The following is a 69041-nucleotide window of genomic DNA, read 5'->3' on the forward strand; positions in this document are numbered from 1 at the left end:
CTTGGTAGTACAGATAGTTGGCTTGCTGAGGTAGTAAACCTCGAGTGCAGTGTACTGCAGGCAAGTATGTTCCATCCCTTTCTTTCCATTTTAACCGCCAAAAAAAGACCCCTCCTGGAAATGGTTGGTGGTGAAATGAAACCAAGGGCATGTGTGTGTTCATCCATGATCCCTTCACTGGGTTTCCATGGTGGGTTGATCGAGGGTGACACAGCACCACATCAGTCTAGGGCTCGAACCCGGGTGTCCACCGTCCAATGGAAAAGGAACTATGAGATGGGAAATCCGTGTCGATCCACCATATTCCGTGGGGAAGGGAAGTCCGTATCGATCCGTAATTTGATTGCGCGTGGGCTCTATACTCTTCATGAATGGTTTTGCAATTGTGTTAACAGTAGAAAAGAAATGTTTGAATGGTTTGAAACCTCTTCAAGTATAGGACAAGATTCACATCAGCACTGGTTTGCAGGTAGAGGCACTTGAATTTCAACGGACCAAGTCAAGTCTACCAAACCAACCCCAAAACCTGCAACCTCATCATCAACTCATTATCTCCTCTCTCTCTCTCTATCTCTATCTCTCTCTCTCTCTAGCAGTTTTTTTAAAATTTTTTTTTATCAGATAGAAAAATCCACGGAACCGCGTTCCTTTCCCTCCATCCACCTACTAGAAACAAAAAGCGAAATCCAAGCAAAGCAAAGCGCCACCTCCGCACCCACTCTCTCCTTCCTTCTCCCACCTCCCTCCCTCTCGCGTCGCCGCCACGGCAACCGCCGCCGCCGGCGTCCACCGCGGGAGCCAAGCGACGGCTGCCTCAACCGCTCATGTCGTCTTCTCCCTCCGGATGCCAATGTCTCGCTATGCCCGTGCCGGCCACCGCTCTGCCTTCCCCTTCCTCCTTGTGACACGAAGGCCGACGACGAGCCTTGTTCCTCTCCCCCTCATCTTCTTCCTCCTCGCCGGCGCCCTCGGCGTGTGCTCGGCGTCGCGGCAGTTCTCGACGGTGGCCATCTCCCACGCGCCCAACGCCACCCTCGTCTGCGCGCTCGTCACCGCCAACACTAACGGCGGCGATGCGGCGGCCACGGGAGGGTCCAGCTCCAAGCTGCACTGCACCTCGCTCCCGGACGGCCAGCAGTTCGAGTACCCCTCCGCCGACATCCCCTACAACGCCATCGCCGCCGGCACCGACTTCCTCTGCGGCCTCATGGCCCCCGCCGGCGGCCACGCCGCCATGCGCTGGTGGTCCTTCTCCGAGGAGGCCACCTTCAACCGCTCCCGCCCCATCGGCCGCCGCCTCTACTGGGGCCCCTCGCTCCGCTCCCTCAACGCCGGCGGCGCCCACGTCTGCGGCCTCTCCGACGACCACGACCCCACCTGCTGGGAGTGGAAGGACTTAACGCTCCCCAAGGGCCTCGACTTCTCACGCATCGCGCTCGGCAAGGACTTCCTCTGCGGCATCCCCAAACGCGACAACACCAGCATGACCTGCTACGGCGGCATGAAGGCGCCGTCGTTGGCGATGCCGACGCCGGCGGCCTTCAGGACCGTCGCCGCCGGCCCCCGCCACGCGTGCGCCGTCGACGCGGAGGGCGGGTTTGCCTGCTGGGGCGATGGCGTTCCCGTGGTGCCGCCCGCCGAGCTGCCGGCGAGCATGTCAGCTATAGCGCTCGGCAACGACACCACCTGCATCCTCGACGGCCGCGGGATCGCGCGGTGCTGGGGCGGCGCGCCGGTGCCGGCGCAGTACCGGAGCACGGAGTTCGTGGCGATCGAGGCCGACGGCGACGCCGTCTGCGGCATCACCAAGTACAACTACTCCGTCCTGTGTTGGGGGAAGAGCGACCGCTTCGGCGGCGGCCGGCTCGTCTACAACGCCACCATGCCCGGCGCCTGCGCGCCCCAGCGGACCTGCACCTGCGGCATCATCCCGGGGACGGGGGCGCTCTGCGGCAACGGTGGCGGCGAGGGCGCCGCCGAGCTCGCCGTCTGCCAGCCGTGCCCGCTAAAGCTCAACGCGTCGAGGATCGTGATCGCCAACGGGATGAGCAAGCCGGCGGCGGCGCCGGGGGACGACGATGAAGCAAGGAAGAAGAAGACACTGGCGGTCGCGCTCGGCGTGGCCGGCGCCGGCGCCGCGGTGCTCGCAGTGGCCGGAGCGGCGTTCTACCTCGTGGCGCTCAGGAAGAGGGAGAGGAAGAAGACGCTGCGGCTCGGGGAGTCGTCGTCGCGGCGGCTGTGCCGTGACGTGGAGGCGATGGTGATGCCGGCGCCGCAGGTGTCGCCGCTGCGGCCGGCGCGGCCGCTGGGGTGCGAGGAGTTCACGCTCCGGGACCTGTCGCGCCTCACCGGCGGCTTCGCGGAGGAGAAGAAGATAGGGAGCGGCAGCTTCGGGTCGGTGTACCGCGCCAAGCTCCCCGACGGGCGCGAGGTCGCCATCAAGCGCGCCGAGCGTGGCGCCGGCGGCACCGGGCGGCGGCGGCGGCGGTTCGACGCGGAGCGCGCGTTCCGAGCGGAGCTCCGGCTGCTGTCGCGCGTAAACCACCGGAACCTGGTGCAGCTGCTGGGCTTCTGCGAGGAGCGCGGCGAGCGCATCCTGGTATTCGAGTTCATGCCCCACGGCGCGCTCCACGACCACCTCCACGGCGGCGCCACCGACGGATCGCCGCTGTTCGCATCGTGGGAGGCGCGGCTCCGGGTGGCGCTGGACGCGGCGCGCGGCGTGGAGTACCTGCATTGCTACGCCGTGCCGCCCATCATCCACCGCGATGTGAAGCCGTCCAACATCCTCCTCGACGGCGACTGGACGGCCAAGGTCTCCGACTTCGGCCTCTCCCTCGCCAGCGGCGGCGCGGCGGCGGCCGCCGTCGCCTCGTCCTCCACCACCGCCGGCACCGTCGGGTACATCGACCCGGAGTACTACCGGCTGCAGGAGCTCACCGAGCGGAGCGACGTGTACAGCTTCGGCGTCGTGCTGCTTGAGCTCGTCACCGGCCGGAAGGCCATCCACCGGACCAGCCAGGACGGCAGCGGGTCCCCCCGGAACGTGATCGAGTTCGCCGTGCCGGCGGTGGAGACGGGGAGCATCGCCAGGATCCTCGACGACCGCGTGCCCCCGCCGCGCGGCCACGAGGTGGAGGCGGTGGCGCGGGTGGCCAAGATCGCCTCGGAGTGCGTGCGGCCGCGCGGGCGGGCACGGCCGGTCATGTCGGAGGTCGTCGCGGAGCTCGAGTGGGCCGTCACGCTCTGCGAGGAGTCCGTCGTCGCCGCCGCCGGCGGCGCCGCTGGTTCCCGGCACGGCGGCTCCGACCTGTCGCGGTCGCGGTCGCGCTCCGAGTCCGATGATCCGAGCCCGTTCCACACGCGCGAACTCGGCTCCGGGTTCGGCTTCAGCCACGGCCCGAGCCGACCGGGCAGCCATGGCAGGTCTCACTCGACAATGTAAAATCTTTTTTTTGTTTTTTTATAAATATTGATATAGGAGGTTGAATTAGTTGCTGTCCATAAACATTTTTAAAAGGGAAAACAGAGAGAAAAATTCATCGACGGACCGACCGATCATCGATTTGATGTGTCTCATATATGTTAATTGTTTATAATTTAAAGTTTTGATTTGTAAAACAAAAGGAGGGAGAAAAATCTGAGTGAGCGTTTGACAAAATCTGACATGTAGAGTAGAGAAGAAGATAGGAGTAGTGGGTGAGTTGTAAGTAGATGATGGAGCTAATCTTTTTTGTTTTCTTGGGGTTGGTAGAGAGGTTAGAGAAGAAAATGTGTATAGCTGTTGCAGCAACTGTACTTAATCCAACCAACTGATGATGTTATACAAACATGCTATATACATGGAGATTGATTGGTTGCAATCATCAGTCTCACAATCATTTGTTTGAATTTCTCACAACTGTTGCTTAATTTGCTGTTCAAATAATTTCGCATTGCCAGCAACGAGCTGTGTTTATATATGGATTTGATCATTTCATAAATTCCTTATCTCCTGCAACTATTTGTTTGCAAGAATTTGATAGCTAATTGAATTCAATGGATTTGAATGAATAGGCCATGCCGCAATCATTTCCCCCTCTCTTTTTATTTTTTTGCTTGTTCCATAAGGATTAGAATATGTTCACAAGAATTCTAGCTGGATCAAGTCCACTTTATTGGAGATTATCAGTCTAATAGTCTACTAATTGCCTAGAAAAAGTCGTGACAGGTAGCTAATGAGGGAGAAAGAGATATGCTAGAAGGAAGGAAGGAAGGAGGTTAGCTAGGAAAATTTCCTTGCCGCTTACGCATGGAATTGAATACCGATGGCATGTTTCTCCAAAACCTCGCTGGAAACATCCGTGTCAAATTGTCAATGAAATTGCAGGCATTTGGTGGAGGCCCTAACCGCTCACCAAACCATCTATACACCTCAAGTACAGAGAACATTTCAAACCAAACTCATGTAAATACGCTTGTTCGTACACACCATTTGTTAAAAAAAAGAAAAAGAAGAAGAGAAATTTTTAGTGCAAGTGCTGGTGTGGCACCATGCTAGCACAACACCATGGAAATTGGCAATATGAAAGGAGAAGAGGGTGGCAAGTGAAAACAAGTCTAATACGGTAGTTTGCTAGGATTCCATCCACACTTAGACCGGCTCAAAACAAAGCAAAGAGAAGGTGACAGATAGCTGAACAAAAAAAAGATGCGTAAATACAGCCAAGGTGACAAGTAGTTTCCAATTTGTGGGCACACAGGGTCAACTCCTGGGCCAGGTCAGAGCCCTGCCTGCAAAGCCGGGATTCAGTTTCATCCAGGCAAAGAGCAAGTCAACGCCACCACGCACCAGACGAAAGCTAGCTGTAATCGGAGACCCTCTCTGATCCCTTGTGCTCCTCCTCGATTCGCAACGCGGTTGCATTCGGTTGCCTGTCCCTGTCTCTCACTGACGGAGTAGCAATCCCCAATCCAAGGAAACAGAAGAGAGGGATGGACAGAAAAAGAATGTCTTTTTGCGGCGTTCCATGGAATCGATTGCCGCGTATTGGGATTTCAGACTTTGTCGTCTCGTATCGACGAGAGGGGATCGGAATTCAATCAATTCTCTCCGCGCGCTTTCGGTAATTGGAAGCTAGCTTCTGGCCTTGTGTTCTTTGCTTCACATTAGCTTTTAGTTACCGGCTGCAACTGTTTCAGTCGTTTCACATCTACTAGTCAGAAGATACCCAAATACGCACGGCTTTTGTTATACAAGTAAGTACCCCTCAATCAACAGTCCTTTTCATACGTACAATGGTCATCACCCACGGTTCTATGCTCATGCTCATGATGAATTCTAGGAAAGTAGGTAGGAAAATTAACGATGAAAAAGAACTCATATTTTCAGAGCTGAAAACAAAAACGTCAGCACCATGGCGGAATTTTTTCCTGAATGGATGTCGGTTTCAGGAAAAGCTATATAGCTCTCTGTCACTCATCAGGAGCTGAGCTTTAATTTGCTGTTGCAAATTTCCAATATTCCTGATACACGAAAGCTGATCTATAATCTGATCTTGGCGACAGCGTCGTTTTCCAACCCCGGTCCGTCCGTCTCTTGCTTTGTTCCATCAAGTTAACATCAGTGCCGCTGCAATGCAAGCTAATTTCACTACTGTAGCTAGCATTCGTCTGCTGTCAGCTTCAGGTTATGGATACAAGGCCGGCCGGCCTGTGATGATCCAGAACCTTTTGCCTGCCCGGTTTCAGAACCCATAGCTGATACCTGATGGAGTGAGTGATCAGCCGAAGCATCGTCTCACTGACACTATGCGTTCTTCCCAACTGTTGGCCTGTTGCTCGTGACTGCATTAGATGACAGGGGTCCTGCAGAGCCTGCGTTCTCATATGCTGTTGTTACTACTATTAAGTTTGGTGGTTATTCAGAGCTGACAAGGTCAGTCACAGACGTACAGACAAGCCACGATCGCCGAATTCTCCATCCAAATGCAAAAACAAGCGCGCGTGTTCTTGTTTGACGACAAGGACGGAACGAAGGCGACTGACTGACTCTGCCGACTTGATCGAGTTCGTTCGGACCAACAACTGGATGCAATGCAACAAGAAAAATACAAGCCCTCCAGATGGAAGCAAGACAAATGGCAACATTATTGCAACGAAATCTGAATGAAAATTCAACTATCCACATCAATCTCGAAATGAATGCAAAAAAAATTCAGTTACCGATTATTAGCCTCGCCTAGTAAGAAAAAGGTGGGGCAGGTTAGGTAATCGCCGGCTAGTGTAAGCATCGAGCTTACTCATTCTAGATTTCTTGTTGCATTTGGCAAGGATTAGTCCTTTGCTCAGTGCCTCTTAATTGACATCTTCCAGTTCCAACTTCTACTAGATGTGAGAGGTATCAAGTCAGAGTAGTGAAATTAAGCAAAGGTTTCTTTCAGAGTAGTGAAATTAAGCAAAGGTTTCTTTCAGAGATGTGTGTTTGTGCAGTTCTGATGTGCAGGTCATGGTGGTGCGAATCTTTCCTCCTCTTTTCTTGCAACACAACTAGCTTCTTGACACTCGCCACACGGGCTCTGGAATTGACCATCCAACTCCTCAACCTTTCACGGGGATCATGTGACAAAATTCAGACAACAACACTATAGCTTTCTCTTCGATTAGCAACGTCATGTGATCTCTATTTTTCCCAATTTCATGGAAGAGCATGCATTCTTTATGTAGCCGGCACTTGGCACATGGAAATCTAAATGATAATTTCTCAAGTCTCCCCTGAGAATGGCAAGATTTGCAATTGTTTAATATTAATGAGAAAGAATAGTAGGCAGGTTGAAAGTTACTATCTTCTAGATCGAAGAATTCAGAGGGACACACTAAAGAAGGCCTAAGAGGAAATTATGGCAAGACGAGAATGATAGCAGCTCCTGTGGCACAAGAAACAAACTTCACCCCGCCCCAAAAAGAGTGTTATTCTAATTTATTATAAGTCAAATTATCTAAAGTTTGATCAAATTTATAGAGAATAGTATCAATGTTAAAAAATATGACATCAAATAGGTATGCCATGCAAATATATTTCATGATGAATCTAATAACATGTATATTGATACCTTTCATAATAAACTTGATCAAATTTAAGATGATTTGACTAAAGGCATATCTGAAATGACGTTCTTTCTTGGGAGAAGGTAGTAGCTAGGGATGTACACTATTTTTTCTAGATTAAATAACAAGAGGGTGGAAAACGAGAATGGCGGCCCCTTTTTGTTTCATAACAATTTTCAAGTCCACTTGATTGGAAATTATCAATATGCTAGCATAGCTAATAGTGTGCTAATTGTCTAGAAAAAGTCGTGACAGCTAGCAAATTCATTTCCTTGCAGCTTACGCATGGAATTGAATACCGATGGTAGATCTGCATGTGGTTCTCCAAAACTCGCTCCATGAGAGACCAAAATCACATTATTCCGAGAAACATGAATTAATCATTCGGTGAAGGAAGGCTCTAATTAACTACCGCTTACAAAATTAATTATTAAACGATGTAGCTCCAAAGAGAGAAAATATCAAACATAAAACACACTAGTATTTTACTCTCTCTGTTCCATACTGCAGATTATTTTGACATTTTTTTAATTGTGCATATATGTTTCTTTGTAGGTCGTTCCCGAGTAGTGTGCTAATTGTAGGTCGTTTTAAAGAAAAACGAGAAGCTGTGTTGTTGATAGTTTCTTTGTGTTTGTGCGTGGGCACTTACGATACACAGTACATGGTCAACTCCTGGGGCCATCCGGCCAAGGTCAGGTCAGAGCAAAGCAAAGCAAAGCCGGGATTATCATAGCTCTGGTGCAACAAGACGGATCAAGTCAACGCGAAGCTAGCTGTAATTGGAGACCTGACCTGATCCGATCCGATCCGTTCTTCTCCCTAGCTTGTCGTTCGACGCGGTTGCCAGTCATGCCGACTACTACCAGTACATGCTATAGCCACGCGTACTGACCAGCAAGAACTCGAAAAGGAATTAGTGTCAATCACAGCTACACATACAACAATTAATTCTTTTTCCTGGCGTTTTATTTACTACATGGCAATCTGATGGGGGCGAAAAGTTCTTTAGACTGCCGCAAATGTGTATTGGTTGGGATGTGTGACAGTTTGTCCGTTTCAAGCAACTTACAAGGTTCTTTAGTTTCTTTTCTTCACATTATTATTAGCTTTACCGACTGCAACTGCTGCAGTCCTTTCACATTAGCTTTATCCTCGGCTAGCTGCTACCTGCATCCACGTGGCAACTGCTGGTCGTCAGCTGCTAGCTAGCTAGCCAGGTCATCACAACGTTCAGCAGTTTTATATATTTAGGGGGTGTTTGGATTTTTTTAGTTCGGACTAAAATTCATGTCACATCGAATATTCGGAGGTTAATTAGAAGGATTAAATATGAGCTAATTATAAAATTAATTACACAAATGGAGGCTAATTCTCAAGATGAATCTATTAAGCCTAATTAATCCATCATTAACACATGTTTACTGTAGCACCACATTGTCAAATCATGGACTAATCAGGTTTAATAGATTCGTCTCGCAAATTAGCCTCCATCTGTGCAATTGATTTTGTAATTAGTCTACATTTAATACTCCTAATTAGTATCTAAACATTTGATGTGATAGGAATTTTAGGAACTCCTGAAGAACCAAACGGTGCCTTAGTGATTTCCTAATATAATCTCCATCAGCGATGTACAGTACACTTAAAGGCTTGCATTTGCATGGCATTGATGCATGCAGTGCGTCTTGTCCTGCTCCTCCTGCTCTTGTTGCGTCGTCGCTTGCATCGTCAGCAGGGAGCCGTGAGACTCAACTAACACACGCGACTATTAAGCCCCAGCAGCCTCCGGTACTCATGCATGTTGCCTCTTGGCCGCCTCAAAACAAATTCCATCCGTGTGCATGCATGAGCCGTTGGGTCACCAACTGCATGAGACGACGGATCGGTGGTAATATATTATATTTTTTGGCATCTTTACACATTCATGTCAATATATATATTTTCTATGAACTTAACCAAAATTTAATAAATGTAACAACTCAAGACAAAGTTGAAACATCTTATATTTAATTTGGAACAAATTGAGATAGCATGAATAAGACTACTAATAATGCACTGAGATTATATTCCAGCCAGCCTTCTTAATTAACTCCAACCTATCCAGGCTGATGTGCCAACTACTTCTCTGGGGTTCGAGCACTAGTAGAGAATTGGGCTTTAGTTCCGGTTGGTAGGGTGCAAATATCCCGAAAATCCATCCGGGATAAACTAACCGGGATAAAAGGTGGGGTCTTTTATCCCGGGTCACTCAACCGGGACAAAAGACCCCCTTTTATCCCGGTTGGTAATACCAACCGGGATAAAACGGGTTCACCACGGCCGGCGCTGCAAAAAAAAAATCCGAGCTCCCAGGAGGCCCCCCCACACGCGAAATATGCGCGTGCGCGCTGCGTGGAATTGCGTGGAATTCGAACCCACAACCTCCAGCCTCGCGCGTAGCTTCCTTGCCATCCCACCTACACACCACATCTGATTGTATAGGGGATGCTATTTTTTTGTATTAACTCGTGGGGACCCTTTTATCCCGGTTTGTAACACCAACCGGGATAAAAGACCCCCTTTTATCCCGGTTGGTATTACAAACCGAGATAAAAGGGTTCGAGGGATTTAGTCCTGTTCCAGTGACCTCGTTGGGGACCCTTTTATCCCGGTTTGAAACACCAATCGGGATAAATGACCCCTTTTATCCCGGTTGGTATTACAAACCGGGATAAAAGGCTCTCGACCCTTTTATCCCGGTTGGTGTTTCAAACCGGGATAAAATGCCTCTCAGGATCTTTTTTTCACACTAGCCTTTGCAACCGGGATAAAAGGTTCCGGTTGGTGAGCCCCCCACTAATGACAGAGCTTTAGTCTCGGTTGGTAAACCTTTTATCCCGGACCAACTTTAAACCGAGACAAAAGGGGGCGCATCGAAAGCTAATTCTCTGCTAGTGGAGGTAGCAACGAACTTGCAAGTGATATAGCCAGCTCCATGGCTTTATGATTAGGTGAGATGTTTCTTTGAAAAAGAAACCGTCGCATACTATAGTTTTTATTTTTTTGTAACGATGTGTGCTAGCTAATAGTGTAGCACAAGGGAAGTGATTGGAATGTATCAGAGAAAAAGGAGCAACTAACCAGTGCACGAACCCTAAACGTACATGCAAGTCCAATCGTGTTGAACTCTCCAATATATAGGTCATGTGATCCTCCTAAGTTGTACACGAGTCATACTAGCTAGTTGCGTAGGAGAAACAAGAAACGCCCTGCTACGACAAGAACAAGAATTGAAAAGGACGTACAAAATCTGATGAGAGGTTCATCATGCATGGGAACTGAAAGTTGTGACGAGCCGTTAGGCTGGTGGTAGATGAGCCGAACGGTTGCCATCCAAGTACCCGTATGCCACAGGCAACTAGCAGCTACATGTACCTCAAGCGATCTGTGTGATGCCTGCACATACATGGTGCATGCGTACACGTATGCACTGTGCGTGCTGTCCACAAGTTAACCTACATCGATCGCACCTGCTAGCTGCTCGCGTCGTGCATCGGTGCATGCATATCCACATAGTGAAAACGTATGACAGATTCAAATGTTCTTTTGTCAATTGTTTGGCAGTACTGTAGTCGTGACTTTGTCAACGTATGATAGATTCAAATGTTCTTTTGTCAACGTATGATACGTGCATCGAGATACTACTACTACTACTATCAGCTAGCTTTTGCATTGATCTCAGCGTCCCTGGCTGGCTGCTTTTAATTTCTCTCTGTTCTGAAGGTTCACAAACACAGAAGGAATTGATCCAAGGAAATATTTTTTATGTATGACTACTAGCTCCTTATGACATATGGAGGGTATCTCTAAAAAAAATCGTTAATATAAGTCAAATATATATTTTAGGTTTGACAAAATTTATAGCTAGAGGAAATTACCATTATTTATGAAACTAAATAAGTGTGCCGGGTTAATTAGGAGAGCTCAGATGTAGCATCGTGTTGATGATGTCACCACTTACGCTGTAATAGCAATGTGAGCAGTTGGCAATTGCATATGCATGCGGATGTTGTGCTGGTCTACACGGTACTTAGGGGTGTTTGGTTCCAGGGACTAAAGACCCCCTTGTTCCGGGCTGAAATAGTCTGGTCAGCTGAAAATTGAAACGCGCCATTGGGTGAGTACGTCGTAAGTGTGTACATGCATCAATTGCATGCATGGTAATGGACGCATGGAGTCCAAACTGAAGGAAAAAGAAGATGAACACGCATGCATGTGCTTACGTCAACTCTTGCGTCGGCTTGTCGTCCTTCCGCGTATGCATGCAGGAGCAACTGGGCAAGCTTCCTATAACCAACCCCCCATGTATTCAAAGATGAGTTGCATACGCAGATGGATCGAGTACCCTCTATTTCAACGATACGCGTACGTGCTTGTTCTGTTCAGCTCAGAAAATAAAACAGCCATTTGGTGTGTGAAAACGTACGTATGTACACATCATGCATGGACATGGTAATGGATCTGGCTCAAGTCCAAATTCAAAGCATGATGAAGATGAAGGAACATGATATATGCCAACGTCCATGAATGTAATGCATCATCCGATCGATCCAAGTCCCTACTCTCTGACGGACTGACAATTGCATCCTGTGGATTGATTTTTCAGTGATATGCTGTCAGACCTAGAATTTCCTCCACTCATGTCGTCAGAGCCGGGCGGCCTGAGAGCATTCATCCATGTGCTAGATTACATATGAATATATGATAATCTTGAGCGCTCGTAACCAGGTGCCAAATTAGCCGTTCGTGCCTCGTGCGTGATGTGAAACACTTCCATTTCAGTATTTCACGACCAAGTCGGTCCATTCATTCATCTAGCACTGACTGTTCTTGTTTCTCTGCTCGTGTTCTTGTTTCTGGCAATGACGGAATGACTGCGACTGACTGAGCCAACTATAGACGATGAAGATGGCGTAGAACCCAGACAGCCTATGCAATATGGATGCTTATTTTGCATGTGACAAGAAGCTGCTGCAATGCAATCCAGCTGTTCAATCCTGTTGAAAAAACAAACTGTATGACAGGTCCCAGTTCAGTTAAACTGTATTATTTATAGGACAATACCGTTGTTTGTCAGGAATTGAAAGCTTTACTTTCACTTTATTTAGCACCGATCTAAGTCCAAATCATGCATCTCCTTCTCCATGTTTCGGAATGGTGGTTGGATTCCTTCTCAATGAAATGACACGCAGTCCTCTTGCGAGTTTAAGGGAAAAAACTTAATAGCAACGCAACTTAGCCTCCTCATGGAAAACAACAGCTTGTTGCTTCAGATACATTATGAACTGAGTTGACATCTAAATAAGCCTTGTCCCTGGTTTCTGCACCAGCAGCTTGTTACGTACATAAGCCTTGGCAACAATATAATGAATCATCGATAGCTGCACCTGTAATCATATATTCATATGAAAGAAAAGCAAAAAAAAAAAATGGCTCCACGTCATCAAACTGAAAAGTTACAGATCAATCACCCCCCAGCTTTTCCTCATCTTCATAGTTTATGGCGACTAGCCAACCACCTGAAAAATCTGCCAGTGCCAACACCAAAGTAAGCTTGTAAGGTAAATTCTTAAAAGTAAATTAAAGCAGCTCCTTTCACAGAGATAATGCCTTTCTGCACAAGTGAAATTGCTGAAAGCCGTCTCTCCATCATTTGCATTTCTCGTAAAGCTAGAAATTCACTTTCACTCTCACCTTTATATATTGTTACCCGATGTCGGGTCAATCGATGCCTCCCTTTTTGATGTGAACGAAGATCATGATGAGATTTGACGGGGATTGAAACCACATGATGGAAAGGAGAAAGGAACATAAGCATTGTGTTCAACAAGTTTCTCTTCGTGTCAACTCTGCAAACGCACACACATGATATCCATCCACCAAACCAGTAGCAGGATCATGACTCTTTCAGAGAACATGCAAGGCTTTGTTTGGCTTATCATCCAAGGCAAAATAGGAGGTTAGTAGTACAAGCTCTAGAAGCAAGATGACATGTGCAGTACAATGTACAACACTGAAAGAGGAACAGATATATTGGAACATTGCAATCTGAATGACATTCAACTGTCGCCACCAATCCCGAAACGAAAGCGAACATTCGGTTACCTGCAAAAAGGGGGCACTGGTGGCGTAAGACGATAGAGAAATTAAAGGGAAGGTTTCGATATGATTTTCCAGGTTATTAAGAGGGTCACATCTCAAGGGTAGGTAAAAGCCTTGCCTCATAAGAAAAAGGGCCAGGTTAGGTAACAGCCGGCTTGTGGAAGCATTGTGCTAATTCTAGATTGCTTGCAGCATGTGCATGTAGAGACGGTCACTAGTTAGCTTTGATAACTAATGGCTTCAAAATACAAGCAAGAACAATGAAATAATGCTGACAAGGATTGGTTCTTAGCTCACTTCACCTTGACCTCTTCAAGTTCCAACCCTTGTATGCATCTATCCATGTCAAGGAATTTAAAGTCTATTATCAACCTACCGCGCTATATATCGGTAGTCAACTGCCATTTGATCTCAGAGGCATCAAGTCACAGAACTGTAAACAAAAGTTTCTTTCAGAAACGTGTGCGTGAGTGTGCAGTTTTAATGTGCAGGTCATGCTAGTGCAAATCTTTTCCCCCTTTTTCCTGGAACACAACTTGATCCACACGGCCTATGGAATTGACCGTCCAACTCCTAAGGCTTTTCACGGGGATCATGTGACAAATTCAGACAGGTACACCACACTTTGTTTTCCGTTCGCAGCGCCATCTGCTGATTTCAGTTTCACTTTCACGGAGTTCATGGAGGAGCTTCTGACTTCGCCGTGCCGACATGTGGCACGTGTGCAAAATTTACTGACAGATGTTACTGTGATAGTGATCAAGCCCAGTAATTTCAAGGACCTGGTCACTACTAGAAACTGCAAGCTGTTTGCTTGTTTGACCTTGACCAGGAAAGAAAAACACAGGAGCAGATTGGTTGCAAGTTACTGTCTTCTAGAGGTCAGAGAAACACACTGGAGACTTGAGACAGCAAGCTTGGCCATGTCAAGAATACAAAATGGTGAGATGCAGCTCCCACACCAGAAGAAAACAAAAACGGAAGCATACCAGTATAAGTAAACAGGATGACAAGCACGGGTTGAATGGTATAAAGCTACATTCAAATCTCCACTTTCAAATTTATGTAGTGGACAAACTGGCGTTTGGCGACAGTGGCATCACCAACTCAGTGCATGAGCGATTCAGGCGAGATGCAGCTGTTTCAGACGCTGGTTTCTTGTCGGTGATGGTTGCAACAGCATAACCGTGTTGGCAGCTGGTCCTTCTTTAGTTCCAAGGGATGAAATGTTTGATGTCTTCATGTTTTTCAGCATAACCGTGTTGTCACCTCACAAGTCCAGCATGATACATGTGAGTTTCAGACCAATGCTTTTCGTCTGGTTCAATAGGCCAGCTTCATTTTGTAGTACTCATCAACTCCAACTAACGTGCATCTGCTATTGCTTTATAATCCATGAGAGTCCTTATAAATGCTTCACTAAAAAGAAGTGAACTTTCAACTACTAAGCCAAAACTATTTCACTGCAGTGTTGCATGTGATGTGCAAATAGTCTCTTTCTTTTTTTTCCTTCAACAAATCTTGGTCCTTCAACAAATCTTGGTCCCGCGAACTGAGCGTAGCTCACCCACCATGTTTGAGTCATCGACTCGGCAACACTGGTACTCGTATTTTTCTGGATTTATTCCAAGATTTAACCGGTACTATTCTTTCAGTGGTAGGCAACGTGCCCATCAACAGTGAGGCACCAGTGGTGACTTCGCCAACTGGCACTATTCTTTCAGTGGTAGGCAACGTGCCCATCGACAGCAAGGCACCACCACTGAGTTCTCCAATCTCGAGGAAGTTCTTTTAGTGGTAGGCAACATACCCATCGACAGCGAGGCATCAGTGGTGACTTCATCAATCTCGAGGAAGGTTTGCTAACTTTCGAAGGTACTCATCAGGATAGGATTGCGTGCGTGTGTTCGTAGAGGCGAGTGTGCATACGTGTTTCTGAGCGTCTGACGTCTGATTCGAAAAAAAAATCATAGTCCCCGAAGCCTCCTCTGGAACTGACCATCCAGCCCCTTCGTCTTTCACGTGGATCATGTGACAAAGTCACACAGGAACAAAATTATTTTCGATTAGAAAGGTTTCAGTTTTCGTGGATTTTCTAGAAGAGCTTCTGACTTATCTTGGATTTATAATTCTGCGATGATCCAGCAGCCCGGGAATAACAAGATTTGTTTGCTGGTTGAAAATTGCTGCCCTTTTGTTTGACATCCCTGGGAAAAGAATAGTAGCCATGAAGAAGACTAGAATTCAGATAAACAGACCAAGTGTTTCAGCTTCCAACTGGTTTTAGGGTTGCATTCATAATTAGGAATAACTAAGTGCCGAGATCAAACTTGAGCATGCAAATTGCACGATTGGCCGCGGCACGTACACCAGCGTATAGAATGGCACGCAAACACAAGCAACTTTTTTTTTAAAAAAAAAAGAGTTGAGTTTTTCTTGTGAATGGAAAGGACGGCAGAAACACGAGCAAAGACAGTAGCTCTTCCGATTTTACATTCGAAGGGAAAGGAGCAAAATACAAAGCAAAAGGTTCCCTTCTGGCACAAGCAGCCGGGTGAAAGTCACAACTAAAGCTTTTGTACCACTGATTGGATAAATATCGGAGACGAAGCCCAACTGAAAGCTGCGCCGAAGCCCAGTTCGAGATCAAGGCTCTTTTTGGAACAGGATAAATCCAACTTATGATCAAAATAAGCTAAAACTAGAAGTCAAACGGTATGTTTTTTTGCAGTTTTTTTTGCCATGCTTCTTCCCACCACTTCCATTTGTACTAAAATACAGGAGGGGTGTGCTTGGCGAGCTCCGCCATGAAACACTCCCTCGACAGGTTATCGCAGTGGACGAGATCCACCTCCAACGAGGAGCTGCTCGCGGAGTGGATCTCCATGAGATCGTGGAAGGACGCCAGCTCGTACTCCGTCGCACCGATGAACTTGGGGTTCACAAGGGCGGAGCCTGCACTTGAGGTCCATCTGGAAAAACTAGGCTGCGTTCCAGAGACTATACGACAGTTGAACCGTAGGGTCCCAGAACTCACTCTCCGGGGGGAGTGGAGCCTCCCTCGAGAGCTGGGTGAAGACGTTGCCCAGCGCATAGAAGGTGCACTGGCAGGCCTCAGGCTCGAGGTCCGCCCCGAGGTGTACGTCAATCTAACATGCTAGGGCGTCGCCATCGATGGGCAACGCGATGGGGTCGCCACTTGGCGGTGCCCCCTCCAGCTCAGGCTGGACAGGGAGCCCCTCTTCGAGGAGGTGCGGGCAGGGGCGGAACCAGGATGAACACCTCGAGGAGGGACTAAATAGTAAAGATTAAGAGCTAGAGCTAGAAATTAATGGTGATTTGAGGCTTTGTCTACAGTATTTTACATGTAAAATTAGGCTCTCGGGGGGAGGTTGCAGCCCTCCCTGGATCCGCCCCTGGGTGCGGGTGACCTAGCTGGTCAACAACAAAGTCCAAGCTTTCGAAACAGAATGCTTGGGCTGGAAGAAAGCTAGGGACAAGCTGCAACTCGCCCCCAATGTTGACAGTGAACTCGAGGCTCTCGAAGCGAATGGTGTCGTCCGGGGCGGCACCGCCGCCGGCGCTAAGACCGAAGGAGGCCATTGAAAGCTAGTGAGGAATGTGCGACTGCCCCTATCTGGTGCGCCAACTGTCGATGTTTCAGAGCGCCGACTAGTGATTGTACGCCGCGCTCTTCTCACTTCCGATGGCTTGCACACAAGAGACGAGGAGTTATACTGGTTCAGAAAAATCTCTACATCCAGTTTCGGCAGGAGTCGTGTTCCTTAGATTAAGTGCTCTGAGCTTACAATGGGGTGCTTGATCTTGATGGGTCTCCTTGACGGCGAAGGTGATGATGACGTCGGGGTGCGTGGGCGCGTACGACCGCGTGTGGCCTCATCCTGCAGGCCATCCTGAGCGGTTCAAAGGGGTGATTCACCCTCGGACCCCTAGTTAAAGGTTGGCTCCCCTATGGGACGGACTTGACCCACACCGTGCATTTAGTGCCTCTCGTTTGGCGCAGGTCTTCCTAAGTCAAGAAGTGGGTGAGATGTTGTGGGCTCCTTGCGGGCCCCGCCCTTGAGCTGGCTGAGCCGGCGAGTCGTGGCTCCTGTCTTCTGACCAAGGGAGGTCGAGCGGTGGCCGCAATGTCGTCCGGCCGCTTCTAGGATGCTTCTAGTTGTTGGACCTTTGGTTTTTTACGCCTGGTTGCCTGTCAATTTTCTATCAAACACTTACAAAATTGTGATTTTTTATATAAGATGCTTTAATGTCGATAGGCAACACCTTCACTATCACTAACTATCTAAATTGTGCTTGGTTTTATTACGATGCGGTTTATAGATGATACTAAAACAAATTCCTTTCTCTTTTTATTTTTGAGTAAACAAATGCCTTTCGTTGCCCAGTGGTTATGGGCTCGAAACCCAAGCCGCACTAACTATTTTTTTCACAATTACTAAGAGTCACGGCCCAAGGAGGGAGGAGGAGCACGAGCTCGGCCCAGAATAGAAGGGTGAGCAGGCCCAAAATTAAATTGTAATTCTATTAAGAGCCATGGTCCAAATCCAAACCAGAGAGAGGAGGAACACGGGCTCGGCCCAGACAGAATAAAAGGGTGCCCAGGTCCACTTAATAAGCACCAATGAGAGCCGTCCTAACAGGTGGGCCATGTTTTATAAAAAAAAAAGACAGGCGGGCCATGTTTTCCATCAGAGTATTTTTTTAAAAAAAAAATGTGAGTGGAGAGCTTCCTCCCGGCAACGCTCCGCTCGTTTTTTTTTCCCTGTTCGGAGCCGACGGGAAGTCGGCGGTGGAGTTGGCGATGTCGTCGGCGGTGTTGGTGAAGCGTGGGTTGAGGCCGCGGAGTACGTTTAGGACAAGCTGGGAGTCCTGAACGGGATGGCCGACGTCGTGAAGGGCGTCGGCGAGAGTCTTCATGCGGCTGCAGTACTCGACGATGGAGGAGTCGCCCTGCGTCATGGAGTGGAAGTCGTGGTTGAGGAAGATCGTCCAGGACTTCTTGTTGGCGTGGAAGAGTCCCTTGATGGCGAGCCAGAGTTCCCGGGTGGTTTGGTCGTCGTCGGTCATGGCGAGGTCGAGGACGGAGTAGTCGACGGAGCTGAAGAACCAGGAGCGGACGCAGCAATCCGCTTGATCCCAATCGGGGTCCTAGGGACGAGGAGCCACCGTGCCGTCGATGTGCAACCGGAGGCCGAACTTGCCGCACATGGACTTGAAGAAAGACGCCCATCTGAAGTAGGCGTTAGACATCATCGTCAGTGTCATGGGGACGTGAGACTTGACGGAGACGGTGGCGTAGGGATGGATGGCGGCAGCGGCGCTGGGTATAGGATGAAGCCGCCGCCGCCGTTGTTGGGCGCGTCGCTGGTAGGAGGAGCCTAGGGCACACCGCCAGAGGAGCCCCCGGTGCCAGGTGGAGGCACAGATGCGCCGCCGTCAGCAGGGGGCGGGCCAAGAGGCGGCACATGGCCAGCAGTAGGAGCGGTGGTGTCACAGAGGAGTCGGCGGAGGAGAGGGTGGCCATGGCGAACGACAGGGAGGGGGCGCGCCGAACAGGGAGGTGCAGTGGAGGGGGAAAGTGGCAGCGGCGCAACAAGGGGCCGCCGCCTAGGGTTTTGCGTGGGCAGGAGGGAGGCGCAGGGAGAGGAGAGGAGGCCCACGATCTAATCTCGTGATACCATGTAGAGAAATAGATGGAAAACACCCCACACCCTAACGAGTGGGGGGTGACCTCTGTATATATATCGCCAATATGGCATGAAGTACAAGAAATACATCAAGTGTACAAGGAAAGGATAAATACATCCTAATATACACATATACTTCCTAATAGTTAGAGTATATTAGGCAACTTCAGATATGGTTAGTTTAGAACTGATTGTAATCCCGAGATAACCTTTCTTATCTCTAGGAGAGGCTACTTACCCTTTAAGCCATGTACTCCTGTATAATCAGCTCAAGCAATATATCCCACGCATTATACACAATCTTACATGGTATCCAAGTCTAGGTCCTAACCCTAGACCTCCGGCTTCCGCTGCCCTCGCGCCGCCCCCGGGGAGATCAATCTCCACCGGGGACAGCGCCCTCGTAGGATGCACGGCTGATCCATCTGATCCGCCGCGTCGTCGTGGTCAACCAAAGCAGAGGAGCCTACCTCTACCATGGTCGATCGGATCCATGGCCGCACCGCTTGTCGTCCGCGTTGCGCCCTCGTTGGATGCGCGCCGCACCGTCGTGGTCAACCAACAGCAGAGGGGTCTACCTCTGCCCAAGGCCGATCAAATCCATAGCCAAGCCGCTCGTCGTCCACACGGCCATAGGGCCGCCGTCGGGCCTGCCATGCCTCCGCGTTTTCGTTTCCTTCGACTTCGTATATGGATCCGCCACTCCCTCGGCGCACCAGCCCAGGCGCCCCCTCCTACCTGCGCCGCCGCACCGCCGCCTTGAGCGCGAGTGCGCGGCTGCGGAGGACGCCCGTGGGGACGCTAGGCTACCGTGCCATTGGGCCGTCGGGCCACTACACCGCCGGTCGATGTCGCCGTCGGGCCACTTACTCGAGGCTGTTGTTTGCCGAGGCCGCTCCTGCTCGCTCTGCAGCGCCGGCGTCTCCATGGTACCAGTAGACGATGATACCTTCCTTCCTCCCGAGATCATCTTCCTCCAACAGATCTCGCGTCGGCTCCGTGCCTCAAATCTCTGCTCCTCTATTTATCTTTGTATCTGTATATATGCCGTATCTCCCCCGCTCTGTTCTTGGCAGGTTTTGAATTCAGTTTGGATTGGGGTTGGAATCGGAGAAGACGCGAAAGAAATCGCGCCGGCGGCGGCACCGCCTGCCTACGGATCGGAGAGGTTGGGAGGAGAGGAGGAGAAAGAATCGGAGCACTCCTTCCGCTGGAACTCCTCTGCCGTAAAGGATTCTACGTCGCGTGCGAATCGCCGTTGTCATCCAGCGAGAGCCCAGTCAGTCGTCGGCCCATGTGGCCCAATCCTAAAAAAACTATGCGGCGCCCAACGCCCAGTCACCGGCCCTACACGCTACGGCCACTTCGCCGATGATGATTCTGTGCAAACTGTTTGCTCATGATTCTGGCACTGCTGTGTCCTTGTACAATCAAACGACTCCACAGGACTTGGCTACTGGAAATCGCTCAGGAAAACAGTAAGACATGTTCTGGCGTCATATTTGATTCACAAGGTAAAAGGCAACTATCTGACAATCTCACATTCTCTATACTTGATCACAGAAAAAACGGACACTTTCACCTCCCTACATTATTATCTGACAGCTGATTTCAATTAACCCCCGCACCTCCCTTTCGCAACCTATGTGCTAATCATTTTTCATGTACACTACATACATGCAGTCATGACTTCACCGCGGTTTCCTCCGCGCTTGCTTTGCCCGGGAGCAGCGCCGCCGGAGCTTGGATCTGTGCGATCTCCAGCAAGATCTTGTTGAGGGACTGCGGCTTCGAGAAGAAGGGGCAGTGGTCGCTGCCCTTGATCTTGAAGATGCCGTCTGGCGGGTTCTCCCGGACCAACTTCTCCTGGGCGTCAGGCGAGAGCATGTGGTCGTCAAGCGTCTGGATGAAGTAGCGGCGGGCAGTGCCATAGTTTTCAGGGGTGAGGGAGAGCTTTTCCATGATTGGGGCTAGAGGGATGGGCCTCATGGACACCGCAGCTAGCGCCATATCCTGCATTTTAAGTGTGTGCAAACTCGTTAGCAAGTCCACTGAAAATAAGTACCGGCATGACTGGGGTGAATACAGTACACCTTTCAACTGAATACACAGTGTACCTTGGAAGGAGTTTGGTTGAAATAGAGCCCCTTGATCTGCTGTTTATCAAACATCAGCCCCGTAGGAGGCTTGTCCTTTCCATTTCCATAAACTAAAAACTGTGATTCTTGCAGGAAAACATCTGCTGACCGGAGCTGTAAAACGCAGATTAAGGTAAGTTCCCATTCAATGCGCACATGGAAGTGTAAACATATGAAGGGAGATTCCATACTTCCTCCGAGAACACATCGAAAGGCCGCTGCCCATCCTTTACCATCGTAGCAGTAAGAAACACCGCCTTTGAGATCTTTTGGGGGCAGTGTTCTAACGCATATGAAACACTTGCACCTCCGCAACTGTGGCCGACCAAAATAACCTGCATTATCGCCGTTACCAGCAAAGTGCTCAGAAAGCTGAATTTTTTCCCCCAACATAAATATACACAGAACAGCAGATGTAATAGTCACCTTCTCATCCTCAGGAAGTTTATCGAGGTAATCAATTAATGGCTTGGAGTAATCTGCTAGTGTAGCTATGCTGTTTGTATCAGTATGATCTATGCCAGAACCTGTGAGGTCTAAGGCAACAGGCTCAAGACCAGCTTCCTCCAAGTGTGAGATGGTCTTGTACCAACACCAAGCACCAAATCCTTCTCCATGAACAAGGACAATTTTCTTTGTTTCTAAATTCTCCAGAACAATTTGGGCCTGAAAGCATGTACCAGCAGTACCATTATAACCTTTTTTCTACGAACCTCGAACCACAAGACAATGTTTGTATCACAATGTTAGACATTTCCTTACTTGAGATGTTGACAAGGATAAAGATATGATTAGCTATTTACAGGTTGGGGCAACAAAAACTATAACTAGCAAACAAGATATGAATGGGACAGAACTTTGGGCATGGAACCACGCTCGGACTAGTTAGGTCGCAGCTGAGGTGCTAGCATTGTCTTGTAGCCCTAATGACATATAAGTTTCTCCAAGAATACACATCCACGTCGTGTACTTACGTATAAAACAACAGTTGGACACAAAGATGCCTTTTCGACATTTAGTGGCATAGACAATGATCCATAGGCTACTAAATAATTCACAATGTTAAGACAATCAGGAAGTGGATGAACATTTGAATTGTTTTTTCTGTTATGCTTTAGGTGGAAAGCATGCAGAGCATAAGAAAAGGCATGTGCTGCGTATCAAGAAAACTGAATTGAAAGGAAAAGCAGCACTATTTTGGTTGGCGAAAACCACTGGGGAAAAACAAGTAAAGCCCTTTATGAAAACAAGACCGAAGTTCCAAATCACAGCAGAATAAGCTCTATATGCTTACAATGCATCAGAAGACGCAAGCTCTGTTTTATGTTTAGTTTTGAAGTATATACTTGAAAAAAGCATTTAGCACAGCACCAAGCAAGCATGGAAGCATAACTTCTTATTCAGTATGGCACGTGTCCATACAATGGAGCTACTTCTAAGTTTTAACATCTTTCTGAACCTGGAATGCCAAGTTGTTATAATTCAACAACCGACAGGAGCTCAATGTTCAAATACAAATCAAATTTACCAAACGAAGGAAGCTACAAAGAAACAGATCAAAATCTTAGGACAGTTTCCATGTACAAATGAAGACAAATTATTCAACAACCAAAAGAGTACACCACAAGCAACTAGTTGAACTCACCCAATCACAAGCAGTCCAACACTAACAACCACATTATAAGTCAATAACTCAACCTAGAGCAGTTACGTATAAATCAATGCGTCCAGGCCGATGTTGGAGTAATGGAGTCAATTTACAGTCCAAACAGCAATGACCAAGCAACAAACCTTAACTGTCCAGGGTAACAGTAATGTACTGATTTAAGAACAGAATTGCACTGACCAAACACCTCAATCAAGAAATCCTAATGACAAGATACTACCATAACAATCTCTAGGAATATTACCGGTCAAAAAATTAATGCATCACACCTGAGCACATACTTCAACTGACCAAATACTACGAAGTATGAATTACAGAATTTTCGCAGACTGACCAGATACTGAAGTTCATAGGAACACCAAATTGTACAATACTAAGATGGAACTAACAACGAAACACCAAGATTGGATTGTGGGAGAACACAATCCCCAAGGTTGCAACAAGCAAGCAAGCATGTGAAAATTATGACTGAAAGAAAGGGGTAGGTAGGGGCCTTACGGGCTTAGCATTCGTGACGGAGTCGAGCAGGTCGCCGCGGCGGCGAGAGCTGGTGGAGCCGGGCCCCATGCGTCGGGACAGGGAGGCCCCGGCGTCGATGCGGCGCGACATGGAGCCGCCGGCGTCGAGGTGCTGGTGGATGGCCATGGCCAGTGCCTGGCGGTGCAGGAGCTCCTCCTCCGCCGGCGTCAGCTTGGGCCCACCGCGCGCCGACCGCGCGCTCCCCATCCGCTTGCTGCGCGACACCGCGGCCGCGGCCCGCTGCTCCTTGCGCGGCATGCACGCGAACGCGTTGCCCATTGGGAGAAGAAACCACGCGAGCTCGTGGAGTGGAAGAAGGAAGGGTGGGGTGGGGATTCTTATAGGCTGGCTCTCGGGAGCAAACAAATCGGCGAAGGCGAGCAACAGCCGACCTGAAATCACGACGAAATCGAGATGGGAAGGAAGCTGCGAGCTGTCGCGAGATTCAAGCAAAGACTGATTGCGCTGCTAAGAAACCAAGAGAAAAGGGAGGATTTTTATGCAGGAACTGATTCTGCTTCCAACGCTGCTACTACAGCTACGGGATTCAAGAACAAGCTCTCCCTCCACTGGAAATGGACTAAACACAAAATCCTGAGGGGGTTAAGATTCAACTTTTGGAAGGAACAAATTTTCTCCCGGGGAAAATGGAAATTCCGAACAGACCAAATCAAGAAACTCTGAGCGGCGAGATTGGACTCCGGCGACGACGCATGGGTGACTTGACTAGACGAGACCGAGAGATTCTTCCCAAGAGGAACCCAAGAGCTAGCCAAGAACTGGAAGAAGCCGAGAGGGAGATAACTGCTGGGCCTAGAGGAATTTCTTCTCGCAGCAAAGCAAAGCAAAGCACAGCACAGCACGGAGCAGATCTGAAAGAACAGGGCAGAATTTATGAGCGGTCCTGGCACCTAACTCATCTCCACACACACGAATCTCGCCGGAGGAATTTATTTCGCCTCTGCTCTGCTTTCCTTCTGAACCAAAAAAAAAAAAATCTTTGGAAGCTGATGCGATTAATCAAGGGAGTTCAACGCCCAGCAGCAGGATTGCAGGAAGCTTTTGGACGGTTTCTGGGGAGCTGTGTCCCTTGCAGTCTTTGCTAGTACTTGCTAGCGTGTACCGTCAAGACTAGCTGTACACCTCTCCAACCTTGTTCTCTTGTGTGGAGAAAACAAAAAACAAATAGGTTTCTTTTTGGTTCTTCTGATTTTTAGTTTCCACGCAAGTTCACTGATTGTCTTGTTTGGTCTGGCTTTTGACCACCACGCTGTCCTTGTCTTCTCTATCACCTTCAGATAAAGATGAAAGTGGCAGCTGCTTTCCCTTCACCGAGACACTAACATATTCATAATTTTTCTAGTGCTCTTTTTCCTCTGTGTTTTTTCTTTGATTTCCGGGGATATCCTGGTCTGCCTTTTTCAGATCCCAGGCCCTTCCTTTCTCAATTTTGTTATCAGCATGCAAACTGCAATAAGCACTGCAGGATTCGTTCATAGTACAATACAATTTTTTTTTTGAACTGATGAGGAAATGCAAAAGTTAGTAGGTGTGTGTCTGGCTTTTGGGCTCCAGAATTTCTTCGACCCTGATTTGATTTGCGGTTGCACCTACGATTTGCAGAAAATAGCGCCACCTGATGAGCAGAACGGATGAGGAAGCGCTGTTGAACTTACCCTCGTTGTCCTTTGCAATTCTTTATCGACGCGATCGGCTCCGTTCAACAACTGCCCCCCATAAGTTTATCCATTGAAACAAATAGCGCTGGAACAGTGCAGTGCTGCCTGTAGGTGAAGTGATATGCTCAAATGCAGCTAGCTGTGGGAGAGACGTTGCTTTGCTCGTGTGATTTTGACCATCCTTTTCTTCATATACATGTAAATATGACATTGGTTTTACTGTATTTGATGGTACATGAAAATACTTTTTTAAAATTGCAATCTGCCTTATAATTAAATATTTTATTGAGAAGTGCATGTTGCATTGACCATGAGAGCCATCAGGTTCATTCCCTATAATATTTTTTTTTCCCTTTCACATGCTACGTTCACCATTCCTGTCCTTTTTTGAGATCTTGGGATGCGATATGAGGTGTGCGTAGTCAACTCTTGAGTTTGTCACAAAAGAATTCCGCATTCTCTCTTTTTCGAACAGAACCTTCCGATCATTCTTGTGTTCGTTGCAGACGTGGATTCGTCATGAAGAGATGCTAGGCTATCAAAGCGCAGTAATTGATGAGGACATCACCTGATGCAACCACATTGGTAACTTCTCTTGTACCGAAGCACAGTGATCTATCGAAATGAACAAACGATATGATCGCCAGTCAGGCTAGGTAGTCACGTATCATGAGAACGGGGATGTAACGGCACGTATATACAGTAGCAACTACTTGTTTTAATTTCTTTGTGTTTGTTAACAACTCCCTCTCGATCGGTCCATACGCATTGTAGATGGGGACGTAGATGGGCAGATACCTGTACATGTCATGCATGTCTTGACCCTCCAGCAGTCGATCTCAGCAGCAACAGATACCATGCAGCAACAAATGCTTCAGCGGCTAACCACCACCTGCATGAGTACGTCGGCAAGCATCATCTACTATACTCTGCACTGGCCTGTTGTGACTGATCGAGATCGACTGACTGTTACAGGAACGAACTGAACTGGTTTCAGTTCAGAGCGTCCTGTGTGTCCAGCACCACCGATCGATCATCTAGGCATCCATCCATTCATTGCTCACCGTACCGGTTCTTTGCAGGATATATATACAATAGCAGCGCCACCAGAACAGCACTGTCACCGTGGTCGCTGAGCAGTGAGCAGATCGATAATTGGTACAGTACAGTAGATGCATAGCCGTTTGGTGCTCTGGTTGACATTTTTTCTTTTCAAGAATACGCAGCAGAGCTGCATATCTTTATATTTAGAAGATGAAATGATCAAAACATTAGAGTACAATGCGGGCCAATCGGACCCACTCATGTGAAAAAATAACTCTGAAAGTTTAACTTAGAAACAGAAAAGCTCGACCAAAAAGAAGGAAGGAAACTGCAGGAAGCTCTAGTTGACATTTTATTTCTTCTTCGATCTTCTCCTCCCAGCATGCACGAAGCAGGATTACGCTGTGGCTTCATTTCACTGGACATGATGTTTTGGTTTCATCTGCAACTTGACAGGTCTTTTGGGGAGCCTGCCTGCCTGATGGCTGATGACACCGACAGCGAGTCAGCGACAGGCAGCTCAGCTCGCTAATGCACAGCGCACAAGATACCATCCTCCGGCGGGTGGCGGCTGACCCCCGGCCGGCTTGGGAGACACACGATCTCTAGCAAATTCCATTCTTGTCAGTTTGTCTCTGTCAATACAGCTAGGACCATACATTCTGATTTCCGCAACGCGTTTCCACGCCGTAATCTCATCTCGTTCAACTGTCATTGAGTCCTGACGAAACTAAACTAATGCAGCATCCTTACAACAATATCCGCTTCAGATATTGTTGTTCCTCTGAGACTACTCGAGATGGTGGTGCTGTTTGCAACTTTATGACTTTACCTGTCAATGCAATGCACACGCTTCACTTCTCCTCTTATCATTTCTTCCCCCTTTTCAGATTTCTCTCTCTCTCTCTTCTGAAATGCCTATATGCTGGTATGTAACATGCTGCTTTCATCTGCTTTTTCCTTTCAATCCGGACAACAACTCCTACTTGAGGGTTGGTCCCTAATCAAAGCTAAGACTCCTTTCAATAATCAGCTATTAACATTTGTCTGACAAAATGTGTTGTGTTCATCAAATAAACTACTAGTATGCTTCTTTTTTTAGCCTCTCTAAAAAAGAAGAAGAAATAAACAAACTATGCTGCTTAGAAACAGTGAATCTAACTAATCATTGAAAAAAAGAAGAAGAATAATCCAGATCCGAACTGGCATTCTTCAGCTTCCCTCCCTGAGCTGAAAAGCTGGACGCAGACAAGTGACGAATCCATCACACTCCCCATGTCATCTTCTTGATGCCTTTTTCTGTCTACTATGCAGATGCAGTGCAGCAACAGCTCTGAACGAACTCACTCGATCGGCCGGACAAGAAAGCACGAGAAGACAAACTAAGGACGATGCATGCTCTGCAGATGCATCATCAGGCACACAGCAGGGGGCCTACAGATGATGCATTTCCAACTGCAACAGCGAGAAAAGGTGAGGGGATTTTCGACCAGCTCGCGTTTGTTTGTAGCTAGAGCACCAGCTGGTGAAATCATGGCACGCCGCATGTGGATGGATCAGGCAGTAACCTTTAAGATTAAGAAGAGATCTCATCTAATCGTACGCACGTCACATGCGACGCCTGGTTTTAAGCTCCTAGCTCCGTAATATAGTTAGGGTTCATAGGTCTAACAAATTACGTGGAATAATGATCGGTGAGCATGGTAAGTAATTATGGTTGCTACTACTACTTGTAATCCTGGGAAGCAGAGGCAGAGCGTGCAGGTCTATGCAACCATCTCCAACGCTTGATGACAACCACTCAGGCTAGCTCCTGTCCTGGACGAATCGGAATGGAATTGTACATGCTGCCGTGCACGATTATACGGTACTCAAAACCGGTGCCGTTTCGAAAAAAGAAAGAAAGAAAGCTTGAAACCTGCAAGGTTACTCCACTAGCTAGGTCAATGCAAACAATAAAAGTTTTGGCTACGTACGTATCAATTCTAAAACTTGTTTGTTAATGCAGGCAAAATATATCCATGACAAAGAGCTCATTTGGGGACCAAAAAAAAAAGGTGAAGAGTGTGCTTGCAGTGCGGGGCAAATACGGAAAAAGAAAGATGACAGCAGGGCCTGAATCTGTTGTGCTTGGGCCTTGTTCGTTATGTATGATGGGCCAGCGACCTTTGAGCCCAACGATTTCCTTTAACGATTGACGGACTCTCGTCTTTTTATTGCTTTTGTATTTTCTAACTACTAGTATCTATCTTTATTATTTGAGAAAATAAGGAAATATGGGAACGTGTTATTTGCAGGAATGGCATGAACGATACTCGCCACCGGCATGGCCAAGATTGCTGGGCAGCAGGGGCGAGGTTGGGTGAGTTGACATGGATTTTATGTCTCACAACTGGAGGCCTTTTTCCTCTGCCCTCCAGATCGATTCTTATGTCCCTCTTCCTTTCCATCCATGCTTCTAGCAGGTGCCTGTTGCTGCTTGGATCTTGGAGACATTTCACACAGGCTACCTGCCACGACTCTCATCAGGCTCACATCGATTGTGGGCAGACACCTTCGAAATTTACATGAATCTAGCTTCAACCAAAACCCGTTCTGAGTAAGCACTGGTGAGTGTTTCAACTTTGAACCGAAGCGCAGATGGCTTGGTTTTTTCTTTTTATTCGCAGGACCAGAGAACTTGTAGCGATGGGCCATTCTTTGCATTGCTTATTGGACGATATCTTTTTGTTGCTTTTGTAATCTCTAACTGCTAGTAGTCTGACTAATGTCTTCCTATCTTTAGTAAAAGTCTGTTCGGCTGGACTTATAAGCCGGCTGAAAAGCTGAAACGGCTGATTTGTTGTGAGAGAAAAATACTGTTCGATGGCTGATAAGCTGGCTGAATAAGCTGAAGCGAACATGGATGTGCAACTCGATCATCCAATGTTAAGTCACCATGAATTGAATCAGGTACGAGGTTGTAGCCAATAATAATACTTCAACTGAAGAAACGGCAACCATCTTTATATAAGCCAAAGTTGAAACACGATATAGAACCAATAAAACAAAACAGTTACAGGTCCGAGCTAGGATTAAAGAAACAAAAGCATGCAGTTATCTATATCTATAACTAAATTAAAGTGACCATACATTGTGCATTTAAGATAATAACTCTTCCAACAATCTAATTGCACATGGCGCAATTATTATGATAACTTTACCCTCTATCTTCATCCACAATAGTGGTATGACACCGTGGGCAAAGTTCCAGAACAGTTAGCTCAGCTGTAGGTGGGACTTTATCCTCAATGTACTTTCTTATAGCCGCCACCCCTCTAGGGACTTCCTCGAACAGAGACTTGCTAATGCTAATGGAAGTGCAATCTTCGTGCTTGTTTGCCCCAGAACACCTAGAAACAAAAGGAAGGGTGTCCAATGTAAGTCGCTCGAGTGAGACTGCGCTCTTGACAATGTAACATGTTAGCTCAACCAAGCTCTTTGCAGAGCTGAATCCTATGATCCCAACACTCTTGAGGTGGTGGTGGCGGCATTCAGGCAGCTGCCTCAAATGTGAAGAACCTCCAAAAATCGATTCATGCTCCATAACTTCCTGATGAGATACCTGAAGACAAAATCAGGGAATTGAATGAGGACACACCCAAATGAGTGGCCATATATCTTAATTTGCAGGATAAGATGGACAGCGCCTTACCTCCAGGTTCCAAGACTCCAAGGAAGGACACGCATCCAAGAAAGAAGCCAGAGAAAAATAATCGAGGTATGGGGAAAAGGTCGGCGCAATAGTCTGAATGTACAGGTGCTTGAGATTGAGGAATTTGGTGGGCAGCATTGGTGTATCCACCTGCACAACAAATTTATCATGTTCAGATTAATTATACACCATCATATATAGGTATTAGTACTGTACAGTATACCTCATTGCAACATAAATAAAGTCTCTCAAGATTTGGCATAATGGCTGGAAGCTTAGCACGAGCATAATGGACGGCATTCGCATGGTCCAAGCCCAAGACCTTCATCTTTTGCGATGCTTCTCCAAGAGAGAGTGTTGAAACTTCTCCAGTAAGGGTGAAACTGGAGATACTTGGTGCTTTATTCTCTATAACTCGCAGATTCCGACATACAATAACTGTCACCTGACAAAGCTGCTGCAGCACAGAAGGTACCTTCAGGATAATTATTTCGTCGCAACCAGTGAGGTCCAAATGCTCCAAAGCAAGGGAGTTGGAAAGAAGGCACTCCAATTCATCCCCTGTGATACGCACACGCATCAGGCTCAGTTTTGTTAGGTTTCTCAACGGGCCAGGTTCAGGTGTGGGGCGGAAGACACAACAGTCAAGTTGAAGAGACCGAATTGAGTTTCTAACCCCATCAGATAAAATTGAGCATGGGAGCTTGTACTTTTCATGTAGCCTAAGTGTCAGCTCTTCAATCCCTGGTGTAACAGCAACTTGGAGCCAACTATCGATATAAGGAAAAGATCTGAATTGACCATATAAATCAAGCCTCAGTATCTTCAAGCCAATGCCTGAGTGATTTCTCAGGATGCTATCAATTCTGCAGGTTAAGTTTCCACCATCATACGTTGGAAAAAAATAATTTCCAAAAGCACGTGGCTTATAGCAAAGCGCATGCATATTCAGAGTAAGTTTGGGATAACATCTCCAGGAACTTAGAAAGGCATGAGAAAGGCAAGCAGCACGAGCAGCAGCATCCATTGGCATTAAAGAATGTATATGGCGCCAGATGTCCTGCATCAGAATCACCAGCACCTTAGTATATCAGAGTTAGAACAAAGCAAAGCTACTATTTCAGAGGACTGTAGGACCGTGACAAAATTGCAGCACTAAAAAAAATCTTTGCTTGGTTTATGAGTAAATATATATTCAGATAGCTTAATCATATGAATTAACGTGGTTAGAGTACTCCTGGTGAAATTAAGATTGCAATTCCATATCAGAATTACTTGCTGCCGTACCATAGGAAGGTCCGGGATTGAACATCCCGATGTTTCTCCATCTTTGGAATCGCCACCATCAACTCGACGACTGGGTGAGGGCGTCGTGCCCTGAATTCCATCCACCACTGGAGCAGTAGACCCATCTGCAACCCAACAAGCCATGGTTACGAGAGACCATCTGACGTTAGTAGATCTATGAGAACAAACTCAAGCTGAGAACACAGCAGTATCTCGAAGCGTCCTCTCAAAGCCGGATTTTTATTACGAATCAGCGGAGGGGGCTCACCCATGCTAAATGCTCTAGGTACCAGTATTACGGCAAAAGAAAGATTTTTTTTAACGAACTTACTCGAGGCTGTTGTTTGCCGAGGCCGCTCCTGCTCGCTCTGCAGCGCCGGCGTCTCCATGGTACCAGTAGACGACGATACCTTCCTTCCTCCCGAGATCATCTTCCTCCAGCAGATCTCGCGTCGGCTCCGTGCCTCAGATCTCTGCTCCTCTATTTATCTTTGTATCTGTATATATGCCGCATCTCCCCCGCTCTGTTCTTGGCAGGTTTTGAATTCAGTTTGGATTGGGGTTGGAATCGGAGAAGACGCGAAAGAAATCGCGCCGGCGGCGGCACCGCCTGGAGAGGTTGGGAGAAGGAATCGGAGTACTCCTTCCGCTGGAACTCCTCTGCGCATCGCCGTTGTCATCCAGCGAGAGCCCAGTCAGTCGTCGGCCCATGTGGCCCAATCCTCAAAAAAACTACGCGGCCCAACGCCCAGTCAACTCCTTCCTAAAACTATGCTGCCAGGGGGCGTTTGACCATTGCCTCCTGCTGCGTCATCGTCCTCGCCGCCGCCCTGGCTGTGGCGCGTGCAGGTTAAAGCCAGAGACGTTCTTGCCAATGCTCCTGCAGCTCAGCTCGCTTCCGGGCGGCGCGTGCAGATGCGCATGTCATAGAGGACCAGCGTCGCCGGAGGCTGAGCGCGCGCGCCAGTGCGCCACACGCCCGCAAACACGTCTCGGCGCGTCGCCGGCCGGACGTCGCCTCCTGCTGCATCCAACCGACCGCCGCCGCCGCCAACGCGCCGCATCCTGCTGCATCCTTCACCTTCATCCTCATGGATGGTCGTGGTTCCAGTGATGTGATCCACCGTCTCCTTCCGTTGCAGGGTCGCCTTGCTTTGCACTCTGCCATTTGTGAGGAGCTTTCCGCTGAGCGTGGTAAAGAAAAGGAGGGAGGGAGAGAAATTGCAAGGGAGGTGAGGCCGTGACAGTGAGGAAGAAAGGAAGTACATGACGCGCACTAATGACAGGGCAAGGGTGATTCCAGTTCATCCATGCCTACCAACACAAGCCCCATGCGACTGGAACCCTCTCCTCCAGCCATGACAAAAAGAAAGCACCTGAACTTCGAATCACACCTGCTGCAAGTTACTGCACATACCAAAAGTACCAAAGGCCATCCAGACGAGAAGAGACTGTGAAACTCACCCAGGAACAACAACATAGCAAGACTGGAAGCGAGATGTGACATGTCCTAAAGTTTAGGAAGTGTTTCCCAAACACCCCCTAAACTAATGCAGCATCCTTACAACAATATCCACTTCAGATGTTGTTGTTCCTCTGCGACTACTCGAGATGGTGGTGCTGTTTGCAACTTTATGACTTTACCTGTCAATGCAATGCACACGCTTCACTTCTCCTCTTATCATTTCTTCCCTCTTTTCAGATTTCTCTTTCTCTTCTGAAATGCCTATATGCTGGTATAAAACATGCTGCTTTCATCTGTTTTTTCCTTTCAATCCGGACAACAACTCCTACTTGAGGGTTGGTCTCTAATCAAAGCTAAGACTCCTTTCAATAATCAGCTATTAACATTTGTCTGACAAAATGCAACATGATCAGAAAAAAATGAAGCAAAGGACAAGATTAATTACAATGGCATTGATCTATTCCCTCAATCTCCAGAAAGTCACAATTTTCAATTAGGCACGGGATTTGTAGCAGATGTTCTGGGCAGATTGCTATATATATTAAGGTTGAAAGAAAATGGTAAGCATATAAGGAATTAAAGAGATGACATCCTCCTCCTGCTGTTGCTGCTAATGGAGCCATCTCCGATCACCAGAGCTGCCTGAAATGCACAATCATCAAATAAGCCAAAATTATATATTAGTTTAAGTAGATCAATGTAACTGAAAAATTGAACTATTACACTGCCACCTCTGACCTAAAACTCTTGGGGGGAAACATATTAATTTCCTGTCTTCTAATCTTTGCTTGAAAATTCAACTTTATTTATGAGTAGAAGAATACAAGAAAAACAATATGACATATAGAAAAAATATGAGGTTAAAATATAATTAAGAAATTTAGGTGTCATTAAAGCTAAAAGTACCTGCTAAATCTTGATTACATCTCATGCCACCTTAAATAACAAACACATTCTAAGCATGCTACCTCTCACACCACCTAAAATATGCACATGCTCCTGTGGCAATCTAATGAGTCAAAAGAAATTGTAATCAATCTTTTCACCATTATAACTCTACCCATCTTCTTACAAATTATTCGGCCGCTCGCATTCCGCTCCTTTGGCCGCGGAGGTCACGCCGATCTTCTCTGCCACATGGTCCAAGCAGTGGCATGGCCTCTGAGTTGCCCCCACCAGCGGTGACGGCACGGTGCTTCATGAGGACCATAGTGCAATATTAAAAGGATGCTAACAAAGTTAGAATTCTTACCAACTTATCAATTTCTTCAAATGAATTTGCTTGGTGCATTTTTCCTATCACATAGACTTTTAAATCATTCTTCTTATCTCCATGAGCAGCCCTAGCTTCCCTTTCTTCTCGTCGTGCTGTCTCGAGCTTTTCTCCGTACCGATCACATACAACCAAGATAGGAAGAAAAGAAAAGAAAAGAAGCGGACAAAAATTAGGATGTAATAATCAAATATAATGGAGTACGTAAGATCATTATGTGGTAGCTCTCTATCATTGTACCCTCACCATTCAGAAACATATAAGTAGACAGACTTCCTGAGAGCTTTCTAGGCATATGTGTGATGTCTATCCATCCACCGCTTTATGCGCAATAGGCAAACATTTCCATGAATATCTTTCCCCCAACTCAACAACCACGCAAGCTAGCAGAATGAACAATCAAATGGAGCTGAGCTAATTCACCCGATAATCAATTCAACAAGACTCTGACCATGGACGTGATGTACTCGAATGACTCCCGGTACTTCTCGTAGAGCTGCTGCAAGTAGTCATGAGGCGGCTTTTGCGTGCACATGTTGTAAATCATCCTGCAGCATCGGAACATAGCCTCGATTAGATCAGCGAAGCGACAATTAATCGAGCAAATATACAAAATCTGAGTACGGACTACGGAGCCGAACTGGCTCGGGCTTGCCCTCGAGGATGTTCTTGAGTTTGGTGATGCCCTTCTACTTGAACTCCCAGCCTTGCCCCAGATTGATCGTCTTCCGCTTGTGCGTCGCCATCACCGCTCCCCACCCGACCCCTCGGCACCCGGCTAGGGGCAGCGGGGGGCTTCAGTCGGAGAGGGCAGCCAGATCCGCAGCTGGAGGACGGAGGTGGGGACGGCGCGCCCGCCGCACCAAGGAGGCTCCCTAGGCGGCTGGCCGCCCTCCGCGCCGTGCCACCACACCACCCGACCCCTGACCGCACCGCAGCGATTGCCGAAGCCGCGGTCCTCGGGGCGCCGCTCACCGAGCCCGCCCCCTTCACAGGCATCTGGCTTCTTCTGTTTTGATCCCGCGGGAGAGGCGGCGTTTCACCATTGGCGGCCGCACAGGTCTGGGGGATGGGGGACGGGGTCGGCGGCGCAGGCGGTGGCGCGGCCAGCGGAGCGAGCGGTGGTGCGACGGCGGCGCGACGGCGGCGGCGTAGGGGCGAGGAGAGGCGGCTGGCAATGGGGCGAGGCCGCAAGGCACGCGGGGTGGGTGGGGGGGGGGGGGGGGGGGGGGTTGGTAAGGTCCCGTTTGTTAGAGTTTCGGCTTCGGCTTCTTCGGTGGAGTGACTTTTTTAGTGAAGCTAAAGCCGTTTTGCAAAACGTTTCGTAAAACGGCTTCTCAATGGCAATATATGTAATTTTATGATCACTTAATGCTTGGAGAGAGAGGAGAAGCCGGTGAAGCTACTTTTTTCGGCTTCTCCTCTCTAGTGTAAGCCGTTTTGCGGCTTCTCCACGGTTTTGGTGGTGAAGCCGTTTTGAAATTGACCCTTTGGTAGGGCTTCATCAAAAGCCGGTGGAGAAGCACTTTGAGAAGCGCAAACGGGGCCTAAGACCTACGAAAAAATATTCTTAATTTTGCTTTTTTTTATAGTAGAGAAAAAGAGACCTCTTGGGCGCTACGTTTCGTGTTCTATTAAATACAGCAGATCGAAGCGAAGGGAAGGCAGCAGATCTAAGCCAAGGGAAGGAAGACAGCAGATCTAAGCGAGGGAGAGAAAGAGAGAGGGAAGCAATGACGGCGGTGCAGGTGTCCAGCCTCACCGAGGCGTTCGACCAGGTGGTGGCGCGCAGGTCACTGATCGTGCAGAGTCTGCGCCCCTGCGACGCCGCCGCCCTCCTCAAGATGGTGGAACTGCAGGCGGGGTTCCAGGAGGAGGAGGGGGAGGAGGTGTGTGTGATCAAGAACAAGGAAGCTGTGATGAAGGTGGAGGAGTCTGTCAATATCCTGTCGCTGCTCATGTCCACCGTCCTGCCCAAGCTCCGGGAGTACCCCACCGACCGTCCCCTGCTCGAGGCCTTGTGCCGCTACAAGGAGGACATGAAGAAGAGTGCCGCTGATGCAGGGGGAAGCTACTGCACCGACATCAACGTCTTCGCTAGCCGTGTCACCGAGTACATCGACAAGGCCCTTGAACTCCCAGATCCCGCCGCGCTGGTCCGTCTCATCGACGACCTTGAGGGGCAAGGGCGCCGCATCCTCGACACGACCTACACCATCAACCATAACTGAAGGGTTGCGTTAATCAGGGGTTCAGTTGTGTTTGAGAGTAATCTGTTCTAGGAGAACGGAGTTCATGTGTTTGTTATCAGAAGAATTCTAGTTGTGTCTGATGAGGGGTTAATCTGTTCTACGAGGGTTTCTGTTCATGTGTTTCTTATCAGACTCTGAATGATGAATCGAATCGACGAATTCGTGAGTTTTTGTTAGTATTCTATATTTCTATTTCATTCTCTGATGAATCGAATCGAAGAATTCGTGAGTTTTTGTTCGGATTCTATATTTCTATTTCATCTCTGAAATGAATGGGGAATTTCATCTCTGAAATGAACGGGCCAGGTCTGAGCCGAGCCCATTTGGCATCCCCAAATGGGGTCAGGTCAGAGGAGGGAGAGAGGGGGGAAGAGGACGGCGGCGGCGGATTCCAGCAGGCACGTTTCTTCTCCTCACCTCGATCTCGCCTCGCCCCTTTCATCTTGGGATTATCCCCTCCCTTCCCTTCCCTTCCCTTCCCTTCCCTTCCCTTGTGTCTGGATTTCTTCTATGTCGGCGCGTTCTAGCGGGTGCTTGTTGTGCGAGTGAGGATTCGGGCTGCCTGTTCGCTGATTAGGGTTGGGTGATTGATTGGTTTATAAAGCAATTAATTAATCAATTTATTAGGGTTAGGTGATTGGTTGGTTGCGAGTTAAGGATATTTGATTCCTTCTTTGATTTTGGGGACTGTTGCTACCACTTCCGTTCTCTTCTTTGTTACAAGGAGCCATGCCCAGCAAGGTAGCATGAACAGGCAGCTTTTTTTTTTTGAGGGTCAACGGGGGGAGCGCCCCACCTGATTTCATTACGGGCCGAAGAGGCGGCCAAATGCAGTACATCAAATCTTAAGCAGTAAAATGGGTGGGGGGGGAGGAGATTACATTTCATTAGTTTACATTGAACTAAACAATAGGCACCGGACGTCTGCTATCTGGCGATCGTCGACCTTTAGTCGATGGCTCCATAGTCGGGCTTCGTCGCGGCATGCGAGCCAGAAGCGCCCAATCAACGGGGTAGTGTTCTGGAAGACAAGTTCGTTGCGGGTTTTCCAGAGCAACCAACAGACGAGAAGGATGAAACTGGAGTAGTGGCGGCCCGGCACCGTCACCGGACGAGGGATGTTCCACAGGCAGCGGACCGAAACTCCGGTTGTATCAGCGGACAGCGCCGACCAGACTTGAGCAGCGAAGCGGCAGCGAAGGATCAGGTGCTCACTATGAACAGGCAGCTTTGCAACAGAAGATTTATTTTTGGGAGATTTAGAGTTTTTGTAGCGTTGAAAGGTGAGAAGGTTGGTTAAAACAATGGTAGGGACTGTTTGAGCAAAACTATTAGTGGTAATGAACAGTATGTATGAACTTCCATGCCTTCCATTACCCTTTATCTTCATTCATTGCAGGTTTGTGTCTCATCCTAGAGTACCTTCCTCCTGATTTTGGGTGTCGATGCTGCTGTTCTAAGTTGGATCTCAAAAATGGGCGCATGTTTAATAATGTGAAGACGTTTCTTATGTTTTTGATGCTTAATGTTATTTTTTTTATGGCCACTGCAGCTCACTATGTTAACAGAAGAGCTTTTAGCAACTGCAAAGCAAGCTGAGAGTGCCCAGAACATTGCAGGTTTATCACCGCCGAGTTATTCAGCTGGAGTGCAGTCAGAGGTAGCTTCATTCTTCATTAGGTGGCAGCTACCTTTTGTTAACTGCATAAACCAGAAGTACATGTGAATTGTTGCATAGATGGACGGAATGTGCTGTGTGCTACTTAATATTGAAATATTATGGCTTGTTATCTTCCTACACTACACTACTTTGACACATTTAGTCTTGTGGCAGGGACTGGATGGCCTTTTTTACAGTGATTGCTGTTGTTTCCTTCTGTTTGGAAATAAGTCATCATTTTGTCCAGGTTACATTTTTTTTGAGTCCTCACTGTTTTGGAGCTTGACTAACTTGGAATCTTTTGATCTGTAATTCAATCTCTCTTCCAACAAATTTCAGGTTGCACGTACAAGGAGGTGCGGTTTTGCTCCACCTTGGAGCACTGCTGCTGCAGAGACTGAGCCCACTGAATTTATCCTGGAAACATTGGAACAAAGTGATCAACGATCATTAATACAATATCTTGCTTACCAAGATTTGTGCGTGGAACCTTGGCACTAAGGGGCCTTCTTTGAGGAGTCCGGTGAAACTTATAAAAGAATTGTGACAGCTTGTTTGAAGCCACTTGAGGAGTTTACCTCAAATATTGCTGAAGCCCTTGAAGGTTATAAGCCAGAATTGTCACAACAGTCCAACCTCTTCAGTGCATTTGATGATTCTCAGGTAAAGCTACATGGACTTGTATAAATATTGAATTCTATTTTACTTCTCATGTCGTGCTTTCTGCTGTGAGTTCCCTGTAGTTATTTGTGTTTATGTCTTGGTTGTTGTACACAGTGCGATCTGTTTCCCACATATATAGGAGCAATTAAGCAAATTGGTTGAACCTTCTGTTAAATAGTTGTAACTTTGATTCTTCTTTATTTGTTCATCATTCATGAAATTCTTTACCATTAAAAGCATGTGCTTTGCAAACCTTTTATTTGGGTATAAACATAACTTGACATTGATTTACTACGCAGACTTATTTGAAGTGAAGCATTTGGGTATGCAAAGGAAAGCTTATGCCATGGTGGATGTTCTTCGAACTTGAGTTTATCAGATAGTTCCAGCATTCATTGACGACCTGCGAGCAAATGCAAAACCAGCAAGCAGTTTGGAGAAGAACTGGATAGGTGAAGGGAAAAAGCCTAGTTCAGAAGCAGTGTTGGTTCAGAAGAAGCTGAGTTTGTTTCTCGAGTACCGCTCTGCCTGAACTTGGTTCAGTGTCTCTCAGATCCTTAACTGTACATCAGACTGTACTTGTATGCAATTGTGTTTTGTTTTTTTTTTTTGCTCCCGAATTTGATTCAAGAACCATTGTTTTCCCACTAGAACCTAGGAAGGAGTTTAGAAAGTTTCAGATATCTGAAGACTGTCCTTTTGACTATTAGCTCTCTGATCTTCTATGGCCTCAGCATGCTCATCCCTGTTTTGTTTTCGACAGAGCTACAACCGTGACATGTTTCTGTTTTTATACATTCTCCTTATCATTGCATCAACACTTCTCTACTCCTTAAAAAAGCAAAACTAAAGATTTTTTTTCGTACGTCTTTTCCTCCGCCTCCTCGTTGTCCCGCGGTAAATTGATTCTCCGCCGTCCGCGTCAGAAGTGCTAGGCCCTTCATCCTTGCTGGTCCTCTCCGCGTCCCCCGAGGCCTCCTGCCGCCTCCTATCTGCCGCCACCCCCCGAGGCCCAAGCGCCATCCGGCCCCGCGTCGCCCTAGGCCTCCTGCCGCACTGCCCTCCTGCCGCACTGCCGCCGCCGCACGCGCCTCCTTCGCCGCCCGAGGCCTCCTGCCGCACCGCCACCGCCGCCCGCGCCTCCTACGCCGCCCCTCTGGTCTGCGCCTCCTCGCCCTGCACTGCCTCTGTCTGCCACGCGGCGCCGTGTCCTGTGCGCCGCTGCCTCACCACCGCTCGCTCTGCCGGCCACGCCACTGCCTGCCCGTGGCGGAGGACCACCTCCGGATCCACCGAGCGCCATCCGCGGGGAAGGACCACCTCGAGATCCACCGGGCGCCGTCCGCGGGTGAGACATTACCGCCCGCCTACCAGGCACACCGCGCTGCCGCCGCGTCTTACCGAGTCTCCTCTTCTCACCGCCGCCGCCGCCGACTGCCAGATAATCCCTCCACGCAGCCGGCAACAAGAACCTCCGTGCGTGAGCCGCCATGGACGGGATCCTCCGCGCAGGAGGACCCAGGGGCCGGCTCTATGTTTTGGATGGCCCTAGAGCAAAGACGGCACCATGGGCCCTTAAGGCAATATATGTATGTGTTTTATACGTATATTGTGTATATAATTGATCCCCTTACATTTTTTTTCCTTTCTCAGCATCAATGTTTCGTAGGAAATATTGTAACACCTAAATTATGAAAGAAAGTAACACTTGGAATTAGAAGTTTAGAACTACAAGTTAGCATGCTATAAGTAAATAACTAATAAGTAATGGATTGAACCATTGAGGGACTCACTGTGTGAAGGCACGCCTGGTGAGCTAATCATTTCCTAGTGACCAGCGACTTAAATTGTGCATCAAATACTGAACAAGTTCTATGACTTAAATTGTGCATCAAATACTGAACAAGTTCTAAGAACCAATGTTTAAATTATTAGACTTTACTTTAGCCTGCTAGTCACCTACTTCTTTGTGTATAAATTCCTGGGCCACCTCCTGGCTTGGGCCCCCGGCCATCGCCCCTCTGGCCTAGCCCCAGAACCGGCCCTGCCAGGGAAGGGGACATGCTCGCGCACGGCTTCCCGGTGGAGTTGGGGTCCTGCACCCGCAGTTGCTGGAGCGAGGGGGCCTCCCATTGATGCTGCTCCTCGCGACCTCCTCCAGCGATGGTCAGGAATCTCTCTCCCTCCCTCTCTTCCTCTCTCCCTCTCTGATTTCCCAAAATGATTTCAGTCCTGATCAAGGGTTTGGGCCATGGAGGCTGCTGCTGGTCCGCTGGGGAGGACTCCCTCGATCTGCTCCCGTCGCCACCTACGCATCGGCTAAAGTTTTAACCAAACTTGTGAAAGAATTTGCTCGTGATATTTCTGGTAATGGTGGTATGCTTGTAGCTCCTACTACTCACAAATCAGAGGAGACAGAAGGTGCTATCTGAACAATACTGAATATTGCTCTTTCCTTGATGCTAATCATTGCTGCAGTAGATTAGTAGTATTTGATTTGCGGATGAAGACATCACTAGACCTAGTTATTTTAGCTGTTAGATTTTTTTTTGTGCATGAGTCCTCACCCACATGCTTTTTTTTTTTGAAATTCAGACAGGATAGTTGTAACACCCAGTGTTATTAAAAGCCTAAGAAGGTAATTTAGAGGTTAATGATGAATTTGGATGCAAGGGAGGTATTATGGACCAAAGTCAAATTTGGGTCAAATTTGACCAAAGATTCAAATTCAAGATTTAAAAATTCATAGGACTTCCACAACCAACAGTTGGGCGACAACTTGAGAAATGGAATCTTTAATCTATGGTTAACCATTTCGGAAGTTTTTGGCCCAAGAAACATGAATTTAAATTCCCAAATTAGAACTCAAAGAGGGAACAAGTTACTATCAAGCTATCTGCTGAGAACTGAATGGCAGAGCACCCGGGGTGTTAAAAACAGTCAAGAATGGCCAAGAACAGGATATGATAAAGATTTGGGGGTTAACGAGCTTTTATGGCCAAAGTCAACTTTTGGTCAAATTTTAGCAAAAAATGTCAAATAAGAGCTTCAAATTCAGAAAAAATTGACAAATGCATGAATTTGGACCTTATGGACATTTGGAACTCAAAGAGACCATTTGAGAAGCAAATGGACTTTAAATTGTCCAAAAATCAGAAATGGAGGATGTTACTGTTCACTAACTGGATTTAGGCATAAATGACTTTGAAAGACAGTACTAAATGGAATGAACTTTGATTCACGAGATTTTGGAGAAATGCTATATGAGCCTTCAGTTTTATGGGCAAAATGGAACTTTCATGTCAAGCTTAGCATGATCTCCAAATTTGGCATGAAACAAATGGAATTTGAAGTGTTAAATGGTAATTCAAACTTAAATGGAGGATTTTGGTACTGTTCTGTCGAGATTGAAGCCATCCAGTGCAATTTCAATTCAGTAAAAAGCAAGAATTAGCAGCCAGTTTCAGGACCAACTTTGGAAGGGAAAAAGAGAGATTTGGCTTTTGAGATGAATAAGAGAAATGTAGATAAATAGGTTCTCTACAACTTCTATAAAGGAAGTTTTGAGAGTTTAAGTGAAAAAAATGGAGTAAACACAATCTGAACCTTCAGCTCAGAAAAATTGACAGTTCTGTTAATACTGGAGGAATGGACAGTAATAGTAGATTTTGGAAGTAATTTTCGAACTCTTAGAGTCAAAATCAGCAGAAACTCCAAATGTATCAAAGGTAGTCACGAATATTTCCGAAAAACTTTGTTTAAGGGCTCTGAGCAAGCCTATGTTGAATTTTAGCCACGAAAATCAACCTGAAGATAATCTGTCAAAGGCTTAGCTGTTAAAAAGGGAAAAGTAGCAGTCAAGTTCAGAAGGAAATTCCCCTCGATTGGTTGGGAATCTAAAGGAGGTGTAGTAAGATGAATTGAAATTCAGCAAATTTCCTACAACTTTTATAAAGGGACTTTTGAAATAGCAGTTTGGATTTTTATCGTAATTGGCTGTTGAAGTTTCTGACAGCAAGGTTCAAAAGGAGAAAATTCAGTTAAGTTGAAGTTCAATGTCCAGAAAAGTTCAGAGACATTTCTCACGAGGAAGAAGCGAGATTCAGCCAAAGTACAAATCTATGAAAGGTAGAACTTTGGATTTCCTCCAACTTTCATAAAGGGTGTTTTGGATGTGTTGCTGGCCAAAGAAAGCAAAGAATTCAAATTTCTTTGGAGGCTCAAAGTTAGAACTTCATGCTGTCCTCAAGAACAGTGCTGCTTAGCAATCTTTGGTGCAAGTTTTTGAAAAATCTAGTGTGTAAGAGATGGGTTCTTATGTGCAAAATGGAACCTTTGTGGTATGTTGAACCAAGATCAGTGGAAGTTGGGAAAGATAAAGTGAGTTTGGGCAGTTAAAATCGAACCCAAAGTGGAGCAAATGGCTGTTTTTGACACCTGACGATACTGAATCGTGCGATTCAGTAAACAGCTCAATTTTAGCCGACATTGGAGCTCAAAATTCACGGCCTTAGAATGTTCTTTTCGATTGTGTGTAAATCTATCAAATGAAGGGTATATGACTCTACAAGTTTGTTTGAAGGCAGTTTGAAAGTTTCAATTGAATTTTTGGTCGCTTTTTCAATCTAAACTTTTCGGTTGTAAGGGAAAGAAGAAAGAAAAGGCAGGGGAGGGACGAACGGCACAGCAGCGCTGCCACGCAGCTGCCTGCCTGCCTGTTGTCGGCGCCACTGCCTTGAGTCGCCTGATGCCACGCAGCTCCTCACGTGTCGAGTTGCGCTCGACCTGATCCTTTGCAACCGCCTCCCTGGCCTTTAAATGAGCTGCCATCGTCGTCGTTTTTCCTTTCTATTCCCGGTCAAGAACAGGGCATAGCAGAACCGCCGCCGCCGGTCGATTCCGGAGCTCCGCCACCTCTTCCTTCATTTTCTCTCGTCCATAGCTCCACCTCCATCCCATCTTCACTCCCGGCCCCTCAGTTCCGCAGCTCCGCGCCGGCGAGCTCGTCCCCGCCGTTCTTCCCGTCCGTCGGCCGCCATAGCCACCTCTCCAATGAACCCCCTTGCGCCACCCCTCTCCACCCGAGTTCTTAGCTCTGGGTGCTTGCGTGGGTCCTACCAAAGCTCAAGAGCCAGTCCTTGACCGGAGAGCTCTAACCGCTGCTGCCCGTGCCGGCCATGTTCCGGTCATGCCTGCCACCGCCGTCGAGAGCCCTTGCGCAGCTCATCTTCTTGAACCAAAACACCATCAGGGGGTGCGCGTGGCCCTAGGGAGCGTTGCGGCCAGTCCCCACCGCCGGAGACCTCGCCGCCGGCGAACTAGCGCCGTTACCCGACGGGGAAGCCGCGGTCAAGGTCGGCCCTCTGTTTTGACCAAGCGGGCCCGCGTGTTCGAGTCTGAGGGTAGGGCGTGGGTGAGTGAGAAAGTTTTTCAGGGGGTGGGGATAATGATAGGTTTTCAGTTTGGAGATAATAGTTTAAATTCGTGTTTTCACTATTTAATTCACCAGAAATTGTAGAATTGTCCAAAATTAGTGAAACCAATTTTATTAGGAATTTTTTTATCTTCCTTTATGCATTAAAAATTCTTACACCTTTTAATGCTTACACCCTAGGAAAAAGGTAATAAAAATTAGGTATTTATTTAGTACCTTTGGTTAAGGTATTTAAATAAATACTTAGTCTTTATAAAATGTATAAAATATTGAATAATGTTTTATTATTCATAAATTCTTAGTAATCCATAGGAATTGGGTTTTGGAGATTAGAATTTATTTATAATTCTTTTCTAAATAAAAGAAAAGGCTTAGGTAGGTTAGGAAGGAAATTAAAATTGTGGGTTAATCTTTATGGGTAGTTTAGTGTTGGCTTGCAACGTGATAAAGATAGGTTGTATAGTCACTTGTTGGCTTGCAACTTTATCATGAAGAAAAGTTGTATAATCATGTGTTCAAAAGTTGCATCACTAACCCATGCATGTACTCTATCATAGACACCGAAGCACCTGAAAGGGAATTCTTGGAATTATCAGAAGGACCTTTGGAATTTGAGGAGATCGTTGAATTGATCCCCTGTGAAGCCAGTCCGTCGGACAGCGTTAACATTTTTACAGATCAAGGCAAGCCCCGGTGCATATATACCTAACTACTTTGGAGTTATTATTTCATGTGTCCAATTATTGGTTAATTTCTATATGAATGCATTAAGTCTAGGAATTGATTGAAACCTATTCTTGTGCATGATCCTGCCTTGTTTTAAGGACATCTTTGCCACTTGTTCAATAATTAGTAATTAACCCATGCTTAGCAATGCTTAGATACTTAAAGTAACTTGGTTACCGAACCTTAAGGTAAATTGTTGGGTCATACATTATACATACTAGATATAGAAAGTTAGCTTGGAAATTTTGGAAAGCCGACATAAGCTAGAGAGGTTAGTTCTGTTTGCTAAATTAATTTGGTTAGGCCCGATCGTTGTCTTAACCTTTGATCAAGTGAATGTCACCGGTTGCTTACTGGGTATGGGACCAGTAAAGCCTGGTAGGTTAGTAGACTCTCTGATCGGGAATATTTCGTACCCGTGCTTGACGTGCTGGAGATTGGCAGGGGCGTAGCCTGAAACTCACATGGAGATTGGGCCAGACGTGGGGTCCCATGTGGGGGTGCATCCCTGAGTTCGAGTAGTCTTATTCCCAATCTTTGGGTATGCTAATCGAAAGGTCGTTATGTACGACCCGGACAGTTGTACATAGCTGGTGATCAGGGTGCTCTCCTGCAGGATGTAAATTGATCCGGATCGCCGCAATTCTCGGTTATGAATGCACTTGATCACTGTTAAGCATCGTAGTGTAATCTCATGAATGCAATATCTTTCCAAATTAATTTGTTGTATGACTTAATTTCCTACTATTTGCAAAAGTATTTCTTTTTCATCATCTAGACTGGTTAGGTAATAACTCAATTGAATTAAAAGACAAAGTTAAGATTTCACTTTTAGTAAGCTCTTTTGGCAAAATGTGAGTCAGCCAGTACACTAAACAGCTTTTATGCAGTTCCAGAAAAGCTATTATATTGGTTAGTCGGGTTAGTCTTGCTGAGTACCCTGTACTCAGGGTTATCCCTCGTTGCTATTTCAGAGCCACAGCAGGAGTCCACAGAGGAGCAGGAGTCCACAGAGGAGGAAGCCCCGAAGAACTAGGGTATTTTTACGAGTCTCGTAATACCCTAGAAATAAAACTTAGATGCATACCTTTCACCTGGACCGGTTTATGTTTTAAACTCTTAGAACCAATCTAACCTGCACTATTAAGTTTGTTTCAAACTATGGTCTGTAATAATTCGTACCTCAGTATGTATGTAAAAATGTAATGTTTGTTGATGCCTTCCCATCGTGGAAGCAATCCTGGTGTATGGCTATGGGACACGTCGTGGATTTTTTTCGAGGAGTCCTATGGACACTCGACGGACTACCGGACTTATGCTGTTTTAAGTACGCTTCTGATAATTGCTGTTCCGACAACGATTAGGCGCATTTAAACCAGTTTAAGTTGGGCGGTTCCGCCACAATAGTTACCATGGATGAGGAGCTTGCAGGGGAGCCTTTGCAGTCATCAGAGCACTGAAGGTTAGTGGAGAGGCATGTGAGAATGTTTTCATGTTTTGGTGTCTTGCATACTGCAGTGCCCTATGTTTTTGAAATGGGCGAAAGTACAAGTTAAGAAATGTTGGTTGTCTTGGCAAACCTGAGCATTGGCGAGTGCCAAGTCATACCCTTTTTGTGCGTGTGTGATCTCTTTGCACATTTTTAGCTGATGCGGCCTGTTCGCTTCAGATTATAAGCCGGCTGAAAAGCTGAAACGGCTGATTTGTTGTGAGAGGAAAATACTGTTTGTTGGCTGATAAGCCGGCTGAATAAGCTGAAGCGAACAGGCCCATGTGATAGATTGAGTGAGCATGTGGCTTCCCTCCAATTTTCTGTTCATGGTCATAGGAGCTGCGGGATTTTATATTTATATATGTCTCTGGCTACCAAATGTTTGGTGGTGTTTTACTATTGATGATTGGGGTAGTTCTCTCTTCATGATCCTTTGATCTATCTTTATGCCTCAGGTGATTTTATTTTTTATTTTTTTGCAGTAATCATCACATGAACGAAGTCTGAAAGAAGGATGGTTACTTTGGTTTATTTTGGCCTGCAGAATTTAGTTCTTGTTATGTGCGTTCAAATTGAGTTATATTACAGTAATGTTTGTACTGATAACTATTTGGTTTTCTAGCAGCGATGTACTGTTATGTTTCCTTTCCTGGGTTTATGATGCTCACTACATACGTCCGTTTAACAGATTGGTCGGCATTGCCATTTGGCAAATGAATGCCATTTCAGTCGATCTCAATTTTCATGGCAGTGATTTCTCAATTTAAGAATAGCCTTTCTCTCTCTAACCAATCTGTTTCGTTATTTAGTGTGTAGATTTCTCTTTACCAAAATTGCATTGATTTTGCATAAAGGTGAATTGTGCTCTGCACTACCTTTTTCAGGATGTTATAAAGAATATCATGTTATTTCAGGTGGAATTGTAACATATGAGGTTTGCATTTTTTTCAGCAAAAAATGGTGCCATATGAAATTTAGCACTTTGCCAGATTGCTACTAAAGGTGGAATTGTAAAATATGAGGTTTGTACATTCAGAAGGTGGAAGCTAATAGAGATACTTCTATGTAAAGTAGGAATATTTTCTCAAGCTCTTAATTTCAAGGTTTCAGGTATTATGATTGGATTGTGAAATTTGTAGACCTCTTGTCTACTTGCAGATGCATTGTCTGAAACTCTGAAATCCGTAAATCATTTCGTGGATGAGACCTTGCTACTTCGCCCCTGCCTTGGTGATGAGATTCTGGGGTTATTAGTCTAAACTGTTCGATGGACGGACCCAAATTTTCAATTAAAGCTGCAAAAACTAGCATAACATCTCTATGTAAGTTGACAATAGATATATGTTAGCTTCAGTTGCTTATTGGCTTACGACCCTAACTATGTCCAATCTTCAGGACAAGTTTTGAGTCAGGTTATAAAGGTGGAGGTGTACAAACGATTGCAAATACATCCTGAGTATATTTACCTCACTCGAGGTGCTACTTTTGTGGTGATCATTAATAACTTGTTGTCTCCTAAAAATTTATGCCCGCTATATATACACCCCGTCAAGTTTTTATGTTCTTCTGGGGATGGCTCTGCTAGCAGCCTGGCATGCTGTTGCTAGATCATTGTCATTTTAGTTATACTTTTGTGAAGAGAATTATGGGTCCTGAGTTTTATCTTCCTCAGCTTTTTGTTAAAGGTGGCCCAAAAACTGGAGTTCACATTGAGTACTTAACCCTGAACATGAAAATTGTAAAAGTTCAAAATGCTACTTGGAAGCAGTCTGCAAAGGCTGTGGGGAACTCTGTAAGTCGACCTGAGATCATTTACTCCTAATTCTTAGATCTTGATCAGTTATGCAATATGCATTCAATGTATGGAGCTATTGCACTATGTAGACTGTACGTGCTGCTATTTTGGCAAATGGAGGTACCAGTCTGTCAAGCTTTTGGAAGAGTCGAAGTGGATATCCCAGTGGCTATGATACTGAATACTCAAAATGACCACCGTTACTTTGGTTGTAGCATGCCAATCGATCCTTGTCTGCCTAAGGTGTACTTGATCCCTATTTGCTATCTGCTTATCTGCACATGTTTGTCATTTTTTTAACTTGACAATGCTTTGGGGAGATCTATTTTCCTTCTATGAAACTTGCCAAAGTAACAGTTAGATGATAGCAGATAAGAAGGTCAGAATTCATAATACTCAACTACTTTACTTGCATATAAAGTTAATCTGCGCTAAAAAGTTTAGGTTGTGATATTCCAATCAGCTAGATATTGGTAGTATAGAGTACAGACTTGGCCAAGGGCTATATTCAGAAGGAAAAAAAATTATCCGTGGTTTTCCATTGGCAGTAGCAATTCTTTTATCAATAACATGATTGGAAGGTATGGCATGGAGCACAAATATTGAATTTCCAGTGAATTGCTTTTGTGTAGAGCACAATTGACTCTTGACTGCCCTTACTTTTTACTGAAGTAGGGCTTTTATTTGGTGCCCTATCTTTAGTTTAGTTCAGGTGTGCTCTCATAGACTTAGCTAGAGATCATTGGATAAGCTTCCCTACCTCCATCACTTTCTCTTTGTTCAAACACATAATGAAACATCATTTAGCAAACCTGATAGTAATAAGTGCCTCCTAATATGTTATTTCATTCTTGTGACAGGTCTGCTGGGAAAATAAAAGTTTCGATTTTAGATACTTGTGACTTCTTGCTACCTGGCACAACTTATAACTTTATTAGTAAGTATCAATGTTGTTAAATAGTAAGTAAATTATTCTCCTTGTAATTTTAACTTTGTCAAATTGGTTGAGTTATTGTCATAATGATCCAAACCATATGCTTTCTTTTTCAAGGTAGTGCTCTAGATTCTGCTGGTGGTGGCATTGGGTCCATGATAAGGTAGATGAAACTTTTCATTACTACATTGGTGTCAAAATTCTGAAATACACCACCAGGTCCTCATACTGACTGTTTATGTGAACAAACTGTCTAAGATCTTGGAGTGAGTCAATGATTACACTGCATTGATCATTGAACAATTCTTAAAATACATCTACAGTAGAGGCAATACTTTCAACAGGTTGGAGAGCATACCAGTGTATGTTGGTGCCGAGAGTGGAATCCAAATTTGCTGGTGATTTAGGAAGATGTTGTCATCTTTTGTCAGAGGAAGCACGTTGTAGCGGAGCCGATCCTATTAGCACAACGAAACTATGGTGGAATTATGGGGAGCAAACTTTAGTTTTACTCAATCAGAACTATGAAGATTGGAGAATAGGATAAGTGTGATACATTTGTCTCATGTGCAAGGTAACTTTCCTAATATCATGTGCAACCGAAAGTGATGCTGGAGCTTAAGCCATCTGCTCCAGCCAGAGATGTTTTTTATTACTTACTTACCTTTCTATTTTACAATTATTGGTGTAGGGAATCAAAAGGTTTCAAATAAATATGCTGGACCTTTCTATTTTGGCGCACATTTTTTTTCCTGTAGCTAGGCACAATGACATCATTTGATCTCTTATAGATCAGCACAATGTTCATCACTGAACAGCAAGGGTAAAAAATTATATGTTTTCTTGTGCATAGGGATGAATATGAGATGTCATATATGCTTCATCTATAAAATAAGATGTATTGGTGTGTGATGTATGTTTTGGACCGCCATACGTCAGTAACATAATGAAGTGTAATTAAAATTATATACTGAATTTGTTTCTTCCGGTAAGATAGAATATGAATTGCCCGTAGCAACGCACGGGCACGATCCTAGTACTTCACTTAAGAAGCACCATGAACCGTCAGCAATTTCAAGAAAATCCATTCTCTATCTTAATCGCCACCAAACTGATGAATGGAGAGGGTGGATGCAGGTTGGTGATCTTACTTGACTTATTTAGTTGTTTCAGTAGTATGATTTTTAGCTATCTATATCACCATGGATTTGAAAAGAGACTTGAGCGTGATGGCATGTCAAATGCACTGTTGTATTTTTTTTTTGGTTGTGTTTTGGCTGCAGGAGTAGTCTAATTATTCAATCTGCAATTCCAGGTCTTATTTCTGATGTAGCACTATTCAAAAATTTTATTTCTTTTTTGTGAGTTTGCATTATTTGACTATGAACCTCACTCTGTTTTACCTAGCTGTTGGGATCTTAGGGTACCTGGTTATATTCATGCCATCACAACACTACCAAAGATCATTGCAAGCATGATGTTTCCAGATTACGTTTCTAAAAGTCCACTGCCAATGTTATTACTGAATTTCATTGGTTTGCACCTCGATCGCCATATCCTTCTTATTCTTTTGGCTTGGGGTTTCACTTTTTCAGAATTGGAGTAAGATGCCTAATCCATGAGGTTGTGGAAGGATGCCAGCGCGTACTCCACCGCACCGACGAACGTGAGGTTCGCGGGCGGAGCTTGCGCTTGAGATCTATATAGAAGAGCTAGGCTGCGTCTCGAAGACCCTACGGTAGCTGAACCATAGGGTCCCAGAACTCACTCTCCGGGGGAGTGGGGCCTCCCCCGAGAGCTGGGTAAAGATGTTGGCCAGCGCATAAAAGGTGCACTAGTAGGCCTCAGCTCGGGGTCTGCCCCGAGGTGTACGTCGATCGGACACACTAGGGCACCGCCATCAATGCGCAACGTGGTGGGGCCGTCACTTGGCAGTACCCCCTCCAGCTCAGGCTGGATGGGGAGCCCCTCTTCAAGGAGGTGCAGGTGACCTAGCTGGTCAGCGATGAAGTCCAAGCTTTCGAAACGGAATGCCTGGGCTGGAAGAAAATTTGGGAGGAGATGCAACTTGCCCCAGCGTTGACAGCGAACTCGAGGCTTCCGAAGCGAATTGTGGCGGATTCACTTCGGATCTACTTGGTTAAACATGATTTAGCCGCCTGATATGCGATGCTCATGCCTAAGCCGAGTAAACACGAAGTGCCGTCGGATTTTCCTCCGATTTAACCACTTGAACAGGACCCTTTTAGCAGACTCACACGAAGGTGAGCGGTTCCAGAGAGTACAACAAGTCCACCGAGTTAACAAATTAACCACTGAATTTAGTTGCGAAATGAACATCAGAGTTTTACAGGATTTCGGAAAACAACAGAAGGTAAAACACTAGCGGAAGCAATCGTCGGGGTCGAACGTCCTGGTGAGGCCAGCCGGGACATCACTGATCCCTCTCCTCGCCGTCCGAGGAGGAATCCCACTCGACCGTCCAACCCGGAGGGAGCTGGGGCGGCCAAGTGGCAGCAGGAGAAGGGTCGGGGGCAGCAACTTCACCTGAAAAACAGGAGCCACAACAAGGCTGAGCTACTAAGCTCAACAAGACTTAATCGGCAGGAGTAAAACTACTCCACCATTCTAGACATGCAGGGCTTTTTGGCTGAGAAGTTTGTTTGCCAAAAGCACTAAGTAAACCCTATTTTCAAGTTTTAGCTCCGATTCTAAGTTCTTTAACCAGTCTAGGTTTTGCAACATATTCTAAGCAATCATAGAGCCAAACAAGGTATGTATATCAACAAATCCATGTCATCATCAGATTCCTCATTTACTCAGGGTGACATAGCGATCAACCAATCTCAAACTGTGAGAGGCAGACGAATCGATTCGAGTTCTTTAACCATGCATGGTGAACCTAGCCTCACGACATCCGCGCACCCGGAGGTTGCTTCCTGTGTCGGCCTTCCCCATCAATCCCCTAACCCGTGTCGGGCCCATTTCCTTTGGTGCAAGGTTCCACAGACCCGGCCTCTGCCGTTCTGTGACCACGCATGCCACCACGTGCGACATCCAGCAGGGGAAACTCCGTTCCAAGAACAATGGGGCGACCGCTCACGTCTAGGTTCAATCCGGTACTAGGCTTCCTCATCCCATACTAAGTATGAGGCTAGTACTTTCAAACACTTGATCACGAACACCACCACTGTCGGGCCTTAGCAAGTTTTCATAGACAGACGGAGCAACCATCCGACCACCAAAGAGTTACCCAAACCCTGGCCCCGTCCATCGTCCTTATAGTTATAACAGAAGGGTAGGCATCCAACTCCTATAACTCACGAGTGACAGGGAATCACTCAGCTTTTACCGTCTCCTAATTAAGCAAGCAGCTACTCGGTCCAACAGCTAGTGCTCAGATCATAGGAAACTAGGTCATGCATCTAGGGTTGCAAACAACTCCTATACGTAAATGCACAAGCATGTTTCAAGGAAGGCATGCGCAAGTTTGGAAAATAACGCAGGGTTTTCATGCAACCGGGGCTTGCCTTCGAGCAAAGAGGAAGAGAACTGCTCGACTTCGGGGGCGGCTTCGGCTTCTGGGAGCAGGAGCTCAGCTACAGCTTCGTCTTCTGGCGCCGGGTGTAGCTCGTAGAAGCCGTCGGCGAGGCACAGCTCTACACGAATGCAATGCAAGAGTTAGCATAGACGGTTATTTCAACAGCAACACTTGCTCGCCTGAGCCCAGAAACTCGCGACAAAGAGCAGGAGGGTGGGGAGGTTCAAAGGAGCTGGTGGAGATCAAGAGGTGAGGGTTGGAAAGGAACTTGTGATCTGATCCTTGAACTAGAGGATGTGGTATACTAGGGATCCTCAGACGCAAGCGCTGAAGGGTTCCTAAGTTTTACACATACACCCTCGGGTTGAAGAAAAAGATCACAGACGAGCCCTTGGGCGAGGCGGATAAGGGTCGGCGGAACAGATAGGGTCGGGCGAGACGGAACCGGGGTCGGGCGGATAAGAGGGGTCGGGCGAAGCGGACTGGGGTCGACATCTTACCTTCTTCCTACAAGGAAAGCTTGGGGTCGGGAAGAAGTAGACTTGGGAGGAGGGACTAAGGCTTTGAACAACGGCTAAGACCGGCAGTGCTCCGGCGGCGGCGGTGCTTCTTGTGGATCACAAGTGAGCTTTTACGCAGCACGGAGGAGCAAGCGGCTGGGTGGCTTGGAGAAAACGGAGGGGAGCTGAGAGGAGAGTTCCTCAAGAACTTTAGGGTGTGGTGCTAGGAGCTTGAGCAGGGAGCAAGAGAGGTGGCGGAAGGCAACAATGGCGGAGGGAACTCCGGCGGGCTTGCGCATTCCCTTTTATAGCGGCTGGGACGGGGAAGGGAAGCGGCGCGGGAGAGAGAGAAGGTGAGCGGCGCGAAGGCCGGGGAAGAAGCAATGGAGTGCTCTGCCTGGGCGGCGATTGAGCGACGGGGGCGGTGGTGCAGGACTTCGGAGATGACGCCAGCGGTCATTGGGTTCTGGCGTCAGGGCGGCGCAGGAGCGGGTATGCCGGTGGTTGAGATTTGGCGGAGGCGGGCGTCGCCGTGCGGAAGATTTGATGGACGCGACCGGGTTAACGGCGCTAGAATCGAGGGCGCACAGGTGAAAAGACATGCAGCCGCGGGCGCGCGGGCGAGCGCAGAGCAACAGATTGTCGGGCGGCTTCTGACAGGGCGGGGAAAGGAGCTGTCGCTGCCGTGGTCGGGGTTGGCGAAGGAGGAATCGTCGGGTAGCGAAGACCAGGCAGCGCGACTGTGTTCGAAGTGACGGAAAAGACGGGCGACATCGGGCTCTGCAGCCGGGATCTGGCGATGTGATGATGGGCGCGGGAGGTGAGGTGCTTCAGAAAGTTTGCAGAGGGGCTTTCGCTGCCATTGGGGAAGGGGGCGCGAGAATCCATTCGGCCGCGGGTCAGAGACGAGGCTGAGCGGCGGGCGTCGGAGAAGATGAGCCACGCGGCGGGGAGACTCTGAAGCGAGCATGCAACTCGAGTGCACCTGTCGCGGAAGATCTGGGGGAAAAAGATCTCGCGGGTCCACTGGTCAGATAGAACGGACGTTTGGGAAAGACTTAGAAGGATCCGACGGTGGGCTGGTTTTGGCGGGTTCGGAACCGAAGCAAGGCGGGGAGGGGTCGGGTCTCAGGGGTTGGGACCGGTCGAAAGGTTGAACTTTCAGGCGCGGTAAACTAGACAGATGATCAGGGGCTAGGATAAAGATCAACCTGGGAGATTTGGGGCTGGTCGTCACACGAATGGTGTCGCCTTGGACGGCGCTGCTGTCGGCGCTAAGACCGAAGGAGGTTATTGAAAGCTAGTAAGGAATGAGCGACTGCTCCTACCTGACGCGCCAACTGTCGAATCTGCCACCGCCGCCGCCGTCCTCTTCCCCCCTCCTCTGACCTGACCCCATTTGGGGATCGAGTCGTATTGGCAAATGGGCTCGGTCTAGACCTGGCCTGTCCCAGCTCATAAGAGAAATTCCCCATTCGGATTGATTTTAGAGATGAAATAGAATACGAATAAAATCACTGTTCATGCTCAATAATTCTTTAATTCATCAGAGATAACAAACCTCTACATCAACGAAACCCTCACAGATCTCTCATAGAACAACACACCTCATCGAAGGCTCTACATCAACGAAACCCCTCACAACTCTCTCCTAAAACAGATTCCTCTTAACGCAACGCGTCTGGTCGAAGGCTTCAATCATGCCTGATGGTGTAGGTGCTGTCCAAGATGCGGCGGCCCAGTTCCACGAGATCGTCGATAAAGAAGCGGAGGTCATCGAAGCAGAGGCTGACGTGTGGAGTAGCTGGGAGTGCGAGGGCGTTGTTGAGGTAGGCCGCGCCACGGTTGGCGAAGATGACGATGTTGGTGTGGCAGGTTCCCCCGGCAGCAGTTCCCCCCTCCTTCAACTCGTGGACGTAGCGGCACAGGACCTCGAGGCGTGGGCGGTTGGTGGGGTGAGCTCCGGAAGCAGGATCGACAGCAGGCGAGAGAGAGAATGTTGGGAGTCCCAGATCAAGGAGTGGCAGAGGCCGATCCTGCAAGACGAAAGGCTGCCTGAATGGTGAGAATTCAGTCAGATTAATTTCATGACAAAACTGACAGTGCAGCATGAGCATTTTGGTTTGGTCTGAAACACTGAACATTTTGGTTTCAGGTGTTCTCAGCCTTTTTATGTACAAGTCCTAAAGAAGCTAAGTTCAATATTTGTATAGGCACAAAATCAGCTATATATGTTACCTGCCGTGGTGAAGTATAAAGTTTGTCTACTTCTCTATGAAATATAAGTTTGTCTACAGTTAATTGAAGGTTAGATGACTCATGATGGACAGTTTGTTCAAACCATTTCCATTTATCAGTGCAGGAAGCATAGGGAGAAGCTACAGAGGGTACTTTCAGCAATTTCAGATATTCCCAGTGACAAATGAAGAGAAACCTATCTTAGCAAATCAGTTTTCAGTAATCATTTTACAACTCTATTCATGATTCGAAATACTCATTTGCACTTAACTGTAAACAACTTCTTAGCTGCTATTCTCTTACCTAGGCATTTATTTCGCGCCCGAATGGAAGAAGTACTCCACGGTGTTGTCTGCGCCGACTGCGGATCTCCTCAGGTGAGCATTGAAATCCTAACATGTTTGTATATGTGCATCTAAACAGGCAAGACATCATGGTCAAGAATTGTGTGAATTTAATTTTACAGGGGAGTGGGTAAAGCCAGTATTGGATCTTGGGACTGGAAGCTGAAGGAGGACAAATGCACTTACCACGCCCTGTTTCCAAGATCATGGATAGGTTTTTTTTCGAGAATACTTAGGAGAGCTGCCCACCTTTATATTAAGAAGAAAAAGAAATATTATAACGCGGGCCATCCGGGCACACGCACACGGTTTTTTGGCATAAGAACGCTACATTGGAAAACGAATACAAGATCATGGACAGTATATGATGGTAAATTACTCCCAGCACTTCAGTTTCAGATTAGGAATTTTAACTAAAAGCAACAATTCCATCATAGCTACAAAAAATATGTAAATTAGTTGAAGATGTTATTTGTGCACATCATAATAGTCGTCATCTGAAAATTCCAATGCAGGTGAGCCTGACCCTGAAGTCAAGATCGCCTGCCATCAGATATCGCCCTTCGTCCCTCACAATTACGAAGAGAGCAGCTTCCCTGCTGCGGTTTTCACGTTTACGGTAAAATCTGTTTTAATTCCCCTTTTTGTTCTTTCTACAAATGTCGGCTCAAATCGTGTTGCAACTTGTTTATCATCACTGCATGCTGACGCTCTGACGCCTGCATTTCAGGTGCACAACTCTGGGAGCGCACCTGCAGATGTGACGCTGCTCTTCACCTGGGCTGTAAGTGCAGACTGCAGACCCCACACCTTGCTTGTTCTTCAGTACAAAGGGACTAAAATCTTTGATGAAAATAGCTTACCTTTGATTCGATAATCTTGTAGAATTCAGTTGGTGGGAAATCAGAACTGACCGGGAATCATCGCAACTCAAAAATGAAGTAATGGACATGCCATTGTGTTTTATTCTCATGCGGTACTGTAGGAGCAAGCATCCACACTGCCTTCTTACTTGTTGCAACTGTGTTCTTCTTGCATGTTTTGCAGAGATCGGGACGGTGTCAGTGGCGTTCTCCTGCATCACAGGTGGTGTTTGATCTTCCATGGCATCTGACCTATGCTTTTTCACTTCTGTTGGTGGTGACTGACGCTTGAGATGACACCGACGCTAATGGTGCAGGGCGGCCGGCGGGCACCCTCCGGTGACGTTCGCGATCGCATCCCAGGAAACGGACGGCGTCGGTGTCAGCGTCTGCCCGTCGTTCACGATGGGCCCGTCCAGCTCCGGCGGCTTCACGGCGACCCGACATGTGGGACCAGATCAAGAAGGTGGAAACATCCATCCATCTCTGAACTCTGAATTACGTCATCTGAATCTCTGACACTTCGAACCCGTTTGCTGCAACAGCACGGCTCGTTCGGGCACGCCGACGGCGGCGGCGTCGAAGCCCGGGTCCTCCGTCGGTGCGGCGGTGGCGGCGTCGATGGCCTTGCCGGCGGGGGCGAGGCGGGTGGTGTCCTTGTCGCTGGCCTGGGCGTGCCCCGACGTGAAGTTCGCCGCCGGCACGACGTACCACAGGTGCGTGCGCCGCCGCGTTTGGCTGACCGGCCATGCAGTGACGTACCAGTGGCTTGTGACTGACATGGCATGGCGTTGTGGCTGGGGCAAGAGGTACACCAAGTTCTACGGCGTCGATGGCGACGCAGCTGCAGAGCAACTGGCTCATGATGCTCTTCTTGGTGAGCTTCGTGACTGAACGAACCTTCGTGCAATAAAGAGATATGATCAAAAGGATTTCATTTTATTTGACAAATCCATTTTTTTATGGCGACTGACCCAAGAAATGGATGCGACAGATGGACATCCTCCGAAGAAGGCCGGCTTCGGTTCATCCGGGCCGTTCTCCCTCGACACGCCCCGCGTTGCAGATGGCGGTGGCGGCAGCGCAGTGGACGGCGAAGACGGCGAGGTTGGTGCGGCAGCTTCCCCCTGCAGCAGCTCCACGCTCCTTCAAGTCCTGGTTGTAGCGGTACATCGCCTCGAGCAGCGGGCGGTTGGTGGGGTGCTCCCGTAGTTTCGGCAGCACGATCGACATCAGCAGGGACAGGATATTGACAGAATCCTCCACCTTCCTCACAGCTTTCGAGTTGCTGATGACCCAGAGCTCCTCCCCCACCTGGTACCCTTCCTGCAGCTCAGCGGCGTCGCGGGGGCTAAGACTCTGCACGATGCGCACGCTGGAATGGATGACCACCTGGTCGAACGGCTCGTTCAGGCTCGACACTTGCACTGCCATGGCTTCCCCTCTCTCCCTCGCTCCCTGCTTTCTCTTCTACGGGTAGATCTGCTGCCTTCGCTTTGCTGTGACGCCGACGTGGCATCGATCTCCTAATATTTAATAAAAGACTTGTTGACACCGGTTTTTGACGCGTGCCAAAGTTGGTGTCAAAAGAGAAAGAAGAATGGCCTATACAGATGAGCCAGGAGCTATGATTGAAGGAAGCGGCCGATGAAGCTTCAGTGATACGGCCGACCGGCCAATGATAAGACCGGCTGATGAAAGGTCAAAACAGTTCGGCTGAGATGAGCCTAATGGGTCAGAGAGGTGAAAGAGTACTGAAGCGTGAGTACGAAGTTGGATAGTTATTGTAGGGTTTGTGTCCGACTCCTAATCTAGTTTGTTTGTTTAGATTAGCTGCTTTAAATTAGAGATATTGTCGAAGTTGGATAGTTATTGTAGGGTTTGTGTCCGACTCCTAGTTTGTTTGTTTAGATTATTTGCTTTAAATTAGAGATATTGCCGAGTCATAGTCGAATAAGACTTGTTGTAAAGGGTATAAATAGAGACTCTGAGGCTTGTAACAGATACACACATCAATACAAATCAATCTACTATTCTTGTAATTTACTTTCAAGTCAGCGACTTTTCCAAGTTTTCTGGTTCTTTCTGGTTCTTTCACGAGTTCGTGTAAGTCGGCAGGGCTGCATCGCTTCGATCTCCGGCCAATCTGTAAGTTCCACGTTTCGAGTAATATGTAAGTTTTGACTTTGGGCGCATCGCTGTCGTCTCATTTATGTTTATTCACCAGTTATCGATACTAGCTAGAATCATAGGTTTTGCCTGTAGTTTTAACTTCTATCACCAGTTATCCAACTCAAAGTACGTCCGATCGGCTACTCACTCTATTTCATTATCATACAACCGATCAGATCAATCTCGAGTGTTGTTGCGGTAGATTTGTTTAGGTTGCATTACTTGTTTCCTCAATGATCTATTACAAATACATCGGCCGAACCGGCCGACCGCTACAGTATCCTATCGGCAGACCCTACCGATACGTTTTACAGGGTAGATCGGAAGACCAGCCGATCGGCTCTAATTATCTGACGCTCTTTTCCTTGTCAATCAATAGGTCAGATTGACTGGCACGCCGCGCGAACCGCGCCAGGGCGAAAACCGAACAGGAGCGAAGCAGATTCTCCCGGGTCGTGTGTCCGACGCGAGGGTTGGGCCGATCGTCCAATTTTCACGCCAACATACTTTTGGCACGCCCGGTGGGACCAAGAACAAGATCTCAATATGAGAGGGCCTAAAATTGCCGAAGTCTTAGAGGACAACATCGTGGACGTCATGGTAGATGACCTCAAGGAAGAGCAAAAAGCAGATCTGGAAAGGACTATCGAGCAGTACAGGTTGCTGTGCCTGAGGTCCTTCAGCAAGACCAAGCGAGGAGCTATCAAGAAAGCCGAGTTCCCATCTCCTCACCACGTCACCGTCGCTTAAGATTCTGGGAAGATGTCCAATATGATCCAACAGTCGGTTTCTCAAGCGTTGATAGATCAATCCGGGATAATGACTAACACTGTATATAACACCGTTATTAGCTCCTTAAAAGATGGTACTGCCCGAGGGTTTCATGGGCCGACCTACGTAGATCCTACCTGTGTACCAGCCGCAAGCTCTTCATCGGCATTTGGCATGTTTCCGTCGGCTTCTCAGCCGGTGCAGTCACTGAATGCAGGACATGGTGCTATGCTGTATACGAATATTACTAACACACCGTCTTCTCCAACTTGATCGGCGGCTCTAGCTGCGCTGATGTACTCTGTATCATCACCAACAATGGCATCGGCACTGTGGGGAGCTACATCATCGGTAGGTTTCCCTATCGGATGGAACCCGTCTACTGGCTATGGAATGCCTCCAGGATCCTTCACTCTGGCTGCAAGATCTCCAATCTAGGCTCCTCCACCATCAGCTCCTCAGTCGATGGTCCAGTACTACCAGCTTGCACCGGTGGAAGTCGGGAGAAAAGTGGTAGCCCCAGCTACTCGGGGGGACCGGCTATCAGTGGTGATTTATGACGAACCAGCCTGCATCCTACGCAATGTTGATCAACCTCATCAGCAAACATCGGCTCGTCAATCAGCGATACAACTGCCGCCTCTATAGCAACTATCGGCTCCTCAGCCGATGATTCATACACAGCCACCGTATCAACCGACAACTGCTCAACCGGCCGCCGTGCCGTAGATGCATCATCAGATGCCGACGGTTTAGCCGATTGCTCAGCCATTGGTCCAGCAGCAGCTGAAACAGATTGACTGGGCCGCAAGGATAGCCAAAGTGATGCAAGATCAATTCAGGCTCAAACCTAAACAGCAGACGTACGTATATCGGACACCTTATCTGCCTGCTTACGATATGCTGCCACTTCCTCACCGCTATAAGGTGCCCGACTTTACCTAGTTTTCGGGTCAAGACAAGACTTCCATGGTTGAGCACGTTAACAGATTCATCATACAGTGTGGAGAAGCGGCTGCACAAGATGCGCTAAGGGTGCATTTGTTCTCGTCTTCCTTTTCGGGATCGGCCTTCCAGTGGTTTACCACATTACCTTCGAACTCCATCGTTATATGGGCTGATCTGGAAAAACAATTTCACAAGTACTTCTTTGCTAGGATTCATGAGATGAAGTTAATAGATCTGACCAATCTCAAGCAGAGGAGTGATGAATTGGTGGCTAGTTTTATCTAGCGGTTCAGGAAAGTCAGGAACAAATGTTACAGCCTGACCTTGACCGACAGTCAGCTCACCGATGTTGCATTCCAGGGACTCCTGCCTCACATCAAAGAGAAGTATGCTTCGCAGGAGTTTGAGAGTCTCAGTCAGATCGTGCATCGGCTATCTGGATAGGACGTACGCCCCTATGAGCAAAGAAGAAACTTTTAGAAAAAAGTGGCGTATGCGGAAGGTTCTAAGTCAGAGGAAGAAGCTGAGATCGGCTTGGCAGAATGGGTCAAAGGCAAAAACCCGATCTCATGCCCATTTGGGAAGAAAGAACCAGAAACCTTCAGCTTGACACGTCTAAGGCCGACAAGAACTTTGACTTGCTGCTTCAGGAAGGGCAGATCAAGCTCTCGCCCTACCACATGATCCTATCGGCCGAACAACTCAAGAAGATAAAGTACTGCAAGTGGCACAATGCCACTTCCCACGACACTAATGAGTGCAAAGTCTTCCGCCAACAGATCCAGTCAGCCTTTGAGCAGGGTAGGCTTAAGTTTGAAGTTCCTACAAAGTCGGCGAAGCCGATGAAGATTGACCAACACCCTTTCCCAGCCAACATGGTCGACGTCGGCGATAAGAAAGCGCCTCCGACCAAGGTGCTGACGTTAAAGTCAGCCAAGAGGAACAAAGCGGTGGATCCCAGAAACCAGGCATCGGCTGATGATGTTAAAGGAAAGGGCCAAGCGGAAGAAGAGGGTGGAAATTCAGAAGAGCCTCATCGGTTGATCACATCTCAGGAGCTGCTCAATAAGTTCCAGAGGCAACAGGAAGATACAAGGCGCCGGGAAGAGATGATTTGCCGACACGAAGACCACTGGAGATGTCCATTCTTCATTCATTCCTGGGAGAATGGCCACAGGCTGTCGACGGCTAACAACTGTCCTGAATGTAATGGCTCGTTCTGTGACAGCCAATCATACCGAAGTTCGTGTTCTGGCGATAGAGGTCAAGAGCCGATCAGCAGGAACCGGTCTGAGCGAGACAACAGGCGCGTTCCAATACGTGATCGGCTGGGGGGGTAGAGGTAATATGCATGATCAGCTGGGGGGCAGAGCTGACATGTCGAGTCGGTTGGAAGAAATGGCCGAGGCAAGGGTTTCCGATGAAGATCCACTGGGCCGAGAACTTGAGTGGGAACGTGCAAGACCGGATAGACCTGTGAATCCTAGATGGTGTCCGTCAGGTTTGACTAAGTCCCAGAAAAGGAGGGTTCAACGTCTACGACAATGGGCACAACAAGAAGAGGAGTAGAGGCGTGCTCTGGAAAGCAAGGGAGTCAGATCCCAAATTTGGCGCCCCAAAGAAAACGCCGATGATCACGATTCGGCAGTAGATGTCAATATGGTCTTCATCCTGCCGATGGAGTTCATGGCACTGTCCAGTATTGACGAGTCGGCTGAAGATAAAGAGGAAACTGCACAGTTAACCTTGGAGCCGATGACAGCTGTCTTTGAAAAGCCTGAAGACACTCATCGGCGGCATCTAAAGGCGTTGTTCCTCAAAGGACAGGTCAATGCGAAGCCAGTTACCAAACTGTTAATAGATGGTGGTGCGACGATAAATATAATGCCATACGCTGTGTTCTGTAAGCTGGGGAAAGGCGACGAAGATCTAACCAAGACAGATATGATGCTCAAAGACTTTGAAGGCAACGCCTCTCCAGCTAGGGGGCACTCTGCGTCGACCTCACCATTGGCAGTAAGACCCTACCAACTACCTTCTTTGTCATTAATGGTAAAGGGTCCTACAATATGTTGCTTGGACGGGACAGGATCCACGTGAACTGTTGTATACCGTCTACGATGCACCAATGCCTCGTCCAGTGGATCGGTGACACAATTGAAGTGGTCACCGCCGATTCCTCATTCAGTGTCGCAGCCGCCGATGTGCAACAATGGAGCTATGATAAGGTTAGTTGCATATCTAGCAAAGTCTGGGATATGGACTTTCTTAAGGTCTCCAACTTTGGTCTACAGCCGATCCAAGCAGTCGGCTATGAAGAATCATCTTGATGGATGATTTCATCCAAGAAGATGGAAAGGTCGGGCACGGGTTCACGTCGGCCGATAAGTTAGAGATGGTGGATTTAGGAGATGGTAGTAAACCTAGGCCGACGTACATGAGTGCTAAATTAGATCCTGAGTATAAGTGTGAGTTAACTGAATTGTTGAAACAATTTAAAGATTGCTTTGCTTGGGAGTATCATGAAATGCCTGGTTTAGACTGATCTATTGTTGAACATCAGTTACTAATAAAGCTTGGGTATCGACCGTATCAATAACCTGCTCGACATTGTAATCCAAAAATTTTACCTGATATTAAGGTCGAGATCACAAGGCTAATAGAAGCTGGGTTCACAAGGCCGAGATCACAATTTTGATATGCCGAATGGATTTCCAATGTGGTTCCTGTTTATAAGAAAAATGGAAAGTTGCGTGTCTGTATTGATTTTAGGAACCTTAATCAAGCTACTCCAATGGATGGTTACCCTATGCCGATGGTCGATGTATTAATAGATGCTGCTGCAGGACACAAGGTTATCAGTTTTATGGATGGTAATGCTGGTTATAATGTGTAAGAACTCTACCTAAATTAAGTACTTGCACATCTAAACAAGTGTTTAGTCACTAAGCAAAGAAGTGAAATGTCCATTTCAACCCTAAGAAGCTCTTTTTGGAGTTCAAAATAAAACTTGAGATTCTATATGCAAACTTAAATTTTTGCCCAAATAAGAGTTGTAAAACTTTTAATTTTAAACAACTTTTGTTAAAGGCACTCTGACTAATTCGGAGTGGGAGGAAGTCAAAAATAGGAATCAAAACCGGAGTACTAAAGAACCCTATAAACCACCCGTCCTGGAATTCAAGTTTTCCTCCAACTTTGCAATCTATTATCTCACGAATTCATATCTAAACTTAAGTCGGGCCCTTAATAAAAGTTGTATTACCTTGAGTGTGTTTCAACTTTGTTACACTGACCCAGGTCAAAATCGAATCCAAACCTGTTCAAAATCTTGGTCAAAGTTGGGTAAAACAGTCAACTCAGCTGCTGGGCGCTACAACGCTAAGTCTGGAAAACTGCTCAGAGTGCACCTCCTGGCGAGGGCGTTCCTCCAAAATTTTGAAATAAACTCGAGAAAAACCCTAAATAGAAGTTGAAGTCCTCAGTTTGGAGAGCAACTCCTTCAGTAACGCTTAAGTCTAATTCAACTCAGAAGCACCCCTAAAATCGAGTGAAAGATAGCTAAACCCCTGAATTTCCACCTCGCTGGCTAAATTGACCAAGTCTGGATTTCCAGATTTTTGGCAAACTTTAACTCGAGGTATCTCCAAATCCTTTCACAATATGAATAAACACCTTAAACCAAGTTTGAACTACATCCAGAGTTGAACAAGTTTGCTTAAAAGAGTTTTGAAAGTTTAGTTGAAAAATCTGGAAAAAGGAGCTCCCAAAGCCGATCGGGCTTACTGCCCGAAGTGACCTCGATGTCCGCGTGCCGGGGCATGTTCGCTCGCGCGCCGCGTGGCCGCCGGCCACCGGCAGCTCGCCGGCGCCCTATCCCCGGCGAGACAGCGACAGGACGAGAGCCACGACGCCCAACCCGCGCCTGCAACAGGACGGGGCGAACGCCAGGGTGGCCAACCGCCGGCCGCGCGCGTGCCTTCCCCCTGCCGCGCATCTGCTCCGCCCAACCCACGTGTCGCCCGCCTGCCGGAGAAGCCGCCACGCCGTCAATGTCTCGCGCCTCCGCCCGCTCGCCCAACCCAGGCCGTGGCCCTCCGCTTCGCCCGCCCGACAGACAGAAGGCACAAGACACGCTCCGTCCAAGGCCAATCGCGGCAGGAGAGCGCCCGGAGCTCCGTTTCCCCAGCCCAATGGCACCGCTGCCCAATGGCTGCCTCACCCGCGCACCCGCCGCTCCCCGGCCTTATCCTCCTGCCACCGGAGCCCCGCCTCGACCCTCCGCTCCACCGCTGCCCTATAAAAGGGTCACGCTCGCCATTAGCGCCACCCTTTGCCACCGCCCCCAACCGCGCCTCTACTTTCTCCACTGCGCCGCCGCTAGGCTCCCGTGGAGCTCACACCTCTGCGCCACCCCACACTCCGACGACTTCTCCGCCCGCTTCGTCACCCTTCCGCGCACGTCTTCGAGCAGCCCGTGGCCTCCCCGACGCCGCCGGTGTGCTGGAACGCCGCCTGCACCGCCGCCCGCCCAGCTCTGTCGCCGCCGCCACGTTCTGACCCTCGCCGGCCATCTCCGTCGCCCCAATCCCGCCAAATCGAGCTCAGGTGAGCCCCTGAGCCTCTCCGGCAACTTGTTGCCCCATCCCCGCCGGCGAACCGCCGGGGATTTCCTCACCGCCGCCGCGCGCGCCCTCGGGGACGACATTGCGTCTTCCCCATTCTTTCCAGGGGCCTGCGTGTTTAACCTGTAGACGCAGGGGGTAGGATGTAAGTTTGCCTCGGCTTTTTAGTTTAAATATATGCAAAAAAATAGTTAAACTTTGTAAATGCCCAGTAAATCGTAGAAAAATTATAAAAATGCCAAACCACTTTTGTTGGAATCCTTGCTCTGTCTTGTTCCTAAGAAAAATAAGATTGCTCATGTTACTATTGTAAATAATATCCTATGCTTTTAATCATGGTTTAGGCCTTTTAAATCCTAATAAATAGAAGAAAAGTGAGAAAAATGTAAAACCAACTCTGTGATGCTTGTTTCTATGTGTAGAAGCTCAGAACAATGATTAGGGCTCTGGTCTAGAACATAAAGTCACTAATTTAACTTTATTTTTGGATAAGTTTTGATCCAGAGCTCAGAAAAATGTGAAACTAGATGGGTTAAGCTTTTTTTGCTGTATAGTTTGCAGGAAAAATATAATTTGTGGTGCAAATCAGAAAGAAAAACATATTCCTTGTTAAGCATGTTTAATTAGAAGGAAAATAGGGAAAATAGTTTCCCTTCTCCAAAAATTATGAAAAATTCACCAAAGCTCCTGTGACACACCATTAACATACTGGTAAAATTTCATCCCCAGTTTCGCTGTAATTTTGGAGATAGAAAAAGTTAAGCTCATGCTACCTTTAATAATGAAATGCATGTAATTCATTTTTGAGTCACCCAATGGCTTCCAAAATTTTACAGTAACTCATTGTTGGCTTAAGTGAGGTGCTGTAAAATTCTCAGTACCTTTAGCTAATGTTTGGTTATGAAATCATTTTTGATTAATTAATCAACCTAAAGGAATAAAAGAAAAGCACAAATCTTAATACGCTAAATAAGTTGAAATGGAAGAGGTGCATAAAAACATTCAGAAGTAAGTAACTATCCTAATGCACTTGAACCACCCAAACACGACCTTTCACTCTCTTTATGTAACTCTAAGTTGTAAGAAACTATATATGTACACAATCGCCATCAAATTCGAACTCAAGTTTAAACCGATCACACTCGTTTGAAGTTAAAGAAAGTTAAACCTTGTTGAAGTGAATGTAGCTGTTGCAACTCCTTTTTATTTAAGCCATGCCTTGCATCGTTGGGTACACACGTGAGTACAACTAAACTCTTGCATGTGCATGTCGTATAGAAGCAAATCTCGCCGACGGAACCTACGAGCTCCACCCGGCACCAAAGGAAGACCCCGTTGCGGAGCTTCATCACTTGGAGGGCGAGCCCGAACTGGATCAGGACCCCGAGGAACCGCTAACTTTTCCTGAAGGCAAGCTCTGGTGCATGAATTTCCTGTTTTACTCTTATGCCAATTGCGATGCTTATGATTGTGCAATTACGTTTGTAGGAGTTGATTGAAACCATAGAGGCATGAATTTAGTACCTTTATCTGAATACTAGTTGTTAAAGGTCGAGTAGTTGCAATGCTTAATAGGTTCCGGTAAAAGTCGAGTGATTTCCTGTCACTCACGAGTTATAGGAGTTGAATGTTTTATATATGTTTCAACTATAAGGACGACGGACGGGGTCGGGCTTATGTTCGATACTTGGTGGGTTGCCCCGTCTGTTTAAATGAAATTTATCTAAGGTCGAAACATGTCGGCGTTCGTGATCAAGTGTTTGAAAGTACTAATCTCATACCTAGTATGGGATGGAGAAGCCTAGTACCTGATTGAACTGGGGCGTGGCATACCCTCCGGTTGTCCTTGGAACGTCGTTTCCCATGGTGCATCATGTGGGTGCAAGTGCGGTCATAGTACGGTAGAGGTCGGGATTATGGAGCACTACATGCCAAAGGCAGTTGGTCCTGACACGTGCCTAAGGGATCGATGGGGACGGCTGACAAATGAAGCGACCCCTCGTGGTGCGCGGATGTCGTGAGATTAGGTTCGCCATGCATGGTTAATAAACTCGAATCGATTCGTCTGCCTCTCACAGTTTGGGACTACTTGATCGTTATTCTGCACTGAGTAACGATGGAACATGATGATGATATTAATTTGATGCTTGTTCTTTAATCGCTTGGAAACTATGCTTGCTTAGTATAAGTTGCTAAGCTAGACTGGATAAAGAACATAGAACTTGAGCTAAAATATTGAAAGTAAGGACCTATTTTAGACGCTTTTGGCAAAGCAAACCCAGAGCCAGAAAAGCCTTGCATGTCTAGGTCTTGGTAAAATAGTTCACCCGACGGGTCAGTCTTGCTGAGTATTAGTTGCTCAGCCTTGTTGTGGCTTAACTTTTCAGGTGATGTTAATAGTTTGGCTGTTGGCACCACTTGGCCTACCCAGCTCCCTCCGGGCTGGACTGTCGAGTGGGATCCCTCCTCGGACGGCGAGGGCAGGGATTTTTGATGTCATAATCGGCTTCGTCATGATATCATGTATCGACGTTTAGCTTCCGCTGGTTTTATTCGACTGTTTGAACCTTGCAAATTTGCTTGAATTTCAGAAACTTTGATGTAATAATTTGTGGAACTAAGTCAGTGTGATGGGAATGTTGTAATCTCTGTGCCACTCACCTTTGTGTGAGCGATGCTTCTCGATCCTGTGTAAGTGGTTCATCGGATGAAATCCGACGGTCGACCAGGTTGACTTGCTTAAAATGCATAATCGTGTGTTATGTGATTACCACTCAACGCACAGGTGCAGAAGATGTAGAAACATGTTGATGTAGCGAAGTCGATCGCGCATCGACATCGAGCAGCTCCTCAGCAGCTCTTCCACGTACAGCAGCGTCCCTTCGTGCGCCGGCTCATAAGGTTCCTTGTCGACTTGTCGACGTGGTGTGGCGGCTCGTCCTAGTGCTGCAGATGCAACACCTCCAAGGTATCCACACGTGCAGAAGGAAGCGTCGCAAGCTGGACTGCTAGGTCCACGAGTTGCAATAGGGCAAGGGCGTGGGAGGCGCGCAGCTGCAGCTCGGCCAAAAAGGGGTAAACCCTAGGGCACCCCCCACTCCTCTATTTACAGGGGGTCCCTGACGGGCCTCTAGGTCCGAGACCCATTAGTACTCCTAAACCTGGTCCAATTTGCATCACATCTGAATTAGGCTTCCAGCCCCTTAAGTGTGTGACCCGTTAGGTTCGTATACGTATAGACATGGCCCGAGTACTCCTACTCAGCCAATAGCTAGTAGCGGCCTCTAGCAAGACGTGTCAACTCCTATACATACACGAAGATCATATCAGACGAACCATCACAACATCACGTACATGCTATTCCCTTTGCCTCATGATATTTGATCTAGCTCCAAGCCAACCACTCTTTCTCGATACTGTGGTTCGGAATCCCTTTGTAGGTTAACTCTTAACCTTATGTAGCATGGTCATGCATTTTCAAATTCGATCACTTGAGGGGCCTAGAGATATCTCTCTCAAGTAGAGAGGGGCAAATTCCATCTTGACTGACCATGCCTCACACCATGCTTCCTGACAAACCCAAAAGCTACCTTTATAACTACCCAGTTACGGTGTAGCATTTGACAGCCCCTAAGTCAATCCACATCTTGAGTACATGCGACAATCTCAGGTCTAAAGACAAAGCGTACACATTATGTAAAGATAGATCTACTTCTCGTGTTGGGTCAGTCCTAGCATATGTCTCTACACGTGCCCACGTTATTAGTTTGACATCTCCATGTCCATGACTTGTGAAACATAGTCATCAATAACCATACAAGTAAAGAGTTTCACATACAATTCACATAATTGCAAATCTATTCAAGTAGCCTTTAATGGATATTCAAGGAACACAATATACAAATCATGGATACAATGGAATATCATCATATCTATGATTGTCACTAGGGCATATCTCCAATAGTCTCCCACTTGCACTAGAGTCAATCTAGAAGATGTCTAATGCTCATAGTTCTTACATGCACATCATGCTTAGACTGCGGGAGAGGCTTTGTCAAAGGATTAGAAATATTCAAATCTGTGTGTATTTTGCATATCTTGATCTCACCTCGGTTAACGAAGTCTCGAATGAGATGAAATAGCCGCATTACGTGTTTGTTCTTTTGGTGGTTCCTTGGCTCCTTAGCTTGCGCAATAGCCCTATTGTTGTCACAAAAGAGGTCAATGGGCTAGACGCATTCAGGAACACACCAAGCTCAATAAGGAAATTCCTTATCCAAACACCCTCCTTCGCGGCTTCCGAAGCCATGATATATTCGGCTTCTGTCGTAGAATTAGCCACCGTCTTCTGCTTGGAACTCTTCCAGCTAACAGCAC

The 69041-nt window shown here is 47.3% G+C and overlaps 6 protein-coding genes and 3 long non-coding RNA genes across 9 annotated transcripts; 5 read left to right on the plus strand and 4 right to left on the minus strand.

Annotated features, from left to right (window-relative positions):
- The first annotated feature begins 662 nt into the window (after positions 1–662).
- On the plus strand, positions 663–3888 carry LOC101762342 (serine/threonine-protein kinase-like protein CCR4). Its single transcript, XM_004972393.3, has one exon. The coding sequence runs from the start codon at positions 845–847 to the stop codon at positions 3443–3445; it is 2601 nt and encodes an 866-aa protein (XP_004972450.1). The 5' UTR covers positions 663–844; the 3' UTR covers positions 3446–3888.
- A 12112-nt stretch (positions 3889–16000) lies between these two features.
- Positions 16001–18519, minus strand: LOC105914533. Its single transcript, XM_012846732.1, has 3 exons — positions 18440–18519; positions 18032–18352; positions 16001–16202 (listed from the first exon to the last, which is right to left on the minus strand). Exons 1-3 carry the CDS (start codon positions 18517–18519, stop codon positions 16001–16003), a joined length of 603 nt encoding a protein of 200 aa, XP_012702186.1.
- A 1895-nt stretch (positions 18520–20414) lies between these two features.
- LOC101765718 (putative methylesterase 14, chloroplastic) lies at positions 20415–24435 on the minus strand. Its single transcript, XM_004972402.3, has 5 exons — positions 23244–24435; positions 21506–21745; positions 21271–21414; positions 21059–21193; positions 20415–20954 (listed from the first exon to the last, which is right to left on the minus strand). Exons 1-5 carry the CDS (start codon positions 23541–23543, stop codon positions 20625–20627), a joined length of 1149 nt encoding a protein of 382 aa, XP_004972459.1. The 5' UTR covers positions 23544–24435; the 3' UTR covers positions 20415–20624.
- A 4528-nt stretch (positions 24436–28963) lies between these two features.
- On the minus strand, positions 28964–31643 carry LOC101766405. Its single transcript, XM_004972403.3, has 5 exons — positions 31300–31643; positions 30969–31093; positions 29905–30741; positions 29682–29831; positions 28964–29591 (listed from the first exon to the last, which is right to left on the minus strand). Exons 1-5 carry the CDS (start codon positions 31397–31399, stop codon positions 29187–29189), a joined length of 1617 nt encoding a protein of 538 aa, XP_004972460.1. The 5' UTR covers positions 31400–31643; the 3' UTR covers positions 28964–29186.
- A 1134-nt stretch (positions 31644–32777) lies between these two features.
- Positions 32778–34906, minus strand: LOC101766825. Its single transcript, XM_004972404.3, has 3 exons — positions 34362–34906; positions 34158–34254; positions 32778–34089 (listed from the first exon to the last, which is right to left on the minus strand). The coding sequence occupies exons 1-3, from the start codon at positions 34703–34705 to the stop codon at positions 33994–33996; spliced, it is 537 nt and encodes a 178-aa protein (XP_004972461.1). The 5' UTR covers positions 34706–34906; the 3' UTR covers positions 32778–33993.
- Positions 34907–37182: 2276 nt separating this feature from the next.
- On the plus strand, positions 37183–38734 carry LOC101767238. The gene is made up of 4 exons (XR_001164307.2): positions 37183–37618; positions 37793–37865; positions 37958–38281; positions 38581–38734. It is a non-coding gene; the product is annotated as an uncharacterized LOC101767238 (long non-coding RNA).
- Positions 38735–40302: 1568 nt separating this feature from the next.
- LOC105914651 lies at positions 40303–42862 on the plus strand. Its single transcript, XR_001164328.2, has 2 exons — positions 40303–40447; positions 40512–42862. It is a non-coding gene; the product is annotated as an uncharacterized LOC105914651 (long non-coding RNA).
- Positions 42863–48167: 5305 nt separating this feature from the next.
- Positions 48168–49000, plus strand: LOC101768986. Its single transcript, XR_215343.3, has 3 exons — positions 48168–48309; positions 48589–48669; positions 48784–49000. It is a non-coding gene; the product is annotated as an uncharacterized LOC101768986 (long non-coding RNA).
- Positions 49001–54403: 5403 nt separating this feature from the next.
- On the plus strand, positions 54404–58201 carry LOC101783018 (non-lysosomal glucosylceramidase). The gene is made up of 11 exons (XM_022827557.1): positions 54404–54765; positions 55147–55160; positions 55249–55318; positions 55408–55655; positions 55801–55904; positions 56016–56069; positions 56171–56226; positions 56333–56371; positions 56466–56614; positions 56694–57025; positions 57143–58201. The coding sequence occupies exons 1-10, from the start codon at positions 54404–54406 to the stop codon at positions 56834–56836; spliced, it is 1239 nt and encodes a 412-aa protein (XP_022683292.1). The 3' UTR covers positions 56837–57025; positions 57143–58201.
- Positions 58202–69041: the final 10840 nt, after the last annotated feature.

The sequence above is a fragment of the Setaria italica genome, chromosome VI (genome assembly GCF_000263155.2).
Source record: "Setaria italica strain Yugu1 chromosome VI, Setaria_italica_v2.0, whole genome shotgun sequence".
In the NCBI taxonomy this organism is placed as follows: Eukaryota; Viridiplantae; Streptophyta; class Magnoliopsida; order Poales; family Poaceae; genus Setaria; species Setaria italica.

Excerpts from the sequence above, each read along its gene's own strand:
- LOC101762342 (XM_004972393.3), top strand. The coding sequence starts at position 845 with ATGCCAATGTCTCGCTATGCCCGTGCCGGCCACCGCTCTGCCTTCCCC.
- LOC105914533 (XM_012846732.1), bottom strand. The coding sequence starts at position 18,519 with ATGACACTGACGATGATGTCTAACGCCTACTTCAGATGGGCGTCTTTC. Across the intron at positions 18,353-18,439 it reads TGCGGCAAGTTCGGCCTCCG|CTCCGTCGACTACTCCGTCC; the intron begins GTTGCACATCGA and ends CTGGTTCTTCAG. Across the intron at positions 16,203-18,031 it reads AACTCCACCGCCGACTTCCC|ATGGACCTCAAGTGCAGGCT; the intron begins GTCGGCTCCGAA and ends TAGTTTTTCCAG.
- LOC101765718 (XM_004972402.3), bottom strand. The coding sequence starts at position 23,543 with ATGGGCAACGCGTTCGCGTGCATGCCGCGCAAGGAGCAGCGGGCCGCG. Across the intron at positions 21,415-21,505 it reads AACTTCCTGAGGATGAGAAG|GTTATTTTGGTCGGCCACAG; the intron begins GTGACTATTACA and ends GCGATAATGCAG. Across the intron at positions 21,194-21,270 it reads TCGATGTGTTCTCGGAGGAA|CTCCGGTCAGCAGATGTTTT; the intron begins GTATGGAATCTC and ends TGCGTTTTACAG.
- LOC101766405 (XM_004972403.3), bottom strand. The coding sequence starts at position 31,399 with ATGATCTCGGGAGGAAGGAAGGTATCGTCGTCTACTGGTACCATGGAG. Across the intron at positions 31,094-31,299 it reads TCGGCAAACAACAGCCTCGA|ATGGGTCTACTGCTCCAGTG; the intron begins GTAAGTTCGTTA and ends GTTGGGTTGCAG. Across the intron at positions 29,592-29,681 it reads TGGAGTCTTGGAACCTGGAG|GTATCTCATCAGGAAGTTAT; the intron begins GTAAGGCGCTGT and ends TTTTGTCTTCAG.
- LOC101766825 (XM_004972404.3), bottom strand. The coding sequence starts at position 34,705 with ATGCCTGTGAAGGGGGCGGGCTCGGTGAGCGGCGCCCCGAGGACCGCG. Across the intron at positions 34,255-34,361 it reads ACTCAAGAACATCCTCGAGG|GATGATTTACAACATGTGCA; the intron begins GCAAGCCCGAGC and ends CCGATGCTGCAG. Across the intron at positions 34,090-34,157 it reads TCGAGTACATCACGTCCATG|CTTGCGTGGTTGTTGAGTTG; the intron begins GTCAGAGTCTTG and ends TCATTCTGCTAG.
- LOC101783018 (XM_022827557.1), top strand. The coding sequence starts at position 54,404 with ATGCCTGATGGTGTAGGTGCTGTCCAAGATGCGGCGGCCCAGTTCCAC. Across the intron at positions 56,070-56,170 it reads CGCTGCTCTTCACCTGGGCT|AATTCAGTTGGTGGGAAATC; the intron begins GTAAGTGCAGAC and ends ATAATCTTGTAG. Across the intron at positions 56,372-56,465 it reads GGCGTTCTCCTGCATCACAG|GGCGGCCGGCGGGCACCCTC; the intron begins GTGGTGTTTGAT and ends CTAATGGTGCAG.